Genomic DNA, 63,941 nt, shown 5'->3' on the forward strand with positions numbered 1-63,941 from the left:
CAACATGCTACGTGACGAGATTTGCAGTGATATGCAATTTGGCTGTTTGCACCAGACAAAACAACAGAAATTTAAATCCAGCCATTCAGAAGCACAGAATATGCACTCACTCACGAAATGGTGAGGATAATTAATTAATACATATTAAACCTCTTTAACATTATGAAATGTAGATGCTGAATAATTTGTGTTGGTTTTAATTCTAAAATTATATTTTTAACTGTTTATTTTCAAGATCTGAGGTGAACTATCTGCTGCTGCTGTCAGTAGTATGGCAATAAATGTCATGTAAAATGGCATTAAAACTTGCATTATTAACATTTAACACTGGATAAAGCACATAAGGTGATCATTGTCAGTTTTCTGTTGTTCAGCTGTGAGAAATAGAAGCCGAAGAAGGACAAAAACCCCTTTTAATATGGAGAATATTTCCACTATTGCGTGCCGTTGCTTTTATTTATAAGATGATTTAAATCAGCCTTTAGTCTCACTCATCAGACTTGTTTTTTTTTTTTTTTTGGTCCTCAATCTGGCAACGTGCGCTTGCGTTTGTTTTGATCCAGCAATGCAATACCTATTTCAATTACTGGGTGTCAAACATATACTGCACCTTTAAAAGTCACATTTAAAAAATTTCAAAGGAAAATAATAATTTTATAAATTATTATATTGAAAACATATTAAATCATCTGATACTTGTAAAACCAACAGGTGACCTGTTGCTGAAATATTGTGAAAAAAAATCTAGATTATTGCAGTAATGCATGCCTCATAATTTGTTACAATCTTGATTCTGGTAAGTCTAGGGAAGCCAGTCTGCCACATTAAATAAAATTACACTTCATTATTTCATTGTGTAATCATTAGAAATGTGTCAATTGTTAGTGTGGTATTTATTAAAAAAAATCATTTATACCTTTTAGATTGAAAGATTTTCCCCTTCTAAACTGTATTAGATTGATGGGAGTATGGCTATTGTGACCATAGATGTTGAACTCCTACTCAAATGTGACAGAACAAGGCTTCCTTTATGAAAAGTACATTATTTAGTTTTGAGCAAAACATATAGAGACAGATTTATACAAATATTTGGTTAACTCTCACTCAAAATAATTGGGTTAAAAATACCCCAACATAGAACCCAACTATAGGTAATTATAGCAACTTCCCAACTATAGGTTATATAATTTAACCCAATGCATTGGGTGATTTTGATTAAATGATATTTTCCCCATTTTTAAATTATGGCTGTGTAAATATATAATATTTATATTTTTTAAAAATATTGCAAAATGCTTAATTTCCATTACATTTCAGTTGCAGACACTTTTAAAATAAATCAAGAATCACGAACAATGAAGAAACAGAACAAAGTACAGGCAGTTATAAACTGCAAGCAGAGAATCCTCTGTTGATGGAGCACAATATGAAGCTGTGTGTGCTGTAGTGACCATCCAGCAGCTGCAGCAGGCTTCACTCAGTGTCTACAAGGACAATACATTTTTACCACTCCTCTATCTAATAAAAGATAGTCTTGGATAGTGAAACGGATATAAAAAAAAAATGACAGAGAGATCATTTGATAAATAAATATATATATATATATAATTGCGTTAAAGCTTGAATAAACTATAACGCTAATCGGTTAAATCGGTTAACTGTTTCTAAATTCTAATTTTTACCCTAACTGGTTGAGTTTTTAATAAATAACCAAATAAGGGTTAAAAATAACCCAACAAAACACAAAATATGTTTAACTCAACCATTGGGCTAAATAAATGACCTTTTTTAGAGTGCCTGATTTTAAAAAGAAGATGGAGCATCTCTGGTCTGTTCAGACTTACTTAAAGGGGAACAATTTGAAATATTAGTTTGACATTGAATTAAAAATGAAAGGAGCAAACATTCAACAACCCTGTAGTGCAAACGGTCACATTTATTGGCTGTCTTTTACAATGGCACAAGTTTAAAACCAGCACAATGAAATGCGTTTAGAAAAACCATGAACTCAATCATTCATCAATATAGGTTTGGTCATCTTCTAAACTATTTGTCAGATAAAGTAATGCAGAGACTCCAGCATGGCCAATTAAGACGTGCTTAGTTACCAATTTCACTACAGCAAAAAACTCCCAATTTTTAATTCAGTCATAGTAATAAGCCAATCAATTCATCCATTGCAGAGTTCTTCCAATGGAGTGATTTAAAAATCTTCATTAAAGGTTTTCTGACAAAAACTGCTGCTGTTCATCTATGCTAAAGTCTCCAGATCCATCATGGACGCCGCTTTTCTCCGTTGTGACATCACACTCAGCTGAAAGAGAGATGGGGGAGGGTGTTCAGTATAGATTCTAAAGAGAAATAGATTTATACCAGCAATAGACCAGCATGTCACATACGTTTACACACATTAGTTTTCTAAAATGCAGTAAAAGCAGCAGCCCGAGCGAGAAGCATATTTTGTTACAATCTGTGTTTTAAAATGAAAACACACAAGTGTAAATGTATGAAGGTAAATCAGTTGCGTAACTCGAGAGCTTGCAAATGTAAATGTGAGCACTTGTGATAATAATATTTGTATGTGTAGGTTGAAATGTACACTTACAGCTCTGATGTGAACAGCTGAATCCCTCGATTTGCGCACACACACAACAATCCACACACTTGTGTTTTAAATTGGAAGTTGCAGATTAATAGTTGTGTATTTGTAAAATGTCATTTACAAATACAAAATGACAGACACACGTGTGCACGGCAAATTTGATTGCATCTTATCTCTACAACCACAGGTCGGCACTCACAACCTCTCAGTTTCGTCAGTACAACTACAAATCTCCCGCGCTCTGACTTTTGCTACACATCTCCCGCGATCTCTGTAGCAGAACCCATCTGTGCACTTGCAAATGCAGAGGCGTGAGCAGCGCGGGGCGGGGGAGGGGCGGGGCAGGTGTAAAGCTGTTTGATTGGCTGATGCCTGACCAATGAACAATGCCAGCAGCCAACAGGACTGAGGTGCAAAAGAATCATTTCCCACGATTATTTTATTATTTAGGGTTTATTTCAACTCTTTTCTGAAGAGATTCTTGTTAAAAATCATTAATTTTACGGAAATGTACATACCAGTAAAAGAGCAGCAAAGCAAGTTTATTGGCTAGAGCCAGCCAATGAGATGGGGCGTTTCTGTTTGTCAGGACACAGGGCAGCTCACGTTGTTGGAGGCCTCGAGCAATCAGAGGGTAAGTTATGATTTTTAATAATTATCTATATGTTCAATACTGTTAGCTAAGCTAAGGACTGTGCTAGGTGCTTCTCTAGTTTGTTTTTTTATATAAGAAACAGTTATGAGTTATGTAGGAGTTGCTTTCTATCATGTTATATCGTTCTAAAGATACGATTCAACCCACATGAAATAAGTTGTAATAGTATTTATAGTAAATAATAGTACGTTTTTGAACCATACTCACTATAGTAAACTGTATTATATTGTATATACTGCAGTATCTACAACTTTGTTAATGAATGCAACAGCACACTGTAGTATTAACTAGCATGAACTTTAATAAATTGAAGTATATTTACACACACATTAATAGCAATTAAAAATAACACTAGGCGTTTCAGTTTCTCACTGATTATACCGGTTTTTGTTATAATAACCTGCATCATGGCTATCTATCCATCTATCTATTTACATGTTTGTGTACAGTGTGTCCTTTATATCACTTTTTTTAATTATGAAAGTTACTAACTATAGGTTATTTCTCAGTTTCCTGTAAGGATGGAGTGACAGGAGAGATCAGCATGTTTCAAGTTGATGAGGAACTCAGAGAAGCTGCATAGCTTGAATAGGATGTTATTTATGCTAAAGATGACATGATGATCCAGCTCATCTACAAACACTTCAAAATGATTCAGATCATTCAAGAGGAAGCCGACTTTATTTTCTCTTTTTTCTTGCCAAGATGACTACAGATTTGAACAAAACACACACTCACCAACACACAACTTTTATTTTGCTAATTGTTTAATGTAGTATTTTTACACTTTACTGTAAAGTAGGGCTGTCAAACTTAGTTCCTGGAGGGCCGTAACCCTGCACGTTTTTAGTTTCAACCCTGCTTCAACACACTTAAGTGAAAGTTTCAAACAAACCTGAAGGACTCAATTAGTTTGATCAGGTGTGTTTAATTAGGGTTAGAACTAAACTTTGCAAAGCTGCAGCCCTCCAGGAACTGAGTTTGACACCTGTGCTGTAAGGGAAATGTTTAACATTAATTTGTCAAATAAAATTTACAGTGCAAATAAGTGCAGTGCAAATGTCTAGTTACTTGTATTGAAATATTTCAGGGTTTTTCCTTGTTCATAATGAGATGGAGGTGGTAAATCCAACTTCATCATTACCCATCAAATGTTATCTCCTCTTTAATCCTTTGCTCAAACCTTTAGTAATGGGCAAAAAGCAAGCCATTGTGTAAAGCTGGTTGATGCTCGCTGTAATAGAGAGAGATGATGACTGTTCAGCTTATGTTGCTTAACCCTGCAGATGAGATGCTCAAAGTGGACCCTCAGCCGAGCGATGGACACTGTCTCCCTCACCTAGTTGCTCTTCCTTTGAACAAACATATCATGTTGAAGGATGCAAGTTGTGGACCTAAATCAGATGTAATGGATGTAGATGTATAAATCAGAAAGAAATGAAACTGCTTTAAAATGTATTAGGTTTTACATATAAATATGTGTTCTTACCAGATTTGTTTCAACTTGATATTTGCATAATAAATGACATTAGAATGTTTAGTTTTAAACAAATAGCTATATTTCAATCTTATCAAATTTAAGCTATATATATATATATATATATATATATATATATATATATATATATATATATATATATATATACTTCAATTTATAAAAGTTCATGCTAGTTAATACTACAGTGTGCTGTTGCATTCATTAACAAAGTTGTAGATACTGCAGTATATACAATATAATACAGTTTACTATAGTGAGTATGGTTCAAAAACGTACTATTATTTACTATAAATACTATTACAACTTATTTCATGTGGGTTGAATCGTATCTTTAGAACGATATAACATGATAGAAAGCAACTCCTACATAACTCATAACTGTTTCTTATATAAAAAAACAAACTAGAGAAGCACCTAGCACAGTCCTTAGCTTAGCTAACAGTATTGAACATATAGATAATTATTAAAAATCATAACTTACCCTCTGATTGCTCGAGGCCTCCAACAACGTGAGCTGCCCTGTGTCCTGACAAACAGAAACGCCCCATCTCATTGGCTGGCTCTAGCCAATAAACTTGCTTTGCTGCTCTTTTACTGGTATGTACATTTCCGTAAAATTAATGATTTTTAACAAGAATCTCTTCAGAAAAGAGTTGAAATAAACCCTAAATAATAAAATAATCGTGGGAAATGATTCTTTTGCACCTCAGTCCTGTTGGCTGCTGGCATTGTTCATTGGTCAGGCATCAGCCAATCAAACAGCTTTACACCTGCCCCGCCCCTCCCCCGCCCCGCGCTGCTCACGCCTCTGCATTTGCAAGTGCACAGATGGGTTCTGCTACAGAGATCGCGGGAGATGTGTAGCAAAAGTCAGAGCGCGGGAGATTTGTAGTTGTACTGACGAAACTGAGAGGTTGTGAGTGCCGACCTGTGGTTGTAGAGATAAGATGCAATCAAATTTGCCGTGCACACGTGTGTCTGTCATTTTGTATTTGTAAATGACATTTTACAAATACACAACTATTAATCTGCAACTTCCAATTTAAAACACAAGTGTGTGGATTGTTGTGTGTGTGCGCAAATCGAGGGATTCAGCTGTTCACATCAGAGCTGTAAGTGTACATTTCAACCTACACATACAAATATTATTATCACAAGTGCTCACATTTACATTTGCAAGCTCTCGAGTTACGCAACTGATTTACCTTCATATAAATGCCCCCTATTTGCAGGGTTTTGTCTGGTTCAAAATGAGGAGGTGGTGTCCAGATCATGAATATTTTGCTACAGTTATTCTCCCTAAAGAGTTCTCTCATTTAACAAGGCTAACATCAAATGCAGTAAACACATGACCAGTGCTTGAGCTTTAGTTGGGGTCTGTCATATATATTCAGTTCTGCATTTGCTTAGATATTAGACAACAATTAAACAATTGTCATTTGTCAATTAGCAGTGCATTGTGGGATTGTAACTCTTGTTTTAAACTATGCCTCTGAAGTAAAACATTGTACTGTTGTGCTTCTCCTCATAGTGGTTCATTAGTTAAAGTGTGTAGAATATGGCAGACGTTCACCTGTTGTGAAGCACTTGCTGCACGCTGCTCTGCCTGAGAAAGACGCCGCTGTAGACGAGTGTTCTTCTCCTGCTGTTCTGAGACCTGCCTCTCAAACTACACAAGACCACAACCGCAGACTCGATCACTCACAGGATATATTACAGGCACAAACAAAGGTGTGCATTATTATTTATCTATGATTATAGCGAGATCAAATCAAAAATCAAATCAAAAATCAATTTCAGCCACTTGATTGGTTTCTAAATCAATCAATTATTTTGAGCAAATTGTTGAATCAATAAATCCCTCATACAAACGGGAACTTCTGCCACCTATTGGCACAAACACAACATTGGAAAAGAATACAGCAGAATTTGGAAAAAACATTCATTATTGCTAATTAAAAAGTTTTCCCAAAACATAAATAAGAAATGTTTGTGGATCTTGCCCACCTCCAGTATCTTCTGATGATCAGCTTCCATCTGGATCTCCAGTTCCTGAACGCGTTGTTTCTGTCTGTTCAGCTCTGATCTGTAACCAGCAGTCATTTCAGTTTAACCAGGGTTCCCACACTTTCAAGAATTTTTAAAGCACCATTCATTTTAAATCAAGCACCTTTGTGATTCATACCCCAGCTATTGTATATGTAGCACCATGAAAGTCCTTTCACTTACACTAATCATTTATTTATATTAAAAGTGTTAGAGTCATTTTAAAAAAATGTTCAAAGAACTTTATTAAAATTTGTTGAACGCAATAATGGTAATATTCAAATGTAATTCCTGAAATATTGAGCAAATGTGTATTATTTGTCAGTGTTATTGTACAAGATTTATTACAGGGTTTTTTAATTCTAATTTAATTCAAGCACTTCCAAGGATCAACTATGTTTAAATATTACAAAATAAATAAATGATATATATATATATATATATATATATATATATATATATATATATATATATATATATATATATATATAGTCACCTTTCAATTATAAGGTTCTGTCTGACATTTTTGTCAAAATTGAGTTATTGACATTCTCATTAATTGACAACACATTACATTTTAAGACTTTTTATAAAAAACAAAAAACAAATGAAAGCTCAATATCTCAAAATCATTCAGAACGCAGATAGAACCAATTCCAAGGTGACGATATATATATATAGTTTCAATCAGAATTATTAAACACTGATTTATTATCCCCCATTTATTTTTTCCCCATTTTTTGTTTAACGGAGAGCAGATTTTTTTTCAACACATTTCTAAACATAATAGTTTTAATAACTCATTTCTAATAACTGATTTATTTTATCTTTGCCATGATGACAGTAAATAATATTTGACTAGATATTTTTTAAGACACTTCTATACAGCTTAATGTGACATTTAAAGGCTTAACTAGGTTAATTAGGTTAACTAGGCAGGTTAGGGTAATTAAGCAAGTTATTGTATGACGATGGTTTGTTCTGTAGACTATCGAGAGAAAAAAAAATTTGGTTAAAAGAGTTAGTAATTTTGACCCTAAAATGGATTTTTTAAAAAATTAAAAACTGCTTTTATTCTAGCCAAAATAAAACAAATAAGACTTTCTCCAGAAGACAAAAATATTATCAGACATACTGTGAAAAGTCCCTGAATCTGTTAAACTTTGGTAAATATTAAAAATAAAAAATAATAAAAATAATTCTAATAATTCTGACTTTAACTGTATATATATATGTGTGTGTGTGTGTGTGTGTGTGTGTGTGTGTGTGTGTGTGTGTGTGTGTGTGTGTATATATATATATATATATATATATATATATATATATATATATATATATATTTTAAGCCTACTTAAATACTTAATAAAAGTTAAAAAAGGATGATAATTCATATGTAATTTTACTAATTCTTAAAGCATTCTAGGAGCAATCCATTTAAAACATACATTCATATTATTTTCAATAAAAATGTGGTATATGATATTATTTAGCTGATAACTGAAATTTGATACATTTTTAATGAACATGAACATGTAAGTCTTGTATTGTAAACTTGTTGTATGTGTTCAGATGTGTTCACTGTATGTGTCTGTTCAGATCACTAACTGTAAATATGAGTAACGGTGAATCTCGCCCTGGCAAACTATTCATCTGTGGGATCTGTGTGTGTCAAGTGTTTAATATGTGTTGACCTGAGGCTGTTGAGTTTCTGCTGAAAAGCCTGTGTGAGGTTTTTGGCCTCGTCTTTGTATCGGCTGATGGTTTTCTGCTGAGCGAGCAGAAGTCTGGTCAATCCAGCGCTGGAGTTTTTACTGCTCTCCTCCATCTCTCTCAGCCTGGACTCCAAACCCTGCTCTTTCACACACAGCTCCTGCTGCATTGAAGAAACCTGCGTGCGCACACACACAACCAAATATCTGTTGTTAAAAAAGATGCAGTTCTCTACACTTTTAGCACTTTGGTTTTTCCTTATGAATGAATGCTGAGTGATCTAAAAACCCTTGACTTTTGTTTATAAAGTTACAAATAGTTTAATTTAAAAAAACAAATGTAGTTTGTACATACTGTTTTCTATATGGAATGCAAAAACTTTGAAGCTCAACATCTCAAAACTCAAAAATTCCAAGGTGACGATTTGTGAAGTCATTTTTTGAGCGCACAAGTGTTCAGGGAGCTATGTAGGAATGCAGTTGAACCACTGAAGTCACAGTGAATGCGTTTGGTTCCTTTTCTGGACTTTGAAAGTGTCATGACCATTTCTGTCTATGGAGGATGAGGGAGCTCTCAAGATTTCATCCAAAATTCCTTCATTTGTGTTCTGAAGAGGAACAAAGATCTCAGGGGATTGGAACGCCATGCGGGTGAGTGATTAATGAATTCATTCATTCATTTTCTTTTTGGCTTAGTCTCTTTATTAATCTGGGGTCGCCACAGCAGAATGAACCGCCAACTTGCCCAGCATTTGTTTTACGCAGTGGATGCCCTTCCAGCTGCAACCCAACACTGGGAAAGACCCATACACTCTTACATTCACACACATACACTACGGCCAATTTAGCTTATCCAATTCACTTTATACCACATGTCTTTGGGCTATATTTGAATAGTTCTGAGGTTGGGGTTAGGAATTGGGTAGGTCAGGGCGATATTATAGCCTTATATTACACTACACAATTAAAATTTACACTGGTAGCAAAATCTAATGGGTAGGATCAGAGGTAGGACAATCTGACAAGATAAAACAAATTGTCAAAACAAGGGTTTGACAATGTCATCCCACCAACCTGATTTCACCAAATAGGACATGGATTGCCTAATAATGGATTGCCTAAATCTGATTGGCCGATTGGAATGTTGTTTCAGGATCAACATAGATGTTAATCAAGGAACAACATTTCAATCGGCCAATCAGAATTAGGCAATCCATTAACTGTTTATGTTAAGTTTAGGCTTACAGTTTATACACTTCTACATGATTGTTATCCAACTATTTTTCCCCTCTGATTTTGTTAATAATTTACAGTTATGGTTGGGTTAAGGGGTAGGGAATAGCTATGGATTATATTTTCGAACAAAAATGATGTTCCAGGATCAACACAGATGTAAATCCAGGATTGCATCATACTTGGCAAAATCATGACATTCACTGCCACCTACGAGTGCGAAAAAAGACAGAATGCACACTTCCATTTCAGACGGCTTTTGTCCGGTTGGTGTGTTCTTGGATTTTTTTTTGGTCTAGACAGAATCAATTGTGAGCTGATCTGAAGCGACAACGCAGTAGGGATAGTCAGCGCTAGTTGTTTGGCGTGGACTTGATGTGTCCTGGCCCTTCAGTATTCTATTTTTCCAATTGGTCACCTGTTGTTTGGCTCTTCTCTGAGCGAGCGCACACTCTTTTCGCAGTGCTTCCATGTCTCTGTGCATCTGCTGGTTCTCCTGCTGCAGTGTGAGTCTCTCCTCACTGACCGCTGTGCTCTCCTGTCTGGCAGTGGTCAGCGCTGACTGAAGCCTCCGCACTTCCTCCTGACAGCGAGAAAGCTCTTCTGAATATCTGCACACACGTCACAGGAAGCGGAACGACGTTAAGAATTCACCTGCGCATTTGGCCGACATCTACTATACTGTATATACAGAGAAATGTGTTGAAAAAAAATTCTTTCTGTAAAAATAAACAGGGGGGCGAATAATTCTGACTACAACGGTACACATAAGTGCGTGTGTGTGTGTGTGTGTGTGTTCTTACTCCATCTCCATCTTCTTCATCTTGTTGTTCATGCTGTTGAGTGCAAGTTGTGTTTCATCCTTCAGTCGTTCAGCATTTAAACACCTCTGATGAAGAGCCTCCATCTTCCTCATCTCAGGCTCTCCAACTCGACCTTCTTTATAGACCTGCAGCAAACAAATTACGATTCATTATTCTTAGTATTTAGCATTTGTTTACTGCCATACCCGCTTCATTGGCTATTACATGGCAGGTATAAATGAAACATTTAACATAATTTCACAAATACATTCATTCGGCTTAGTCTCTGATTTATCAGAGGTCACCACAGCGGAATGAACCGACAACTATTCCAGCATATGTTTTACAGCAGGGGTCACCAATCTCGGTCCTGGAGGGCCGGTGTCCCTGCAGGATTTAGCTCCAACTTGCCTCAACACACCTTCCTGGATGTTTCAAGTATACCAAGTAAGACCTTGATTAGCTTGTTCGGTTGTGTTTGATTAGGGTTGGAGCTAAAATCTCCAGGACACCGGCCCTCCAGGAACAAGTTTGGTGACCACTGTTTTACAGCATTTTATTATGTGTGAACAAAAATATCAGCGTTTATTTCCACCTTTTCTAGCTCTTCCTCCACAGCTTTTCTCTCCCGGTGGGCTCTTTCAATCTGCGTCTCTTTATCAGCACATTCCTGAATGCATAACCAGAGGAAACATGTTAACGCACATTTAGCGGCGGCTACATCTGAACGCATCTCTACATGTGCTGATGAATGGCTCACCAGTTGTAAGGCAGAAAGCTCTTCAGCCATACGATGAATCTGAACATTGCACTGCTTACGGACACTCTCAACCTAGAAAAGGAAACCATTCAGAGCATTGAAGTCATACTCAAAGATGTTCAATGTAAATACATGAACACAACAAACTAGCTCAATGTCAAAACATTAGACTTAGAAATCACATTGACCTTTATACAAGCTTTTTATGACTGTTGAAAGGTTTTTTTTAAGGGGCAGTTCACACAAAAATTAAAACCGTTTACTCACACTCAAGAAGTTCTAAACTTTAATGAATGGAAAAAAAACAGCTATTAGCTGTGTTTTCATCCACATATTTTGAATGCGAATTTATCACTATAAAAAATTATTAATGGAAACACCATGATGTGCATAAATTTCTTATATAACAACATAGTAGGTTCAACCTTTTACCTCGTAAGAAAAAATGCACAAACAACAATGGAACAACATTTACTGAACAAGAAAACTTTATTCTCTTTGACTTATTGGATGGAAATGGTGCTTAATTCATAAAGGTTTTATGCAATATTCCATTTGTGTATCGATGGAAGCACAGCTATCGACATGTATAGTAGGAACAAATATTACTATGGGTTTCAATGGATGCTGTTTTCCAACATTCTTCAGTATATCTTCCTTTGTGTTCAACAGAAGAAAGAAACTGAAATAGATTTGGAACAAGTGCAGGATGAGTAAATGATGACAGAATTTTCATTTTTTTTCTTGAACTGTCCCTTTAATATGCGTTCTATACATTTGCAAAATATTTGTTTGTACATTTAATTTGATGCAGACAGAAAAATAAAATGTCTAATCTTTGACCCATCAAAAAAAAAAAAAAATAAAATAAATCTTTTGTCTGGACTGTCTGTAGATCACGAAGGATTAAATCGGGGGTCACCAATCTCGGTCCTGGAGAGGCGGTGCCCCTGCAGAGTTTAGCTCCAACTTGCCCCTATACAACTGCCTGGATGTTTTAGGTATACCAAGTAATATTTTAATTAGCTTGATCAGGGTTTTGATTAGGGTTAGAGCTAAACTCTGCAGGACACTGGTCCTCCAGGAACAAGTGTGGTGGCTGGCTGGGATAAGTCACCCCAAAATAAAATACACATTTATGATCATATATTCACCCTTTACTTGTTCCAAACCTTTATGAGTTTCTATCTTCTTTTAAACTGAAAAGAAGATGCTTTGAAGAAAGCTGGAAACCATTGACTTCCATAGTTTTTGTTTTTCCTACTATGTAACTTAATGGTTACAGGTTTTTAGCTTTCATCATAAAATCTTCCTTTGTGTTTAACAGAAAAAAAAAGAAAGTCATAAAGGTACATAACCACTTGAAGGTAAATTCGAATATTTTTTTTTTTTTTTTTGTGGAACTGTGCCTTTAAAAGTCCAGTCAGTGAAATTAAAATAAAGTAATAATAATGATAGTTGAGTTGATTTTATGTTCTATATATTATTTTAGTATTGTTCAGATATTCTGATGAGTCATGAGACCATAGTGTTCAAAAGAAACTCTAGACGCACCTGATCTCTGTCATCCTGATGAAGGCGGTCGAAACGCGTAGGCACAGTTTTAAGGTCAATAAAGGCATTTATAATTTTAATATTAATAGTTTTTTGAGTGCCTTGGACTTATTTTTGCTGTTTATTCTGATGAATCCCTTACCCAAAGAGCACTGATAAATTAATTAAGCTAGCCCTGAGCACTTTTGATTTTGCTAAATTGGTTTTTTTTTTTTAAGGGAGGAGCTACTCTATGTCCCGCCCTCTCTTTCAGTTAAGATTATGTCAAGGATTGAATAATAAATGTACATTTCAAAGCTAGGATGGGAGCAGAGCCTAATTGAATGTGCTTGAGACTAAACCAGTCAACTCATGTTTACTCTCATGTTTAGTGTTTCTGCAGATTTTACCAAAGTAAATTCAAGACTTTAAGACATTATAAGGACCATTATGAAAGAAATTTTAGACTCATACAGGGCTAAACGCTAAGGTTTTTTTTAATATTCCAGCTGAAAAAGATTTTTATTTGCCCCATCAAAAAATGTATTATAATTTAATAATAAAACAGTTGAATAATTTTGTTATTTCTTAGCGACGTCTTTTAAATAATGTGCCAAAACAAGCAAGCTCTAGTTATATACATTCAGCTTTCTCAACATAGCCTTTGTTTAAAACAAAAAAATAGACAAATTAAAAACAGCCTGTGCAGGGCAGTGTCCTCAGCAGTAAATACATGGGGAACTTTTAAACAAATGTAATATAAGTAAATTAATTAAACCATTTTGGTAAATAAAGTTCAAAAATTACTTTTTTTTTTTAAATAAAAAGTTGAAAGTTTAATTGAAAATGAAGAATCAGGGTGAATCAGGGTCCTTCCGCATTCTTTAAATTTTAAAGGTCAGTACTGGGCCAATACCCCCATAAGTGGTTCTGTTCTCTCATCAGTTGGAATAGAATAACGTTTGCATAGATTATGATAGAGAGATTTTTCTTTTTTCCTATGATTACTGACATGTGCAGGAACCTCCAAAATTAATTACAGCAACCTAGACCACACAGAACCTGAAAGGTACACTTACAAACTTGAGTTTACAAAAAAAAAAGTGCCTCTTTTTTGGAAGGGACTATTATAACACAAACAACATATACAATTATTTTAATCATTTAAAATAGTTTTTTTATGAAAACTCTAAGGTTTTTTTTTTAAAATGATACTAAACTCTTGCATTAGCACCTCTGCATGTGGATTTGGGAAGCTTTTAAATTTGGGTAGGTAAAATCCAGGCAGAAACACCAAAATAGTGCTTGACTTTAAGAGGTTAAAAAAGATTTAAGGCCTACAGCACAATATTTCAGTAAATTTAAGACTTTTTAGGCCCTAAAATTTTGTTTTTGAAATTTCAAGACTTTTTAAGAACCTGCGGACACCCTGATTCTATTGTCTCCAGTCTTTGCATAATTGAAGAACGCTAGCAGTAATAAACCTCTTTCCTGGTGCGCATGGCAGCATTCTGGATGAGCTGCTTCATGGCATCCTTCATCTTCTCCAGCTCTTCTGCTCTTTGTTTCTCCCTCAGCTGAGCCTACAGGAACACACACACACACACACACACACACTGATTTGAACTGATGTTATAGTCAGCTGTGATGGGGTTTGTGGTTTTTGTGGAGCGTGACCTGTTCTCTTTGAAGCGACGCCTCTTCGGCCAGCTGGATGGAGCTGCGGAGGCGACTGAGGGCTTCAAATTTCTCCTCTTCCAGAGAGGAGCAGCGGCCCTGCAGTTCACCAACCTGCCTCTCGCAGTCCGTCTGCTTCCTGCGCACAGACTCACAGTCCTGCGTCGCCGATTTGAGTCTGCAAAACAACACATGAGCAATTCCATGCAAATGTCAACCTTGCCATGAAACAAAAATATGTTTTTACCAAAACAGCAAAAAGCCTTTCTAAGTTGTTTTGTAGGCTTGTGTTTTAAAGTACTGTAAAAATACTCAAAAATTTCTCTGCCAATGTTTTCAAATAATCATATTTGTTTTACCAAAGTCACACAAGTGGAAATTTCACATCTGTCACATCTATAACAAAGCTTTTTTCTCATCAATTCAAGAAAGTAAAATAAAATAAAATGTTCAACTTTATTTAAAACATTTTTCTAGCGTGAGCTAACACTTATCCTTTTGATTAGCATAGTTTCTTTTGGGTTGTGCAGTTTAATTCACAAAATTTCTACAAAGCATGTATACTGTAAACTAGGGTTGGGTGATGGCAATCAATTTAACATTGTACAATGTCTAATGTGAAAAATTGCGATAGACGATAGCATCATCATTGTAGGCAGCGGTGAATAAATTATTTATGAACAACTAATTACTTCATAAGAAAATTATTATTTGTAGCCTACCGTTTCAACTACCTGACCCACATGGTCTCTGTTTTACCCATAACCAAATCATAAATAAATAAAGATAAGTTACACATAAATTACAACCTGTCAATCACTTTTTCCTCATGAATAGACAGTGATCTGTGTCATTATAAGGGCGTCGACAAACTTGGTTGCTAAAAAAGGTGCACAACCAACAGCAACCAACCAACAGTATCTGAGGTTTTCACTAAAATTACTAAGTACAAGCATGAAAGATTGAAGCAGTGTACTGATGCTGTGACACGTTACCTGATGGATTCAAAAGATTGAACAGTTGTTAGATAGAGACAAGATGAACTAAATATCATGTTTAACAACTATAGTGAGGCGCGATCCAGCGGTACATCCTTGATAAACTGTCTGACGTGCACTGCTTTCTGGGGTTTTGTGCTCAAAGCACCCGCTGACTGCTAAAGCTCATACATGCGCATACACTGCAGCATATGACAGTGTGTGTGTGTGTGTAGTCATGCGATGAACATTTTCAGCAGTATAGTTTAGACAGAGATCTTTTTCAAAATCCAAGGTGAAACGTCAGTGTGGACGTGGATCATTTTCGTTCTAAAATGCCATATTAAAACTAAGACATATTAGTGTGAACGAGGCCATGTGTATTTTTCGTGAGCGGGTTGCTGCTGTGACGAGGGCGGAGGATCGCGATGCTGGCTCAGTATCGTGATGTCTATCGTCCATCGATGGACGATAGCATCCTTTATCAACCCAACCCTACTGTAAACTCGCATAAGTTTTTGGTCACATCCCTAACACATGTTTATTAGCCTCATTTGAAATGAACAAAATGTTTACAGATTAATATTTTTCTGATCCCATAACTCTGTGGTTAGTTGCTTTAGTAATATATAAACAGACGTGTCAATATAACATTATTGTATGCTTTCTGCAAAATTTCTGTTTTGAGTTTTTACTGCAAACGTCACATCCATAACCCTGGAACTGCTCACATCCATTATTTTTACAGACATGGACAAAATTGTTGAAACTCTTTCATTAAAGAAAGAAAAACCCTCAGTGGTCATTGAAATAACTGGAAACTGAAAAAGTAATAATAGAAAATAAACTAATAAAAATTAGATAGTGCTTTCGAATACTGTGATTCAACAGAAGCATGACTAAATCAAACTAATGAAACTGACCTGCACTGGTAGAAGTTGCGTTAAAATCATTGATGCTAATAATTTTGTGCAATTGCTTTGGAAATTTACAGATCATAAAATCCTGTTGTATATCACAGCGTCCAGACGATTTTCAAATTAACGTACTTGTGACGTGTGTGTCGGGACATATGATCTTATGATCATCTGAATTTGCACATACTGTAATGCACATGTATGTCTTTACAGTTCTACCCTTAATGATGCAATGCAAATACTGTTAACAGTTTTTGCCTGAAAGAATTATAAAGGCTGAATTTGTTTTGTTCATGGAATATACATGCTGATATATATACAATTTAAGCCAGATGACCTAGGATGATTTTGCAAATGCACTGCATAAAATATAATAAAAACAGAGCAAAGATACAAATTAAATAAAAAGAACCAAACCAACTTTATGGTTTTCCAGGGAATAGTCACATGTAAAATAACACTGTTCTTACTTAAAAAAAGTCTTTACTGTGACAGTTTAACTATTTTGTTTGACTGTTAAATATTCAAATGTACTTTTCCGTAAAACTGAAATGAACACTGGTAAATTTCACCTGGCCTCCAGCTGGCTCAGGGCTGCTTGTAGTTGCTGTAATCTCCGATCAGACGCTTCTTCTCTACCCTGAGCCTCTGCTGCATCCTCTTCCTGCACGCACACACACACACACACGCACACACGCACACACGCACACGCACACGCACACACACACACACACACACACACACACACACACACACACACAATTTTATTACAAAACCCTTCCATAAGGACACAATAATAGCAGCATTCATAGCGTCTGCAAGCTGGCTTCTCTCACCCTCCTCTGCATCTGATCCTGGACGTTCTGCACAAGTCTGTTCATCTCCTCCACTTTAGTCGCAGCAGATCTCTGATCCAGCTTTGCTTGCCTGAAACATCAAACATATACAAATCACACAACCTGCCCAGGGCAATGCAGTGGCATTCCAGTTGCGGCTGGAAGGGCATCCGCTGCGGAAAAAACGTGCTGGATAAGTTGGCGGTTCATTCCGCTGTGGCGACCCCAGATTAATAAAGGGACTAAGCCGACAAGAAAATGAATGAATGAATGACAACCTGCCCAATAATTTAATGCAATCTGTGCCAAAACTGATCTTCCCAAGTTTGTATTAAGAGTGATCTATATATTACATTTATATTCTGTTATATTTATTCCAGCTTTTATACATGTTTTAAAAAAGCATTTACTAAAACAAACAATCGAAAGAAAAAAAAATGAAAAAAAAAAAAGTTTCCTTGATGTTTTCTGGCAAATAATGTAAAGACTATTTAATATAACTCAAATTATGACATAAATCATCAACAACAACTACATAAACTAAATTGGTTGCACACTATACAGGAATATCTGTGTAATGGGTTCAAAAATACACTACAAAAACACTAAAAGAGCCTGTTTTCAATCTTCTAGATTAAAAGTGACTTGACAACAGTTGTGCTCCAATGCCTGAATTACGATCATATAAGTGAAACAGATCTACACTGTAAAAAATACTTATCTTACTTAGAATTGTCTTGTGTCTAGTTCAAATATCTAACAACTCCTAAATCAAGAAGGATTTTCTTGACAAGCAAAACACATTGTCTTGTTTTTAGAAATAAAATGTCAAAATTAAGTGAGTTTTTCCTTAAAACAAGCAAAGCAAATCTGCCAACAGGTTAAGCAAAATAATCTTATTTCAAAGTGAAAGCTAGATAATTTAGCTTGTTTTAAAGAAAAACTCACGTAATTTAGACAAATTATTTCTGTTTTTTAGATATTTAAATTGGTTTTATGGGTGGCATGGTGGCTTAGTGGTTAGCACTGTCGCCTTAGAGCAAGAAGGTTGCTTGTTCGAGTCCTTGCTGGGCCAGTTGGCATTTCTGTGTGGAGTTTGCATGTTCTCCTCAGGTTTCCTGCAGGTTTTCTGCTTTCCCCCACAGACCAAAGACCTGCGGTATAGGTGATTTGGATGAACTTAATTGGCCGTAGTGTGAATGTGAGAATATATGGGTGCTTCTCAGTACTGGATTGCGGCTGGAAGGGCATTCGCTGCATAAAAAAATTGCTGGAATAGTTGTCGGTTCGCTCCGCTGTGACGACCATTGATAAAGGGTAACTAAGGGACTAAGCTGAAGGAAAATGAATGAATGAATGAATGACTGGAAGTACTTCTTTATTGTCCCTGAGAGGGGCAATTTGATTCATAGCAATACCCAACACAGAACACCACACATATACATAAAAGTTAACAATAAACATTAAAATGAAACATAATCAAATAAAATGGTAATTATAAAAGTAAACAAAATAATTAATAATCAGGAGTATTTAATGTACATAAGCAAAATACAACTAATTTGCACTAGAAACAAGACAAACACTTAAAAGGGCACCTATTTTACCCTGTTTACAAGATCTAAGATAAGCCTTGGGTGTCTACAGAATGTGTCTGTGAAGTTTCAGCTTAAAATACCCATCAGAGAATTTATTACAGCCTCAAGAATCTGTCCACTTTGGTGTCTGACTACAGTGTAGCTGTTTTTGTAGCCTGTGGCTTTAAATGCAAATAAGCTGCTTTTCCCCGCCCACTGCTGCCAAATGCGTGTCTGCTTCTCATCATGCATTACACATCAGATAACCAGCAGGCAGTGACAGAGATAGACACGGACGAAGCTGAAATACAGCTCGTTGGTCAAAAATACCAAGTTAGTTTATTTTATGTATTTGTGGTGGAGTTTATTCAAGCCTTTCTGAAATGATGAGACACACACACACACACACACACACACACACACACACTAGCGTTTACTGACACCATGTGGCCGTGGTGATTATAACATAGTAAAGAATTACAGCGATTTACTGTCTTTATTACAAACCTGCTCTGTTTCAAAAGGTTTTAAACTTTTAAAGCTTGTAAAAATCACAGAGAGCTGGAACAGCTATTTTAATCCCAGTTTACTTGCTAAACAAATGTTCTGTGGATATTGTGTATACATGTTATTATAGAAACATGGTGCCTGTCAATCAATTCAGCGGGTGGGGAAAACCGCACTCCTACGTCACATGGCTGTGGGCCTCAAAATCACTGGCATTTCGGTCCTATCTTAACGCCAGGAAATAAAAAAAGAGACTTGTTGGGTTTATATCACTCCAATATGACTGTGAACACACTATGTATACACACAGTTCGGTTCAAACAGCTTACAAAAAGTTGATTTTCATCATAGGTGCCCTTTAAGTAGGTGAAGCAACATTTTGCAGTGTAATGTCAGAGTGAAGTGATGAACAGTACCTGAGTTGTCTGCGCAAGTCCTCCAGTTCAGCGCTCTGCTCCGCCACAGTCTTCACAAATTGCTGATTCGTCTGAGTGTGACAAGACAGACATGAACGCCGGCCGGGCATAACGCCAAACACACACACACTGCACCGAAATCCACATGAAAGATGGTCGAAGGGGGGTTTAGAAGTTGAGGTGTGAAAAAGCTGTGGGTTTGAGAGCTACACTACTCATTTAATATTGATGAACAGAGTAGTATTTCTCTCCACACACTCACACACACATATACACAAGGCTGAACAATGAACAGCACTCACACACAGGTGATGTTCTGACTAGCACAAGCAAATGTATGTGTGTGTGTGTGGTTAAGACAGTAAAGATTAGGCCTTTAAAACCATTACATAACAACTGACTACACACAAAACCCTCTAATGGCACTGAAAGACCTATTATAAAGTGGAATGAACATATAAAAAGATTATGGCAGCACATATTGGGCAATTTGAATCGGATTGGGCAATGAAAAGTTGTTGATAAGATCATATAAGAAAGGGATCCACAAACATTTTCATAAGGACCAAAAACCAAATATTATGAGAGCCTTGTGCCGAAGGTAAATATACCAAACCATGTTACATTAAAGTTATGTAATTTCCTAATTTATTTAATAATATTTCAAAATAAATAAAAAACATTGCTGTAAATCATATTAATTAATGCAGTATAACTTTTTAAATGATAACCTAATGCAATAAAAACCTAAACAATCACCTTTATAACACAGTGGAGTTCAATGCTGAATACACTAGTCAAGCAGAACCTGCCTTTGCTCACCAAAGTCTCTGCATTGTCGGGTGACATTTTAAACAAAATCTGATTCATTTACACCATTTAAATGAAACATTTCATTTAGCTTTTAACAAGAAAACAAACAGACAAACAAACAAACAAAGAGTTAAATTAAATTTGAATTGACAATCTCTAAACCATCCCCATCTTATTCCCTCTCTTCTTAGATTAGATGGCGGGCCAAATCAAAGGTTAGCATGGGCCAACCTCTTTTGGCCATCTCTGATATAAGTGATAATACACTGAAGGCACTTGGCCATTATCACACATAAACAGGGTTTACAGGGGTTAATTAAAGCTCATATAAACTAAGAGAGTGGTATTAATATAATACTGCAGGTTATATTTAAAGTTACATGTTATTATTATTGAGATTTTTTTATTGTATATTTTCTGTGCTAATCTTAATGTTTAAGTCTATTAATTGTCTTTAAATGGTCTTAAATAAATATGGTAAGTATTTACATTTTTTTCATTTTATTTTTAGGTTTTTTTGTTTTACTTTTATTTTTAATTTGTCCTTGGTAATTAGGTGTAATAATAAAAAACACTTTAAATTAAGTTTTTCTGCTTTTATTATGTATGAGTTAAAGTAAAAAATAGTATCTGTTTTATTCTATAAATGTATGATAAAATAAATAAAATTAATGTTTAAATTATTTTTATTTTAATACTTTATTTTTAGTTATTTTGCTTATTATTTCACATATAAATATACATTGAATTCATCATTCATGTACTCATTTCTTATTAGGGCTGCACAGTATTGGTTAAATCTGATACTGCAATATGTTGTTTTTCTGTGATATATATAATTTAAGGTTCAATTCTCACTCTAAGCAAACCATTTTGACTTTTGCTTTAGTAAACTCCTAATTTGCTCCTTATTAAAAGTTGTTAGGGTAGTTTAAAGAGATGTAGAATAAGATCAAACAGAATAAGCAGTTTATAATACTAATTAGCAGTCAAAAGCTCAACAACATCCATGTCATAAGCATCTAGATAATAATGAGAATTGGTCCCTGAAGTGTTAACAATTTTGGTTGATTGGGATGATTCTGCAGGGAAGTGAATCATGCATAACATGTAATAAACACACTACAAGCATAGATAAATGCAACAAAGCTAAGATAAAAATGAAATAAACAGTGCATGTATTATGGTTTTGTATATGTAAATGTAAAAATACACTGCAAAGTTAACTCAGCTTTGCATATCTAAATGATGTGACTATTGCAAATGCGCACATTGCAATACCGATGCAACCCTAATTCTTATCTCTTCTAAAATTAAAATATTATTAATTTGATGTGTAGAAATTAATCTAAACATGTCTGAAAAAAACGCAGTCTTACCGAATCCAGTTTCTGATTGGTCAGCTGAAGTTTCTGGGCGTGTTGTTGAAGCTGTGCCAGCTGACTCTAGAACAGCACAGTGATTGTCAGTAAATGCTTCAGACAAAGTATTTCAATAATGAATCAGTGTGTATTATCATAGCTTCAAGCCACAATTAATCCAATATTTCGCAGCCAAGAGCTAATATTGAATTCATATATTCAAATAATTGAGCTGAGCATGCCTTCTGGTTTATGTATAATTGTGCGAAAGTGCTGGGGGTCTGTTTACTCTGTTAACTGTCTGAATGTAGTTCAACACTGCCCTCTGGAGTTCATTGATCGCATTACACATACCAAGAATTAGAATTAGTCAAGCGTTCAGGGAAAGACATGTCATGTCTGTACAACAAAAGTGTTTTAAAACCTTTATCTCAAGCCTGAGTTGAATAAGTTCTTGAATACACCCCCACCCCCACCACCAATCACACACACAAATACCAAACACTTCAACAAACTATTGAAAATAGGGGGATCATTAGAAATTTTTTTTCACCAATATGGTAGAGAGTGAAAAAATATCAATTAATTATTTTTCATGATTATAGAAAAGGAAAGAGGAAAAGAGTTGACCAGAAATCCTGAAGGATCTGGAGAGATTCTGAATGAACAAATGCTCTCTCTAATCTCTTTCCATTTCTCCTCCAACCTCATTAGGAACTATAGTAGATTTAGAGCTGAAATTTAGGCAATCAAATGTTGCAAAAAAGCATGCTAATTTTAACAAAAATTTACTATTGTATGCAACTAAAATGTACTAATATCCCAGAGTTAGATTGTTTTATTTCAATGAAAGTTTACATTTCCTATAAAAAAATATTATAGGAAATACTGTGAAAAATTATTTCATTCTCTGTTATACATCATTTGGGAAATATATAAAAGTAAGAAAAAACTAAATTACAGGAGGTCTAATCTTTTTGACTTTAACTGTATTTCCCTAAATAAATATTATTTTTATTAGCTATTCTCTTAACGACACTTATTGTCTTATATGTACTTATGTATTATTTTTTATTAACAATAAATATAGAATTATGCAGTATTATACAAAAACATATGCCAGAGTTTACATAAAAACATTCAGTAATTAAAAATCTTATATTCCTTTAGAATATTACAAGTCTTCTTTGCTTTTTTATTAACAATGTTCTCCAAACTTAGTCCTTAGTCCAGGGGTGGGCAAACTCAGTCCTGAAGGGCCGGTGTCCTGCACAGTTTAGATCCAACTCTAATCAAACACACCTGCTTATAGATTTCTAGTAATCCTGAAGACACTGATTAGCATGTTCAGGTGTGTTTGATTAGTGTTGGAGCAAAACTGTGCAGGACACCGGCCCACCATGACTGATCTTGCCCACCCTTTGCTTGAAGGAAATAAACAAAATTTGGCTTTGATCCAGTCCATTTTTTAAGTATATGAAACTTTCCCATAATACTTAAAAGCTGTACTAGAAAGGTAACATTTTTTGCATGTATTGACATAATAAATACAAATATCAAAATTTTGTATCTTGAATACAGTATTTGTTTTTCTTCAAATTAAATTTCCACATCCACCCAGAAAATCCTTTTGTATATACAATCACAAAACATATGGATATATGGATTCCTTTTCCATGCAACAAAAATTACAGGAATACTCAATATCCAAAGGAAATCTCTTTAAAACCTCTTTAGCTGGATATATACAATGAAAATGTTTAAATGTAACTTCTTTAACTTTGTCATTTATACAATATATTTCTTAAGAACGCCAAGCTTTTTTTCTAATTTATATTTATGAATACATTGGACATGTCAAAAAAACTACATCAAAATACAAATGAAATAAAATAATTGTAAACAGTGTCAACATTTTCATTATTTATTTATTCATTTTTGGCTTAGTCCCTTTATTAATCTGGGGTCGCCACAGTGGAAAGAACCGCCAACTTATCCAGCACATGTTTTACGCAGCGGAAGTCCTTCCAGCAGCAACCCATCACTGGGAAACACCCATACACTCCCATTCAAACACATACACTATACACTATATTCACCAATAGCACATGTCTTTAGACTTGTGGGGGAAAGCGGAGCACCCGGAGGAAACCCATGCCAACACAGGGAGAGCATGCAAACTCCACACAGAAATGCCAACTGACCCAGCCGAGGCTTGATCCAGTGACTTTCTCGATGTGACGTGCCACCGTGCAGCCTTTCCTTCTTTTAGGATATTTTATTTTTTGTGAACCAGCAAAACACAAACAAAACTGCATCCCTTCCAATTCAGTCATTCGCTTTCATACTCTACTTTAGGGAGACCATGTTAGTGGAATAATGTAGGAGATAGTAAATGAGAGTATTTGGGTGATTTTAGATACAGCCCAAGTTCATCTTTAAGGTGAATATAAAGATAATAAGGCCCGAACCGATTGGTCAAGTAAGACTTATGCATGCAACGCACAAATGCTTGTCACACAAAATAAATGTAACTTAACAAACCTCTCTGTAGATAAATATTGCATATATGATTATCATATTTTTGAATATATACTGTGCACTGCAGCCCTAGTCAACTAGAATGCAAATACCTGCATGTGTTGTCGTTCAACTGCATGTATTTGTCCATCACTCATGGAGCTCTGGAACTGGGTCTGAAGTCGATCCAGCTCCTGTGACGCTGTCTGCCACATCTGAAGAACTCGTTCTTTTTCCTGGAGACATAAACATTTTACTTTAAACCTACTAGTGTTGTGGCCTTGTATCTAAACCCCTTTTGAAATACATTTGAGATGTGAGATACCAATGTCAGTGAACTGTACAGAAGCAATGTTAATTGAACAGTAAAAACTTGTATAGCGTGGACTTATAAAGTACGAAACTTGCGAGGTCAAGGTCATTGTATTTATGTGCAGGGAAAATTATTTATTTATTTTTAGATAGAAAAAGAAACAAAATCTTTTTTTAATGTTTAAAATGTGCACTTTTTTAAAGGCATCTGCCAATTGCCTAAAGTTTTTCATTACTTTTAGGGCATAAATCAAAACATACAATGAAAATAAATAACTCTCTTATAAGCAAGAACTGTAACTATGGCAACCGTGATATTTTGGTGTAAATATTTACTCGTAGAGATTGCAATAGATTTCTTTTTTAAACAACTACAATTATAGTTTCCAAAATGTTTGGGTTGTGACTCAACTTTAAACTACTTTTTAACAATTGACTTGTTAAAAAAAACACTTTTAAAAATGTAAAATGTCTGTGAATACTCCTGAGTATTCATGCAAATGGCTTGCTTAATTCAAACCTGATTCATTAAAACAGACAGTGTACAAGAACTGATTTGCATGAATGAATCACATCCCCAGATCTATTACTTTTTTTCCTGCTAATGAGGTTTGAACCAGATATGCCATTAAAATATTTTAGTCATTCATTCATTTGCATAACAAAAACGGGAAGACTATTACACTTCCAACATTCACATGATTACTCAATTCTGTATTGCTGTAAACCATGGTGAATATGGTTTTAAACAACTAATACATATGGAATATAAATAAGACATATCATATAACAAACTATAACTACAGTAACACTTTACAAAGAATAAGATTTATATTATTTATAATCCTTGTTAGGAATAAAAAACCCTTTTCATTTGTATTATGTTTTATGTACTGTATCTAGTTTTGTTTCCATCATTCTTATTCAATTAGAATTTCAAAATTAGTAAACAGCACAATGATCATTGTTTAAGTTCATGTTAGCTCTGGTCAACTAAATAATTTTACAAGATACAGCATTTTATTTGATAATGTAATAATAAACATTGAAATAGAATGAAAAAACAATAAAAATGCTTCTACAGCATTTATTAATAGAAGTTAATGCAAACTAATGTTAATAACTGATGTTAACAAATAAAACTGACGTCAAAAATACTGCAAAGTCTTGCTAATAATTATTCACTCATTCATTTTCCTTCGGCTCAGTCCCTTTATTTATCAGGGGTCGCCACAGTGGAATGAACTGTCAATTTCTCCAGCATATGTTTTACATACACACTCATTCACACATATACACTACAGCCAATTTAGTTTATTTAATTCACCTATAGTGCATGTCTTTGGACTGTGAGTAAAACTGGAGCCCCGGAAGAAACCCATGCGAACACGGGGAGAACAAGCAAACTCCACACATATATGCCAAGGACTTAGTCCCAGCCGGGACTTATACCAGCAACCTTCTTGCTGTGAGATGACAATGCTAACCACTGAGTCACCGTGTCGACCACTTTAAAAAAAAAAAAGTCTTAAATTTCAAGAACAAAATTAATTTCAAAAACTTTAATTCACTAAAATATTGTTTTAAAACATTTTAAACGGGTCTTAATTTTCCTTTGTTTATGTAAAAGCTACCCAATCGATTCAACACCCATTCAATCACCAACAACACATCTCGATAAAGCTTTTAGCAAAACTATATTTATAACTAATATTATAACAGTTTGTTGTACATTTAGTTTATTGAAGTTATGTTGAAAAAAAATGCCTGTCTGCTTGATTTAACACATTATTTAAAACGTGATAAGAAATATCGAATTAGTATAAGCTAGTAAAAAACTTTTTCTGCTGTGCCATTTAAAATAATCCTTAGCATTTAGCCCTATATAAGTCTGAAATGTCATTCTTGATGCCCTTAAAGGTCCCATGAAATTAAATTTTTTAGATGTTAGTAGCAGTATTGAAGGTTTTTAAGTGACTTGTTTTAGCTCTTTTGGTCTGTTAAGAAGCTTTGCAGTGTGAAACCGAACTGCACCAAGAGCAAATTGCAACAATGTAACAATTTTAATCCCTGTTTCGTTACAACTGAATCGATTTGCAGATGTGAAAGCACCCTAAGATATCTATAAGCTAGTGTGCTCCAAAAAAAACAGTGGCAAAATTGGCATTTAGAAGATATTAAACTTAAATAAACATTTTAAAACTAGTAGTTTGTCACTTCTGTCCTATATGGAGCAACATTTTTTTTCACGTCACATCAAATTACAGTATCTCATTAACTCATAACCAATCAAACATGTAAAGCTTGTAGTTTGTCACTTCCGCCCTATATGGAGCAAAGATTTTTTTCAAGTGACTTCAAACTACAGTATCTTATTAAATAATAACCAATCAAATGCTCTCTAGTATCTGACATGCCCGCCCCCTTCAAGACATTTCACATTTGCTTTTCATTTGATGCACTTGAGCTCAATCGCTCTCACTGATGGTCATAAAAACAATGATATTGGCTGTTTTATAAAAAGGGGAGGAGCTACATTATGTCCCATCCTCTTTTTGTGTTTTGGTTGAGATAACGTTGAATAAAATCAAATAAAATGCACATTTCAAAGCACTTCATGGGACCTTTAAAGAAGTCTTAAAAAGTCTTAAATTTGACTTGGTGAAACTTGCAGAAACCTTGTACATGTAATATAACAAAATACAGGGTGGCGCGATGGCACAGTGGATATCGTTTTCGCCTTACAGCAAGAAGGTAAATTCGAGTTTCGACAAGGTCAGTTGGCATTTCTGTGTGGAGTTTACATGTTCTCCTCGTGTTGGCGTGGGTTTTCTCCGGGTGCTCTGGTTTACCCCACAAATCCAGAAACATGCACTATAGGTGAATTGGGTAAGCTTAATTGTAAATAGTGTATATGTGTCAATGAAAGTGTATGGGTGTTTCCCAGTGATGGGTTGCAGCTGGAAGGGCATCTGCTGCGTAAAACGTATGCTGGATAAGTTGGCAGTTCATTCCGCTGTGGGGACCCCAGATTAATAAAGAACTAAGCCGATAAGAAACTGAATGAATATAATATAATATAATACAGTTCTAATTGAATTATCCTTTTAATTTTGCTTATTATCTGCACCACCTCTATAATAAGAAAGTGGCTAAGGAACATCTCACTGGGTGTTCAATTTATACCTAATTACTTCATTCTCAGTTAATTAGGAAATTAGAAATGTAAATACGAACAAAAAGTAGCAGAAAGTCCACAGACTCAAAAACAAGTCACTTGAGGCTCAGTGGAGGTTTCGATGTGATTCGCAACATAACATTCTGCTGAACGGCTCCCTAAAGGAGGGCAAAGATGCATGGCGTCGGGCTGAAAGTGGAGCGCTTGATGAGCGACGCACTAATATCTCATTACACCCTAATGTCAAGTGTTGATATGTAATCCTCAGGAGCACCTGGAGCGTAATTCATGCTGATTAAAACCCATTCCCTCCTCACAAACACGACCCGCGCCGTCTCATCACGTATTAGCTAAAAGAAGGAAGCTTTAAAGACAGAATAACCCTGGATCACCCCTGCACTGTGGGAATCCAAGCGCCTGTGGGTTTGCGGGAACACAGAGAGACTCATGGGAGTTTAGAGGTGTTTTTTGGAGCAGGTCTGGATATTCACCTCCACTGCACACTTGACCTGCTCTTCCAGATTGCTAATGGCCATTGCGTCTGCTGCCGCGTCTCCTTCTGCTCCGGCTGACAGAGACTGCAACTGCTTTTCGACGGAAAGTCTCTGCTCTGCATGAAGCCTGCCAATGGAAATTAATATACATGGTTAACAGGTCAATCATCATGAACACCTCTAGGAATTAACGGCAGGCATGCTTTAATTTGGTTTAAAATGTCATGACTTTGAAGTCTTAGTGGTGGACTGGCAGTACCACACTTAGATTTGTTAATCAGAAATTAAATCTTTAGTGTCACATGATGCATCTGAAATGATTTTGATATGCTCGTTTGCTGTTTGATTGCAATTACCAGAATTATAATCAGGTTTAAATCATCAGCGAGGGATGTTATTACTATTCACAACAACTTGATAAAGATGAATTATTTATTTTATATGATTTTATTTTTTCTGCTTATTATTTTTGTAGGATTGATTTTGCATCTGAGGATTCTCTGATAAGTAGAACGTCCAAAAGAACATTAATATGTATTTATAATAAAGTCTTGTAACATTAAACATGTCGTAATGTTACTTTTGATTCATTTAATGTGTCTGTATTTTGTTTACATACACTACCTGACAAAAGTCTTGTCGTTATTCACAGTTGTAAGAGCAACAAATAATACCTTGACTACCTTGAAGGTAGATTTTTCAGATGAATTATCTGTTGAACTGCAGTATTTATGATGATTGAGATGCAAAAGACCTATCGGAACCCGTATGGACCCAAGATTCTCACAGTCATCAGTCAAGTTTGGTGAAGGAAAAATCATGGTTTGGGGTAACATTCAGTCTGGGGGCGTGCGAGAGATCTACAGAGTGTATGACAACATCTACAGCCTGAGGTATCAAGACATATGTGCAGCCCATTATATTAGAAATCAAAGGACAGGGCAAACTCTTCAGCAGGATAGCGCTACTCATACTTCAGCCTCCATATCAAAGTTCCTGACAGCAAAGGTACTTCAGGATTGGCCAGCTCAGTAACCAGACATGAACATTATTAAGCATGTCCGGGGTAAGATAAAAGAGGAGGCATTGAAGATGAATCCAAAAAATCTTAATGAACTTTGGGGGTCATGCAAGTACGTTTCTTTGCCATTTCAGATGACTTATTAATAAAGTTATTTGAGTCATTGCAGAGATGTATGGATGCAGTCCTTCAAGCTCATGAGAGTCATACACAATATTAAATCTTTTTCCACTGTACCAGGACTTTATATTCTATACTGTATATTATTTCTGTTAAGTGACAAGACTTTTGTTTAAGCAAAGTCAGACCTTACTGCCCTAATGAAATTGAAATAAAATGAAACTAAATATCAAGACATGATCATGTTTTATTTTGGTAAAATAAGTGTAATCTAGAGGCCTTTGCAAGTTATTATTTTTTATTCCTAAAACTTTTAGGAATACAAGACTTTTGTCAGGTAGTGTAGTTTTATGGCTATTTCATAACGGTTTTGCTAATAATCATACTTTCTTGAGCCACAAATCAGCATAAGAAAATTTATTCTAAGAGAAATAAATTGCATTTTAAGTAACATTTGCATATACAACAGCTATTTTAAGATTTTGCAATAATTTCATAATATAAATGTTTTTATTCTACTTTTGACCAAATATGGAATGTTATTCACACAGAAAAAAAGCTATTTTACAAGGAAATCATATTTCATAATCCAGAATATTCCAGAAAACATTGTACTAGAAGAGTTTCTTTTACGTCACAGCATAAAAAAACACAAGATAACATTTGGTTACACTTTATTTTAAGGCGTCCTAACTATTCATGATCTACTGTTAAATATGAATTCATTACATGTACTTATTATATGAAACGGGTTAAAATGTGCGTAAGGTTTAGTTGCATGTAATTATGGATAATTAATTGTAAATACTATATATGAAATGGACACAATAAATAGTACATTTTAATGCCACAATTAAATTTGGCAGTATATTTAGTTCTGATTTTGTGCTTTTCTTTACATACAACAATACTGACAACTAAATGATCGTATGAGGTGCAAAACTTTTAAAATGAATAAAAAAACAACAACAACAAAACAATTAGCACTAAATTAGAGCAAACTTCACAAACTTTCTCCCAACAAAGTGAATTATCTTAAAAGGTGTGCTGTTATTACCAGAAGCGCCTCATCTTGCAGTGCCGAAGCTGTTAGCACTGACTGACTTCGATAATAAATCAGTGTCTGGGTGGAGAAAATCAGCAGGAGATCTATTCGAAAGCTCTTACCGCTCGTTTTCTTTAACCACCTGCTCCAGGCTGGCTTTGACGTCTGTCATCTGCCTCTGACGGAGAGAAATAAGCATGAGAGTGAGTGCTGGGAGGAGGAGGCTGATTGAGAGAAAGTGTACTTTTGAATGGCAAACTTATTATAGCACAAATTCACTTGGCATGGCATTAAACTGCAATTTATAGCTGACAGCATGAAATCGGACCCGTCGAGTCCTGACAGCTCACTGCAACGCCAGCATTTACGTGTTGTGAGCATATGTGTGTAGTTGTGAGTCTTCATGCATTGTGTACCTGATAGAACTTGAGCTGCATCTCCATCTGTTGAATATGCCTGTCGTATTCTTCTATTAGAGGAGCCATTAGGCTGAAAACACATAACAGGACCATAAACATGCAGTCAAGCTAACAGGATATCATTCATTCACTCTCCTTCGGCTTAGTTCCTTTATTTATAGGAGGTTGCCACAGCAGAATGAACCGCTAACTATTCCAGCGTATGTTTTACGCAGCGGATGCCCTTCCAGCCGCAACCAATACAGCCAATTTAGCTTATTCAATTCACCTATAGTGCATGTCTTTTGACTGTGACAGAAACCGAAGCACCAAGAGGAAACCCACGCCAATGAGGGGAGAACATGCAGACTCCACAAAGAAATGCCAACTGGGCCAGCCGGGACTCAAACCAGTGACCTTCTTGCTGTGAGTGGACTGTGCTAACCACTCAGCCACTGTGCCGCCTACACAATATCAACTGGATGAATTTCAAAGTGGATTACATATAACAGTACAGTTCTAACTGTAACTGTGGTAAGCTTTATTACATAAATGGCATAATTATACTGCTCTGGAGAAAATTAAAAGACACTTCAAAGATTTTAATGATTTGTCATTAATATGTGTGTGTTATGAGTAAGATGTTAATTAGTGTTTTAATTATAAACTACTAATAAAGTGTGTTTAAAAATTGTAAATAAGAATATTATCTTTTAGATTTTTTTTTATCACACACTTCATTATTATCCACGACTTTGTGTGATACAGCATTATAATATCTGTTTGTTTTCTGATAAAAAAACGACAATCATACATTTCCCAATGATTTCTAAAAGGCAGTTACTAAAACTAAACACATTTTAACAATAGTTTATATACAAAAATGTTTGTCAGACATATTTAGAATAATAATCATTTGATGACATATTAAATGACTGTATTTAAGGATCACAGTGGAGCTCCAAAATATGAATTAGTTGTCATTGTAAATCTTTCAAACCATTAGGTTTTAGAATCTATCAGCAAGATTAATTGAAAATATAATAAAATACAGTATAGTAAATATTTTTATAGATTTTAATAAATACAGAAAAAGTATGTCGTTTTATTTTGATATATTTGTACATCTGTTACTCTGAAGGATTTCACTCATGAAATTTTAATTTCAATTATTTTATATATTAGTAAAGTTTTTTTTAAATATTTGATATACTTTCTATACATATATGCGTGTGTGTGTTTGTATTATATATATATATATATATATATATATATATATATATATATATATATATATATATATATATACATACAATACAACAGTAAAAGAATTAAAAAAAAAAGATTTTTGTTTTACGTACACAAAAATAACTACATCTACACATTAATGCACCTCTTGAGGTTTAGTAGAAATTTCTGACACCCTCTCAATATAAAATCATCATTATAAATCATTATTTTAAGATTACTAGTGGGTTGAATGTGTGCTAGAGTTACAGCTTTTAATATTAAAAGGTTGATTTACATTTATAGGCAAATATTAACTCACCCTCTGTCTGCGAGCCAGGGAGCTGCAGCTTCTATGACCACATCTTCCACCTAAAAAAGTTAACGTTTATCTGTTATTTTGAGTCCCGTCATAACACATTGAAAGTGCTTTATGAAGCTCTTAATCCTCACATATTCTCTAACATCTTCTTTAAGTGTTATGCAGAAAGACCGTTGGAACAGGAAACACTTTATTTGATATTTAAAGGGATAGATTAATGTCTCACTATTTACTTGCCATCAAATAGTTCCCAAGAGTCATAAGTTTCTTTTTTCGCTTGACACAAAATAAGATATTTGAAAGAATGTTGGAAACTTGTAACCATTGACTTTCATTGAAGAAACACAAATACTACAGAAGTCAATGGTTACAGGTTTCCAACATACTTCAAAATATATTTTGTGTTCAACAGAAGAAATTCTGGAGATTTGTCATTTTTGGGTGAACTATCCCTTTAAGGATACATTCCATACCCATCATAACACCCTTATCTTATTATTTGCCAAATCAGATCTACAAAATAACACAATAAACAATAAAATAATTCATCATAAATCCATCTAATCATACAACCGACCTGTGATACCGAGGAAGGAGGGGGGAATTCATCTTGATATCGACCAAGGACGGAATTAAGACGATTCACTGATAAGACACAAAACAAAGTTCAAGTTCTGATGAATACAAACGACTATACAAGAATGCAACTGCAAAACATAATTTCCATCGACTTTCACCTTGATCTCGAAGAAACTCGACTTCTGTTGTCATTTTTGCATCTGAAACGGCAAGAAACTTTGTTAGGTTGACGTATATACAAATGTAACAACACTATAATAACATTTATGTTACTATGTGGGTCGGGAAGTATTCTAAACTTTTATTTTATACTGTTTGCTTATAATTAGATGTGTACTGTATGTATTAAATGTTGTGAAATATATAGTAAAAAAGTTTTATTACATTTATTTGTGTGGCATTTTTACACATGCAGTAGTTAAATTCAAAAGGAAAAATTAATGAACAATATTTAATGTTAAGCAATACTGGAAAATTATTACTGCTTATCCTGTACTCTAGGCAGTATTGGTAAACTGCTAGTCAAAAAGCATTAATACTAGTAGCAAAAATGTTGTCTCATGGTTGCTGAATGTAACTCTAAACCCTTGCTACAGCCCTCTCACGTCTTGAATTTGTACTTTGTAACAATGTAGCAAGCAAGTGGCGACGTTGCTTTAGAAAAAAGGCAACGTTATTGCCGTCTGTCACTGAATGTGTCAGGAATATCTAAAACAAAACCAACTTAACCCCGCTCAACGAGCGTGTTTGTTGGGTAAAGTTAGGTGGTATACAACGGACAACAATTTGTCTTACTGAAGCAGTCGGTTTATAAACAACCAGCACAAATGATCCCTGGAGACTCTTTTGTGAGAGAACATTGGTTTACCATTGCATACACTGTCTCTATAGAACTAAACCATTGATCAATTTGGTATAATCGAGTCAACGAGCATTGTAAAACTAACGTTGGTATAACGAAGCAATTCTTTAATAGACTGAATAGAAAAGAAGCGAGTCTTCTGTGTAATCTCAGCAACAGCTTGAAGCGTTGGTATCCAGGTGGAGATTTACATTAGCAGGCTAACTGCTACACGTATATCAGCAATCATTTTAAACGCGCTGGGTAATCTGAAGCGATTTTAAAACGTTTGTTTTTCATAATATATATGACGAAACAGCAGATATTCGTAAATAAATGTTATATAATAAAAGAAGAACCTACAAATCCTTCCGCCTCGCAGTTTAAAGAGCCTCCCAGCCAATCACATTCATCTACACCAACGCTCAGATTCATCCTCGGAGCCAATCAGGTTGATTCTCGGGGACGCGGTGCTACTCATTAAAGTGTTCCCGGGAAACTTAAACTTGCTTGCGTTCCGTGCAGTTCCTGTTTTTTGTGTGTGTTTTGTTTTCAACAAACTGTGAAAATGGAGCTCTTCGCTGTGAACGAATAGGTTGATGACTATTTTGTTTACTAAATTCACATATATATTTAATACTAACAACATGCTTATGATTTTCTGCTGTATTGCATTTATGACAGAAATGAGGAAGTGTTTTCCTTGATATCAAGTTGTGTGTTATCTGAGGTAATGCTTATCAATGACTGTTGAACCTTATTGCACATCAGATAATCTAGTGTTCTAAGCTGAACAGAACACAAGTGTGGATATATCATAGAGTGTATTACATATACTGTTTTTAAGTTGTAATAGTTTCAGGTCTTGCTGTGAAAGAAACTAAGGTTTTACCATGCTCATCAACAGTATCTGCAGTGGTTGTGTCCTCCTGACTGCCATGGATTTCTATATCAGACACACATGGGACAGCTTACCTGTGGATCACAAGCCCGTCAAGATCCGTTTCTCACCTGGCGAGGACGGTTTGTTAATGCAGGTGACTGCGCCTTTCTTTAATGACCCCCCTGCACCAGCCGGACCACCAGGAGAACCGTTCCCTGGTCTCTGGGACTATGAAGGTATGTTCATCTTCACTGGAACAAAGAATCGTTAGATTTACTATTTATTTTTAAGGTGAGGAGTTGCAAATAATGTTATATGGGCTGAATTAAAAAAAAAATTAAGTTAAACATTTCTAAATTTAAATTCAGTCTAAATACATTTTGTAAATCCAATGAATGATTTTTTTTTTCAGTGTACGCTGCTGAAAAATCCAGCTTAAATCAGCCTAGGCTGGTTGGCTGGTTTTAGCTGGTTGACCAGGCTGGTTTTAGAGGGGTTTTGGCCATTTCCAGGCTAGTTTCCAGCCATTTCCAGCCTGGTCTTAGCTGGTCAGGCTGGAAAATTACCAGCCAAATCCAGCTAAAACCAGCTTGACCAGCCTGGTTTAAGATGGATATAGCTGGTTTTGGCTGGACTCCCAGCTTGGCTAGGCTGGTCAAGCTGGTTTTAGCTGGTCATCTCCCAGCCTGACCAGCTAAGACCAGGCTGGAAATGGCTGGAAACCAGCCTGGAAGTGGCCAAAACCCCTCTAAAACCAGCCTGGTCGACCAGCTAAAACCAGCCAACCAGCCTAGGCTGGTTTAAGCTGGATTCTTCAGCAGGGTACACTGGTCATAAAGTGTAAAAAAAAAAGGTTTCTATGTATTTATATAATTATATAGTCTATAAACATGTATCATTGATGTTGGAAATATCTAGTATCAGGTAAATTAAAGACATTTAACCCTGGTAGAAACTTTAATTAGTATCTGAAAGAGAACATCAATTATTTACAGTCTACACTCTTGTTTTTCAGTGGTAGAGTCCTTCTTCCTGAACAGCAAAACAGAGCAGTATCTTGAGGTTGAAGTCTGCCCGTAGGTTTAGTCTATACAGTGTATTTCAGACATCAGGAAGAGATTTTCATTGCTAACATGCAACTTGTTATAATATTAATATTACAGACATGGACAACACCTTATTCTGCTGCTGAATGGAAAACATAATGCATTTATGGTAAGAAAATGCACACCCTTACTTGGTTTATTTGTTTTCAGCTTTTTGTAAACATGTAGGTTGGGATCTGTAAGAATTTATTTAAAAAAAAATTCAGTGAAGTTTCACAAACTAATTCTTAAGAAGAGCACGGAATGTGATTGATCGCAGCTGCTCTTTCATCTACAATCATTAGTTAGCCAATCAGATTAATCCAAAATCACTATAAGTTGCCTGTCTAAAACTACTCACTCATCTACCAAGGAGAGTTTTCGAGAACTTCCGGATCTCGTATCCCTTTACATGCTCATTGACTAGACAGGAGCCCTGGGCTCAATTATCTCCGAGCTCAGGGTTCTCTCCCGGGACAGCATGCCAAACCTGCTATTATTATCAACAATGTCTAAGTGTGAACTCTTAAAATTATGTCATACCAAAGACTGCATTTATTTGATCAAAACTCTAATGACATTTAAATGCAGTTTAAATTCTAATTAATTGAACAATTTAATAATTTTCAGTCTTCAGTCTCTTTATGTTTCTACTATTATATATTTAATATCAATATTCACAACATAGCTGGTTAATATTGTTATGAAAACATATTATTTTGGAGTTGTTTATGAATAGAAAGAATATTTAAAATATCATAATTAAATTTGACATGCAAATAAAATCTATTGTAACACAATGCCTTTAATATTTGGTGAAAAAAGTATTGTTTTCAAAATAATTATATATTAAAACATTTTAGAAACAACTATCTTGAAGATATGTTAGAAAGTAATAAATGAAAATGTATTTAATAAATTATTTACATTTTCATTTATTACTTTTTAACATATCTTCAAGATAGTTGTTTCTAAAATGTTTTAATACATAATTATTTGTAAAACAATATTATTAAATGTATTTAATAATTGATTAACATTTTTATTTTAATAAAAATGCAAATGAAATACAGTGCCCAGCAAAATAAGTACACCCCTTACAGATTTCAGTCATTTTACAATAAAGTTTCATTAGTTGATGTGATTTAATGTTTACTAACGTGAACTAACAATGAACATTACTTGTACAGCATTTATTAATCATAGTTCAACATTTACTATTGCATTATTAAAATTAAAATACATGCTTTGTTAGCATTAGTTAATGCACTGTAAGTTAACATGAACAACCACTGTAGTAAATGTGTTGTTTATTGTTTGTTCATGTAAGTAAATGCTTTAAATAACATTAATTTACTAACCAATTAATTAATACAGCCTTATTCTAAAGTGTTACCCAGATCTCTTTTTACTATTAATAGTTTTTAGATTAGATTAGTCAGTACCAAAGCTAAAACCGGAATTAATCTTACAAAAAAAAAAAAAAAAAACTCGCAAAAAATAGTACATCAATATTCATTTTTGAATAAAGAGGAAATAAATCAAGAAAACCATAACAGGGCATATGCAGGAATCCTAAAGGTAATTTCAATATGTTTTTAGGCCTTTTTAAAGACCTTCTAAGAATTCCTTTTCAGAAGACCTCGTCGTCACTTCAATTTCTAATCAGTATCAAAACTTTATCTTAATAAACAGTTGTTAATAAACAGTTGTAGTTAAATAAATCAATGGAGCACAGCCATGCAACAGAACTCAAATAAGCTTGTAAGAAACTAAGCTTAAAAGAATAAATTATGCGTTTTTTTTTCATTGACAGGTTTCAGTCGCTGTTTAAACTTATCTTTCTCTAACTAGGAGTACGCAAACTTACATTTTTCAATTTTGCCGTCTGTTTCACTACATGTGAAGAGCATCACATCACCTTCCCGCGTGTGTTGCAAATTATGTGACATCACCCGGACGGAGGAGCTTGGCCGGACGCCCCAGCCCGAACCAATTGAATGGATCAAGCACATAATTGTTAATATTAGGAGGAAAATAAATATATCTATACTTTTTTGGAGTCAAACACTTTGGACAACGCTTGAACAAAATTTAAGACCTCGTAAAATGGGATTACCACTTTTTGATACCTTTTAAGGGCCTTAATTTTCTCATAATTGATTTATCAACTTTTAATACTTTTTAAGACCCCGCAGACACCCTGCATAAAAATATATGCAAAATGTGAGTGAGTTGAGATCGAACAGGCGATTCTTTGTATGAAAGTCGGTTGCTATCGTCTGTAACTAAAGCACCGTTTGAGGTCAGAGGAGTGAGGTTTACCTGCACAGCTGGCCTCTGCTACATTTGCAAAACCTCATTTGAATTTTAATGTATTGTCTTTCTAATCTTAAAGATGTTTGGTAACCACAGTCGAAATTTGTTTTAAATGCACCAAATACACGGTCTATATTCACTGAGAAATAGATGTGAGATATGCTGTGCACTGTACCTACACGTTTCTGAACACTCAATTTTCCAGAAATGTTTAATGTAATAAATTAATACAGGATGTAGAAAACTTAGTAATATATAATTTAGATCTCATTTTCCTGCATTACATTTTTATATTTATTTATTGTCTTTTTTTATTATACAGCAACAGCTCCCTCTATCATTCAGAGCCAATATAGAGGACAGCACATGGCATGGAGAAGCACTTCTACCTTGGAGGTATTTCCCTCAGGGCATTAATAAGATGAACTCCTATGCCATCCATGGTTCTGGTGCAGGAAGAACCTACGAGTCTCTGTATCCTGTGCCTAGAGAAGACCTTCAGGAAGGACAGGGACCAGATTTGTAAGTTTCAATATGTTAATCTTATTTTGCTTTCATTTTATGAGCCATTAACATCACTGAACATTTCTCCTCTCATCCAAAACAGTCATCGGCTTGAGTATTTTCAAGACTTCACTCTGCAAAGCATCATGGGAGAAGACTGGGTTCAGCCAGTGTCTGACCTGTGGGATTTAGCCAGGAAATGACCGGTTGAAAATCACAAGCAGAGTCCAACCTGTCTCATAACCAGCTTTTAATGCAGTAATTACTTGTAATTTGCTTCCATGTCTATGTTAGAGCACAAACTCCACTGCAGTCTAATCAGAGTTAATGATGTGGCTTGTTTTAATGTGGGTGTAATGGCAAAATAATGGCTTTTATTATCACAATTTAATAAATCTTCCTTCAGTAAAGCGGCACTAATCTAAGCTGTAAGTATTCCATCCAGCATCAAATATCTACGCACGTGTAAACGGGAATGACATTTTTATACAGAAATGAAATGGTAAAAGGTGGAAGTAAAGCATTAAATAAACAATTGATAACAATTCACTTTTTTTGTGCTATTTTGGAGATTGGAACCGGATTCAATTCAATTCATGTTTATTTATATAGTGCTTTACAATTCCGATTGTGTCAAAGCAGCTAAACATAGAAGTTCTAGTACATCTGAAACTGCCTCAGTCCAATTTTGTTGACAGTCACATATATATGTCCCACGTTGCTAAAAACAATATTAGCACACATATTTCACTAAAAAGTGAAAATTGGTTGGTTTAAAAATAAGTAAAATAATTTAAAATAAAATAAATAAACAAAATAAAATACATTTTGAAGCTACGTCATGACGATGAGATCACTATGTAACATGGAGATTATCTGTACCGGCTGGTACAAAGTGACGTCACTGATTTTTCAGCACGTCTGTTCATTAATTCAAGAGAAAGATTTGGTTTGAACCAATCAGCGTACTCTATTGTGTATGAGATGCAACTTCATTAACATGAATGATATAGCTTTGAAGACTCCTTTTACCTGTCACAGTGTTTAGAGAGACGCCACGTTGGGTTGCCAACCTTAATTCAAACAAGTAGAAGAAGAATTGTTTAAAGACATGGGTCATCAGTGCCGTTTATAGATGTGCAGCAATAAAGGTTTTGTTTCCATTTCCCCGTGATGGGAGCATAGCTTGCGTGTGAACCAATATTTGTGGATTAAAGTGGTCTGCTAACATGCATCACCAATAGGGTTGTAAGGAACATTTTTACCCGAGAGTTTTCCGTATCTGGAAATAGTGAAATCTGGATTTGCCGCTCGTCTCCTTTTAAAAGTAGATGCAGTTCCAGTTTGTGTTGATTATCCTGTCCCTGCGGATTTGGTGCGATTAATATTGAGGAGGTTATTTTGGAAATATAATAATTACAGATTACAAATTACCCTATTTAAAATGTAATAACTAGTGTACCTTTTAAATTACTTTATAAAAGTAAAGCAACTAATTAAATCAGATTTCTTTTTGATTACTTTTAAGTTTCTAATGGATATTTTCAACTAAATCATTTTCAAGCATTTATACCAAGCAGGTGTGACCTTACTCTCTTACGACCTTACGCTCTGTTTGCTGTTAGAATTTCAAAATCTTTCATCACTTAAATTAAGATTAGATTAATTTAATTTTAAAGTAACAAACAAAATATAACCAAAAAAATAGCTTACTGTCGTTACAAAATCTAAATTTTAGTTGTGCAGGGTGATTTTTGTGGCATTTGCAATAAAAATACATCTAAGCTTGCTATTTTAATTTTTATATTAAAGCAACTTAAATCCAAGTCAATCAGATCTTGGTGTTCGATAAACTGTCAATTAAACATATGAGGCCTACTTGTTTAGTTCAATTATTTACTGTAAATAATATGCTACAAAAAACAGAAACAAAATATATTTAACAGCAAAAACTACAAATCAAATAACTAGATACTATAGTAATTTATAGTAAAGAGAAATATTTAGGAATAAGCATTAGATTGTATATACCTTTACAACTTTTCATTAAAAAATCTGCTGTAGTTCACGTAATGAAACTCCCCTTTTCATGCAAACCCTTCCTTCTTTTGCTACTCGACACTCCATAAACAAAGCTGGACTCACCCACTTTCCTGACTTTTTTCAAACTAGAGGGGTTCATGGCCCTTTAAGAAATGCTACAGTTCCATAGAGCAGCCATAATGAGTGTAATTATCCCTTTAACATGTGCCAGAATGATCTTTTCTATGTTTTATTAGGTCTGTTGCAATATTAAATAAAAGAGGTCTCCTCCAGCTTTGAAAATCTGACATTAGTTGGTGTAAAACTTGCAACGATATAAAAAAAAACTCTTCTAAAAACAGCCGAGCTTTAACTCTCTCAACAAACCCATGCATATAATCAATAGTCACTGCGTAAACTACAAATTAGCAGTTAATAAGACGGAACACGGGTTTATAATTACAGCCGCTGTCCGTTAAATGAATATTAACAGTGACTAATTACCGAGCCGCGGCTCTCTCGCTGACGAACTCCTGACACGAGCGCTGACTGGAGCGCGCACTGTGCGCGTGAGCTGAATGCGCGCTCTGTACCTGCGAGCGAAGGTCACGGCTGATAAAAGAAGGGCTGGATTAAAGAGATTGTGAAATGTTTTTTTTTTATGCAGGAATATTTGATACGATAACTTCTTTTAAAGTTTACAGTTTGATTGCCTCAACTCTGATTTAAGGAGAAAAACATACTGAAATCTTTTAATATTTTGCTTGTTTTAGAATAGTCTACTTGTTTTATCATTGATTATGGAAATGCTAATTGTATTAATGCATGCATTTAATTATGCTGTTGTAAAATAACCATTTTGAGATTTAAAACTAAAGCTTAATAACTTATTAAAGGAAAAATTTTAAAAATATGTTTAAACTCACTCAGGGCCATTTGAGGATGGATTAAAGATAATACTACACTATAAAAAATATGATCAAATAGTCCTGACAGCATATGCCTTTAGGTCATTGTAACTTATTAAAATAAGTTAATCATGTTTTAACTTACTTTTTTAAGTTATGCAAGCTGTTTAAAGTTAGTTTAACATATAAGTTCAATTGACTCATAAGGTTAATTTGATTTAGCTTAAACATTTAAGGCAACCAGGATTTTTTACAGTGTAATTTTACTTTATAAAACTTCATGTATTGTCAGAAGTTACAAGTTTTAATCTTGTTTTACTTAAATATGCATATTCCTTTTACTCTACTTGTATACTGAAGAAAAATCCCCTATCTTGGATGGCCTGAGGGTGATTAAATTAACAGCATTGTTTTGTGAAGAAATATCCTTCTAATAAAGGTGTTAATTATATATATATATATATATATATATATATATATATATATATATATATATATATATATATATATATATATATATATGCAGAATCACATTTAAATAATAAAAAAAAAGATGTTACCCAAATTCATTCTTGGGAGTGGAGGGAGATACACATTACTAATATATTTTGCCTAAACAAATAAATAAGTAAAAGCAGAAAGCAAGAATCACATCCAGGCCCCGCGCTCAAATTACACACACAGACTGGGAGTAATCGCATTTGTTCTCTCCACATGCAATCTATTCACTGGGGGAAATAGCAGAGTACAAATTGCTTCTTGTTAGGAGCAGAGCGAAGTCAATCAGATGGCCTTCCACTCATGTTTTTTAAATCAGGGAGAATTTATGCGCTGACATTTTATAATTGATAGGAGGCCTGTTGAAAACTGAATGGCTAGATTGGGCATGTTTTCAGAGGTATTTCTACAAGCCGAACACTGTTCGCAGGCACAGAAATGGAATTGATTTCATCGAACACACATTAGATATGACCCCTAACCCTAGAGGAGGAGGATGACTATTGTCTCTCCTTTTTTTAAGTGAATAAATCATGTTTGTTATTCGATTCCATTATATCTATAATGGACCTGTTTACCTGTCACTTCTGCCCCTTCCATTCATTTGTCACAGACAGCACTAAAATAATGATATTGAAAAAACATTAGCAAACAAATATTTTGAACCTGCAATAAAATCTAGTGAATCTTTTTTTATTTTCTAAATATCCGTGATAATTTAGATGTGGACATGCTGGAGGGACTGTGTCTCTCGGCTGGCCTGGGAACGCCTCAGGATCCCCTCGGAGGAACTGGATGAAGTGTCTGGGGATGGGGAAGTCTGGGGTTCTTTCTTAAGACTGCTGCCCCCGCAACCCAGCCCCGGAAAAGCGGCAGAAGATGAATGAATGAATAATTTAGATGAGCAATATCACATGCGATGTGGCTGTATATCGGCACAGATGGGATGTGTGCGTTGCTTTTTGGGTGCTTTCACACTAGCACTTTTGGTCCGAACCCATATTTGTTTGACGTCAGAGTATGGTACATTTAGCTAGTGTGAATGTGTCTTCTTATCTCAGGTGCTCACCCATGAACCATACCCAGGTCCGCTTGAAAGAGGTGGTCTGGGGTACGGTTCATGCAAACTTTGGTCTGGTTCATTTCTTGTATGAATGCAATCATACCAAATAACGCAAATGAACCACCAACTGTACAACAAACTAATGCTATCATTTTCATTACGTTTCATTCGTGTGTGTGTGTCTGCGTATCATGTACTGTACCTTGGTGACAAGTGGGACTGAGCCAGGGCAAACACAGTGATAATGTTTGCTTTGTCTCCTCCAAAATCAGCTTCTGCAGACATTGCGTTATGTTCTGAACATTTATAATATTTTTGCGGCAGATGGACGTGAGTTGCTTTCTGTATGTCGAAAACCAAAAGATTCAGTAAAAGCAGAATGACCGCAATGTGCGGACGTCTTTCCATTTTGCTTTGCTTTCGTGTTTGTCACCTGGTAACAGTCGTACACACAACAGCAGCTCGATGTTGCAAGCATACCGGGGTTCTGAAGGAAAAAAGAACACAAACCAGCCGAGAAAGTGGCAAGGGGGGACAATCGAACTTGGGTCTGATCAAGGCAATTGAACCAAGTGGCCACAATACGATATACAGCCACATCGTTACGTGTGTGACATTGCGTTTATTCAACAGTTTGATGGCATAATTGTGAATATAAAAAAGAAAATCAAGCACGGAGAGTCTCATAACCCTATTTGTAATAGGAACTTCTTTCTTTCATTTCAACGTCACTTTAGAGCTAGTGTTTGAATGATTCTCTACTGTAATGTCTAAACTGACATTTTATGATTATAAGGCTAAACAACACGAAATGCCATCAGACTAGAGATATTTAGTATTTCTCTGTTTTAGTACTGTTTTATTAATTTTACTATGATATGAATTCAGGACTACAACATGCAAACAAGAGAGATTGACTTTGAAAGTTATTTACCTGTTTAATAATGATTTGATCAGCTATAGTTTGAAATCACGCAGTTTTTCTCTAAGGGCTTATTATGGGGTCTCTGTCCTCATCTTGTCGATGAACATCGTCAACTGTCTTTGCTTAAAGACAGGTTAATGGCCGCTGACACGCTGTCTCTCAGAAATTTTAAACATTTTAAAATAGGCACTATCATTATAAATAAACTGCATAGTCAAAATCTAAACAACTACATTCTCAACTAAAAAAAGCCTCAAAAGTACATTATGTTGCCCAACAGCAGCAATATTTGTCAAACTGTAGAGTGTCCTCTGCTTATTGCTGTATGTTGGTGGAGTAATACTCAAGGGTGAAGGGTTAAAGGCTGGCCGAGTGCTGTTACTGATAGATTATTGCACGGCTGAGCCAATCAGATTCAAGAACCAGAAATGTTGTATAAATATGCATATTTTTTTACTTTTGCTCATCTCTAAAAAGTATCAATCATTGCTCTCTGAGCTCTAAATATGTGTTTCCATGGCAACAAAAGCTTTCGTGGATGAAAGGGGCTGTCAGGGAGAATATTTTCCTTTATAACTCTGTCATAATCATAAACATTAGTACAATACACACTCTCTCGCACGCACATCAGTGAAGCCCATTAAAGGCCACTATAAAAGAAAGAGGCCTTAAAGTAAAGGATGATAAAGAGCCACACTCGCAAAGCGGAGGTTATTTTTACGGATTTTAAGGGGAGGGGATGATGATAAATCTGAGTTGGGAGGCAGTAATAAGAGAGGATGGCAGGCAACACAACATTATCGGGCTGTTTGTGCTGTGTGGAAGTGCTGGAGGGAGGAGGGCCGCCGAGGAGAGCCTTTACCCGTGCGACACCCTCTGATTGATAGCGGAATAAAGGTCGTTCCGTGTGATGAATGAATATTTCGATATAACCCAATCATGGCGCACAGGAAAACGAATGGCTGGATGCGAAGGAGATGAGCGGGTCCACTGAGGGCAGCGAACGCGGGGCCAGCAGAGGCACTAAATCACAAAATAACAGAATTGAACTTTATATGGCCATAAACGGGAGAGTATGTGGAGGGACGGAGTTGAAAATGTTAACCCGGATACTCTCAGCTTTTCTGTCAATACTAAACCCATGAAGGAAGTGCGAGACGGAGCCAAGACTCTTTCCTCAAGACATTTAGAGGTCATGCTCTGAAGTAAATGCGGAGCTGTTCATAAAGTGTTTAAATTGCAGTGAGATGTTGTGTTTGTGCACGACGGGACGCTCGGTTTTGATGCAATATCAGATTCCATTTGACGGAGAGCCACAGATGGGTGAGCTGGAGACAAATGCTGCAGTTAGACGGCCAAAATGGCATCTTGGTCCTGATGTGCACAGCATTGTATTGATTAATATCACTGACAGAACTAACTGGCAAAACAACAGTTACGCTCTAATGGGAAATGAAAAGCCTGCAAGCATGAGATAAGTATCTGTGATTGCACATTAGATGAAAAGTGAGTCACTGAATCGATTCTTTCAAAACACTCAGGCTATGTCCAAAATCCTCCCTTTTCCACCCTATTTTGTGAAATGGAAGTGAGCTGTTTTCTATAAGTCCAAAAAATATATATGTTGGCAAATTAGTGAGTAACTCCATTTGAAAATGTGTGATATATAGAAAAAAGTAATGAAGGCTCACCCCTAAATATAATCATTACTGATGCGTGAACAACAAATTCATACAAATTAACCACTAATTATCCAAAAGCGAAATATTATGAGATTGTAAGTAAGTAATGTGTATTTTATTTAGCACATTTATCGTGTATGAGGGGGGTCTCTCCACTCCATCACCAGTGTGCAGCATCCAATTGTTTGGTGCAACAGCAGCCACAGGACAAAGGCGCCTGTGCGCTCATTACACACCAGCTATAGGGGGAGTGGAGAGACAGTGATAGAGCCAATTTGGTGGATGGGGATGCTTTGGAGGCCATGATGGGTAAGGGCCAATGGATTGAAATTGGCCAGGACACCAGGGTTACGTGAAGGGCCGTGGGATTGTTCATCAGCATGCAGGTAAATAGACAGAATGCAGTAAAACTTTGTGTGATAAAACCTGTACACTCTCAGAAGAAGAGGTACAGTGTTGTACCAAAAAAGGTACAAACTCTTGTCACTGGGGCAGTTCCTTTTAAGGGACAGATTTGTACCTTAAGACAAAGAAACAAATAGCGTTGCAGTTTGTACCTTTAAGGACATCATTTGTACCATGGAAAACCAAAATGTACCTTTGATTTTTAAACCCTGCAGATACAAATACCTTCATCAAAGGTACAAAGCTGATCCATAAAGGTACCACTACAGCGACAAGACACTTTGTACCTTAACAGTGTAAAAATGCTTACCAAGCATTTATTTAAAATGCCTTAAATGTTAAGTTTACAATAGCTATAGTTTTATGATTTACCAGTTGTTAATAATTAATAATTAGTTTATAATTAATGTTAATAAGTTTCTTTAAACGTATACTTTTAAATGATGATTCTTGTTTTAATATGTATATTCTTAAAGGCAGCAACACCAAAGCTCCAAAAATGCACATTAAATTTAAAAGGCTGACACAAAGCGTGTAATGTCTTGAGCACACGGCCCTTCATCAGACAGTGTTCAGCACAGTAAGGTGCTCCTTTTTGTACACTTCCGGATCAAATAATCTTCTATTATCTCACAACAATAAAAAAAAATAAAAATAAAAAAAAGAAATAAAAAAATACACATTTATGAATTATAAAACTTAAAAATAAAACAAAATAATACAACAAAATATACAACAAAATATAGCCAAAAGACCTATACCCAAACACCTAATTAAACATTAAAGAATTATGTAAGAAAAGGAAAAAGTCAAACTCCTAATTTAAACCATTTGGAGACAATGTATCTAGAGTGAAAATCCAAAAGGCTTCATGTTGTAACAACAGTTTATTAAGATCTCCTCTCCGGCATGGACACTTCACAACTTCAATCCTTAGAGTCGAGACAGAATGTCTCATAATTGAGAAGTCCTTGAGGAGCAGTTTTGTACCTTTGTAAGTATTGTACCTTATATGGTACAGAAAAAATCTCTTATAATATTGTTCTGTACCTTTTATGGTACAATTGATATAAAGGTAAACAATTGTTCCCATATAAAAGGTTCAAAAGTGTTGATTAACTTTTTCTTTATTACAATACCAGTGACAATAAAAATGACAAAGTGATTTTATGAATAAATTCTAGAAGAAAGAAACATCAACATTAATTATTAAGTTCTAGAATACAATATTACAAATCAACTGGTAAAAGATATACTACATGTATTGTAAACTAAACATTAAAGGCATTTTAAATAAATGCTTGGTAAGCATTTTTGACACTGTTAAGGTACAAAGTTTCTTGTCACTGTGGTGGTACCTTTAAGGATCAGATTTATAACTTTAATAAAGGTACAATTTTGTATCTGCAGGCTTTAAAAACCAAAGGTACATTTTAGTTTCCCATGGTACAAATGATGTACAAACTGCAACGGTACAAATTTGTTCCTTTGTCTTAAGGTACAATTCTGTACCATACAAAGGTACTGCTCCAGTGACAAGGGTTTGTACCTTCTTTGAAACAACATTGTACCAGTTTTTCTGAGAGTGTATACCATATAAGGTACAATTTCTAAAAAGGTGCAAAACTGCTCCTCAAGCAACATTATTTGCACCACCGTTTACCTCTATTTCTGAGAGTGTTTTTTTGTAAATACAACAGTTTCCAGTATCAAGTAAACCTTTTGTATTTAATAACAGTAAGCAAATGACACCAAGTGTTGGGAGTTCAATATGCACCATTCTTACTCATGCACAATTCTGGAGAAATCCAAAGGGGACATTATCAAGTGCACTCATTCATTTTCATAATGCACCTTAAAAACAATTGATTTTTTTTGGTCCTCCAAGTTCCTCAAACAACCTTTTGTGCAATTTAAATGTTCTATGGATGTTTTATTGAACCAGCTTCTTTACAAAACCACCAATGACAATAAAGAACATTAATTTTTAGGAATAATCTAAAATCAAAGTCACTAGAAAAAAACATACACTGTATTGCCAATGTATTCACATGTTTTGCCAGAAGATGGCAACTAAATTCACCCATGCATTGTACTATATTTAATGCAATTGATAACTTTTTGGATTAATGTCTAATTTGTGCGAATTTGCACAATCTTATACCAGAAACAGTTGGATTTAGAGGTTGGGTTTTATTAGCACGCCTGACATTAAAAATCATACATATTCATATGTATAAACTGGATTAATTTGTACAAATCAGACACTTCTCTGACAATATGTAATATAGATCATGTTGACTATGTAAGGAATGGCATTTTTAACTACAGCGATGGTGAAAAACTGTACATTTCTAGTCAAACCATCCTTCTGCAGTCTTATACCAAGAACGGAAATAAGGGCAGTATTAATAGCTTAACATGTGGCATTGCTATTATGTGATTGTATTGTATTGCAAAATGGAGCCATTAGGTGTTGATGTTAAATCAAAAGTAATTAACAAATGTTTTAAAATGAAATTATTTAATGACAATAATTCTCTTTGGTACAACAGAATTAATTATAAAATAACTGTATATAATCATAAAACATGAAATAATAAAAACATTTTGATAAAGTTACCTGTGAGAAAAGGAGAGACAAAGAGAGCAGGCCCCGAAGATACCCTGATAGCAGTTAAGTCAGAGAAGATAGACTTTAGAGATAGACTTCAAAATGAAAGGTCGTTCAGACTCAGATAATAAATAAAACACAAATAATTAATGTTTTTTTTGTGCGACCCTATACCAATTGATCCATGGACCAGTTCCAGTCTGCAGCCCCGGTGGTTGAGGACCACTGTTATATACTGTAGAGCTGTGCTGTGACTACTGTGTAAATTTACCTCTTCACTTCATGTGAAATCATGTACAATTGCCCCTTTATCCACTGTACTGTTCACACACAATGGATTTCCAAGTGACCGTGCTCGGTCCCTTTGGATTTGAGCAGTGGTGGCTGGAGTGCATAACAAGTCCCGTGGAGGAGCTCCATACATTTGCTTTATTATTATTTTATGATTAAAATTGTTGAACATTTGCCAGTTTCCGCATCTTTGTTCTGTGAATGTTTGTGATTTTGAGCAACTTCCACATTAGCATCACACACATTTCCATTGTAAATCCAAAACATTCGCAAGAAAACACAAGACAGTGGAACATAGAAACCCCACTAGCATTTTGGAAATGTTATGACCACTGACATATAAACAATAGTTCCTTTCACACATACAGACTTTACCGGAAAATTGCCAGTAAAAAGGTCTGTATGTCTGAACAGGACCTTTTTGAAAATATCAGTAAATTTCTTCCTGCAAATTTTCGAAAAGAAAAGTTGTAACATTTCCGGGAATTCCCACTCTGTGTGAACGCAGAAGGAAGAAGGGAGATTGCCATGAAGATTGCGCTCATGCTTAGCACACGCTGACGTGAGACGTCTACTTTAGCTAATCAGAACACTCAAACGCATTAACAGCTGCCCTGTTTATAATAATAAAAGCCTTTGAATATTTTTTCATACACATTTAGCTGCTAGATGTTAGTCAAATAACGTTTCTATGTTCCTTCTTAATGTCAACTGTGTAAATAATTAAAGATAAGATGCTTATGATAAGCCGTTGTTTGTTTACCTTCAAGCTCTGCTTCCTTCAGCCGCTTGATGCGTTGTGTGTTCATGTGAAGCAGCCGGTGAGCGCCAGCACACACACACACACACACACACACACACACACACACACACACACACACACACACACGCACACACACACACACACACACACACACACACACACACACACACACACACACACACACACACACACACACACATATTATGTACATCTTAACATGCGAAAGTGTTTCTCTATATATTTTCATCAAAGTTGTTGACAATACCTAGCCATCCTCAGAGTTTGTAATGTAGTCAAATGTTTACAAATATAATCGCAGCCATTTAGAGCTCATTTCTGGTAAATGGTTTCAGAATTTACTAGTATTTTGGAATGTAAGTGTGAATAGTATTTACTGGAAAAATTCCAGAACGTCCTTACCGAATTTACCGGTAACGTTGTTCCGGAAATTTTCTGAATAGTTACCTGTATCACTATGTGAAAGGGGCTATTGTCAGCTATGTGCAAGATACGCATAACGTATAACGATTACTCAATGGCGAAGTATAAATCAGGCTGTTCAGTCTAATGAATGCACCAGTTACTTTATTGCAGTGGTTCTCAAACTGTGGTACGTGTACCACTAGTGGTATGCGGGCTTCCTTCTAGTGGTACGCGGAGGAATGAAATATGGCATGTACATATATATTTCAAAATTTATCAAAAATGATGTATATAGTATGCCATATATGACATATAGCCTATATTTCTGAGGTAATTTGCCATGTTTTTTTTTTTTTTAACTGTGCAGAGTTGTAGCTGCTTTACTGGGCCTACTACACTACTGTATTTCAATACTGCTCATTTTGATGGTACTTGTAGAGACAATTTTTTTCTGAGGTGGTACTTGATGAAAAAAATTTGAGAACCACTGCTCTATTGTACAATGGTTTGGTTTAAGACAAAGCAAATATATAAAAGCTGTTAATGTTTTGTCTAAAACATTTTACTTAATATTGTTGTTAACTGTTGTATCATAGAAGTATTACACTGGAATGAATGTTCTGTGATGTGTCAGATGATCTCTGGTTCTGCAGACGACTAAAGCCATTTAGAAAGATTTCAAATTAATTGTTGAATAAGGCTTGACGGAGTGTGCTGAATGCTAATTAGCCACAAAACATTAAGTAACCATTTTCGAAAAACATCAGCATCGTCAATGGAAAAAGAAATCATCAATTAGTTAATCAAGACTCTTTGCTTAATTAACAGAGAATGTCTTAGGCGTCTTGCCCTTTTCTCAATTATGAAAAGCTCCGCACAAACCCACAAAACAAGAGGGCATTATTTGCTTGTCAAATACCATCATATTAACATTATATTTCATAAGGCATCATAATGCGGGTGTCTGAACCTGGGAGAGAGAGAGAGAGAATGAGAATTTCATTATTGCTTTTTCCTTAGTCACTTTCTTCTGTATCTTGTGGCTGCGATGATATCAGAATGCCATAGAGTAGATATCAAGCACCCATAGATAAAACTGACACGTCTCACTCCAGTTAACTCCACTTTCTCTTTCTGCCGACAGAAATGCTCATCTGCATGTCGAATAGGATCATCTCTCGCACACAGATTAAAGTCAAGAAAGCTCAGACAAATCTGCTCATGTTTCGTTCTCTTTTTTTTCTTTGTGTCACTTTGCTTTCTGACACCGCACTATCTGTCTCAAGGCATGAGTTTCTCAGCATTATCCAATTATCTGAGAGGTAAGGCATGTACCCTCAGGTTGCTACCTTGACAAAATCAATAAGGATTCATAATGTCTGAAACTGCTGTCTTCGGAGTACACTGTGATCTTCTGTGAGGAGAAGAAAACAGGGAAGAGCAATGACAATAAAACAAAGTCGGACATCGGAGAGGAATTTGCTTTCGTGAATCAAAACAAATAAGCTTGCTTGGAGAGAATGCTGAAATGATTCGGTGTTATAAACAAAATGCTTTAAAAGATGTAATGGGCAATTACAGAAACAATTAATGTTTATTGATGATGAGGTAATGTCAATGTAATGCTCACTCTTTGCATATATAATTGGTATTTACACTCTTTTAGAGGCATAAATCTTATGCTTTTAAATTGGAAAGGAAAAGTTGTTAAAAGTCAATTCAATTTATGTAGTATAAACCTATATTTAGACATTCTAATTGCTTATTTTTATTAATAAAAATGTTAGTGTTGACTGCATTGTCATGCTTAAATTGAGGTACAACTTAATTAAGGCACAATTTATATTTAAATTTCTGTAATTTAATAGATATAACAAATTAAAAATAAGGTTTGTTAGATTAAAGAAAATTATCTGCTCTTTCAAGATATGGTCAACAAAGTCTTATATTATGGATTACGTATATATATTTTTAATCTAGATTTGTCTGACTGTAATCTTGGAATTAATCTAGATTAATGTAGATTAAAATGGCTCATTTGAATTCTGCCAAAGGCATTCAGAGTATGTGTGCTACCCAAATCCCAGAACAGGTTTCTCAAGCCAGGTGGCGCATTAGACCAGGGCCTCATCTCCTATTTTCAAAATTCATCACAAACTGTTTGAGAAACTGTTCTACTATGATAATTAGTGATAAAAAATGATGTTCAATAAGATGTACTTGTGTTTACTAACTGTTTATTCAAGTAAACATGAATTTTGAACTGTAAGCCTACATAAGCTTGAAACAGCAATTTTTGATCACCTTAATCCAACTAAAGTCATAACGGAACTAAGACATATAACACATTGTGAATTGGGGAAGTTTTTCTTTCTATTTGGCATGCGCTATTAAATTCCATAACACTCTTACCAGTCCTTACTCATTATTTGCATCTAATACCCCAGCTTGTCAGGGGGGCATGAATGAAATGTTCATGAGTGAATGTGAAACTACCGAACTGCAGTTAGTCACCCAAAATTACAGGAAACTCTTACATGAAAGCACTTCACGTAAACACCTTAATTATATTATTGTCTATTAAGGCAAATAACTAGATTACTGATATCCATGTAAGTGGAGTCTGTAGTGTCTTCGAAGTAAGTGAAAGATCCAGAAGGGCATCCTGCTGATTGGATTCAGATAGGCACTTTTATGTCAGACAGCTCACTGGTTTGACTTTTGTTCACCGTCATTTATTTTAAAAAGAACCCGGTCCATTTTATTTGTATATGTTTTACTCTAACGCATAAACTCTACAGGTGCCTGATAGATAGATGTGGAGTTAACATTAATCAGATTGACTCTAGTGAACTGCATCTATGTTAGCATGTCACGTTTGATGTGGCAATTTCACAGTAGGAATACACACAGGTTCGAAGACTCGTTTTCGCCACCTACAGTGCAATTCGACCAGGTATACATCCGCGCTAAAATATTAAGGTGCAAGTCATCATAGCTTGCGTAGAATAGACCCAGCTACCAATTCAACTTTGAGAATAGACCAATTACCGACTGCAGATGTCTTTGGCTAAATGGGAGCTGAATGAAGTGCAGAGCTAATTAGAAATGCTGGACTCTGCAGTTCTCATGTCATATCAGGTCAGTTTACACTATGCTGAATCATACTCATTACTCGTTTTTGATTACAGAAATGATTTCAGCAAAAACAGTTACATGTGGTTAATTAAACTGCTGACACTGAATGCTAATAACGAAACGTGAAAGTTACTTTTATTAAGGTAAACTTAGTTTTATATTCACAGATTCATTCAGTTACAACTTGTGACAAACTCCCTATATTGTTTACCATGGCACTTTGAATATTCGGTCTGAAATAACCTGCAAGTGTGACTTGAAAACAACGTTTATACTGTTTATTTGACTGTGAACAATGTTGTACTTTGATAGTCATTGGCTGCTGCTAATATGATTTCGCTATTTAGAGTTTGCAAAATTATATTTTTATGAAATTATATTATTAAGGAGAAAGTCTGAATGTGCGAATATAAAACCAACTTTACCTTTATGTGTAATTTCACACACCCTGCCGTACAGGTGAAGTTCACTGTCAGAATGCAGTCGTTTTGCGTGTTGGTGATTAATTACCCAGGCCTTGTATAACGTTAGCTCCGTCTTGTTTCCTTGTCTTTGGCTAGGCGGTATCTCTGTGTTTAGCTCTTGAATCTGGTCATCATGGAGCAATATTTATTGCACATGACCTCAAAGAACAACATTGTTGGCATCCAAAGACTTGTAGACCTTTAACTTCTCTCTTGTAAAATCACTCGGAGCTTCATTGAGATTGTATATTTGGGGCTGGATGCTTGGTCATTTCATCTTATCCAATATTCATTGGGAGGGTGCTATCGCAAATGGAGCTGTCAGATATACGCCGCTCACTTTAACGTTAATTTTGCTGAATCACTGTGCTTGTCACTGGGTGACGAGCTGTTATAATGTGCTGTAAGCATTATGTAAATAATATATATAATATGTAAGTAATATATCTTATTGCTAAGACAACAACTCTGCACCGCATCTGATGTCATTCCCTCGCTTTAAATGCTAGGGCTCCCGGTTGCTTTCTGCCACCTCCCTGCGCGCGCATCCTGAATGTTTACAAACATGGTAATTGGTCTATAGATTAACGGTGATATATTTTTTAATCGCCTAATAAGAGTCTCGCGTTTTAATGCCGACCGTTAACGTTTACCACTGTGTGTATGTATATATATATATATATATATATATATATATATATATATATATATATATATATATAGATATATAGATATATATATAATAAAGTATTGCAATGTTTTTTACAGTGAACATATCATGTCATTAAAAAAATTAACACAAGCTGTTATTAAAAGAAGGAAAAAAAACCCTGAAGAGTTAAATCACTTGCAATTAGCAAATATGACAGGCATAATTGAAAATACATGTACCCATATCAACTACATCCAATTGAAAAAAGTGAACTGTTTACCCTTATTTGATGGCCATTTAAATCTCTGGCCTTGATAAAATCGGCTTTAAAGCAAAAATAAGCCCTGTGGTTGCTTTAGGGCATGTATTTGATATTGACATATCCCAGCTGTCACAGGACATCTGCATGCATCCAATGCCTTTCCGAATTAATTACAATTATAATTTTACTCAGTGCTGAGAGCAACCAGCTAATCAGGACTCCAAGTGCTCGTACGTCTCTTACAAATTGCACTAAAAATAAAGAAGCACGTGGCGAGATCAGAGGGACTTCACCATCAAGATTCATCTAATGTGCCATTTAGAATCAAGGACCCTCCATTTGGGATCATCAGGACTTCAACTGGAATTTAAAATGCTTTCGGATCTCACTCTAGAAATTGGGATTTAAAGGCTAAGAGGTGTTGAAAAAGAGTCCCAGAGGGATGAATTCTAATACCGGATCTATATACCGCTGGGGGTCAGTGAGGAAATACAGTAAAGGCTATGTTATTGTCAAATATTATTACAATTTCAAAGAACTGTTTTCTATTTGAATATATATTACATTTTTATATATTCCAGCTTCATTTTCAGCTGCCATTACTTCAGTGTCGCATGATCATGCAGAAATCTTTCTTACATGATGATTTAGAAGATCAAATCATTTCACATCAAATCACAGATCAAATATCATTCATTCGTTCATTTATTCATTTTCCTTCAGCTTAGACCCTTTATTTTCAGCGGTAACCACAGAAGAATGAATCGCCAACTTATGCAGCATATTTTTTACACAGCGGATGCCCTTCCAGTTGCAACCCAGTTCTGAGAAACATCCATACACGTATATTCACACACATACTCATTCACTACAATTTAGCTCACCCAATTCACCTGTTGCACATGTCTTTGGACTGTGGGGGAAACTGGAGCACCCGGAGTAAACCCACGCAAACAAGGGGAGAACATGCAAACTCCACACAGAAATGTCAAATGGCTCAGCCGGGACTCGAACCAATGACCAGTGACCTCTTGCTTGCGGCAGTGCTAACCACTGAGCCACCATGTTGTCTTTATCAAATATTAGTGGTGGCCAATAATTATTAATGATCATTTAATTTTGTAACATTATAAATGTGTGTGTGTGTGTGTGTCTGTCATGGCGAAGTTTTTGTGTGTGAGGTTGTGTATGTCAGAGTGAGGTGTGTGTATGTAAGGGGGGAAATGTATGTGTGGTTGTCTGGATACAGTGTATGTGTGTGTGTGTGTTTGTGGTTATGTCAGGATGAAGAAAGTGTGTGTCTGAGGTTTTGAGTGTGTTATGTCAGGGTAAAAAATTGTGTCTCTGTGTGTGTATGTATGTGTGTGTGTGTGTGTGTGTGTGTGTGTGTGTGTGTGTGTGTGTGTGTGTGTGTGTGTGTGTGTGTGGTTATGACATGACAAATTTGTGTAGTTATTTCAGGGTGAAGAGTTTTGTGTTGTTGTGTGTCATGGTGAAGTGTGTGTGTGCGTGTGTGGTTCTATCATGTTGAAGAGTTTGTGTGTGTGTGAGTGTGTGTGGTTATGTGAGGATGAATTTTTGTAGTTATTTCAGGGTGAAGTATATGTGTGTGTGTGTGTGTGTGTGTGTGTGTGTGTGGTTTTATCTGGTTGAAGAGTGTGTGTGTGAGAGAGTGTGGTTATGTCAGAGTGAAAAAAATGTGTATATGTGCGTAGTTATGTCAGCATAAAGTGTGTGTGTGTGTGTGTGTGTGTGTGTGTGTATCTGTGTTTATGTCGATTGAAGTGTGTGTGTGTGTGTGTGTGTGTGTGTGTGTGTGTGGTTATGTTTGGGTAGAGAGTGTTTTTTGGGTTTTTAGATATGTGTGGGTAAAAAGTGTGTGTGGTTTTGCCAGGTTGAAGAGAGAGAAAGTATGTGTGTGTGCGGTAATGTTAGAATGAAGTGTGTATGTCATGGTGAAGAGTGTGTGGTTGTGTACGGTGTGCGTGTAGTTATGTCAGAGGGAAGTGTGTGAGTGTGGTTATGCCATGGTATGGCATGCGTTTGTGTATGTCTGTGGTTATGTCAGCATGAAGTGTGTGTGTGTCTGTAGTTATGTCACCATGAAGTATGTGTGTGTGTGTGTGTCTGGTTATGTCAGGATGAAGTATGTGTGTGTGTCTGGTTATGTCAGGATGAAGTGTGTGTGTGTGTGTGGTTTTGTGAGGATATAGAGAGTGTTTTTAGGTTTGTATATATGTCTGGGTAAAAAGTGTGTGTGGTTATGCCAGGGTGAAGAGAGAGAAAGTGTGTGTTTGCGGTTATGTTAGAATGAAATGTGTGTGAATGTCATGGTGAAGAGTGTGTGGCTGTGCACTGTGTACAGAATGTGTGTGTGTGGTTATGTCAGGGGGAAGTGTGAGGGTGTGGTTATGCCATGGTGAGGAGAGTTAGAGTGTGTGTGTGTGTGTGTCAGGGTGAGGAGTCTCTCTGAGGTGTGGACTAGACTTCTGTCATCGGTAGATAAGAGGCAAAGAATGAAGTAAGCACTTGGGGTTTGAGGAAAAAAGTGACATAAAAAGGCGACAGCAGTAAGGATGACCACACACTGAGCTTTAGCAGGCAGCATCAGCCCTTAGCGACTGTTTTAACTGCACACTGACTGCAGCGATCGCTCACTGACTTTATATCACACTGACCATAGATGTGACCTTCACTCTGCCGTTTAAGCAAGTCACACATCAGCTCTGGCCCCGTCCTTTACTTCCGCTCTTACACTTTTACAAACACTGTCAATAAAACAAATCCACGAGCATTTCTTAAAGTCCCAGTGAAATTAAAATAAAGGTTTTTAGATGTCAGAATCAGTATTGGGAGGACCAGGAGTGAGGGTTAGAAAATAAAATTAAGAATCAAATCATCAGTTTAATAATTAAAGCACAGATGGCACAGTGATTAGCACTGATCAGGTAGCAAAGAGTTTTGTCCCAGATTTGGCATAAATCTGGCACAGAAGGCATTCATTCAAAGACCTGGTTTGGCAGAGGTGGCACCATCTTTAAGGCAGCACACAATACTTGGGCCACATGTAAATTGTAGTATTTGGCCCAGATGTTAATAATTGATATGTGGGACATGTAAGTTTGGCCTACCCTGACCCACAAAAAAATAAATAAAAATAAATAAAAAATCTACCATTCAGGTGGCTTTGAGAAAAAGCAAGCAAGATTGTGGTTGATGCAATGACACACCAACATATCTGGCCCAGTTCAGGCTGAGTTATGGGTTATTATTTTGGCTGAGACTTGGCCCAGATATGGTTTATGTTTGGCCCTTGTCTGGAAGCCAGACTTGGTCCATTCATGTATCGTAAATCACTGCGGCATGTGGGCCAGAGCTGGCCCAGAGATATTTTGCTATGTGGGTGTCGCTTTAAGACAAGAGAGTCTCTGCTTTGAGTCCTGGCTGGGCCAGTTGGCATTTTTGTGTGGTAGCTTGCATGTTTCTCCTCATGTTCGTGTGGGATTCCTCCGGGTGGTCCGGTTTCCCTGGTCCAAAGACATGCACTATAAGTGAAATGGGTAAACAAAACTGGCCATAGTGTATGAGTGTGTGTGAATGCGAGAGTGTTTACAGTAGGTATTTTTCCCAGTACTGGGTTGTTGCTTGAAAGGGCATCCACTGTGTACATATGTCAGAATAGCTGGCGGTTCATATCACTGTGGTGACTCCTGATAAATAAGGGACTTAGCTGAAGGAAAATGAATGAATGAATAATTGAAGCATTAAAATGTATATAAATAAATCACAATTTACACAAACAAATAGACATATTTAATAAATTGTGTTTTAAAATGTAATTTACCAAAGCAATAAAACAAAAGTAGCTTTTTAATGTATAAATAAATAGAAAATTTTAGAACTGTGTTTAATTAATGTTTTAAAATGCTGATTAATCAAACAGTAAAAACTATATTAATAAATCATTTTAAATAGCTTTTTAAACAGCCAAATGGCAAATACTTTTCTTTCTCTGTTTGTCACTTGCTTTTATTTATCTTTTTTTCTTTTCTTAAGTTGAAAATAAATTGTGTTATGCTTCAATTATTGAATTGACCGTTTGATTTTTCATTTTGTTTCTTACTGGCATTCCTGGGCCCAGTTTGTTTTAAAAGTAATCTAGTGGGATTTTGGATCACGGATCGAATCAAATCTTTGAAAAGGGTTTTTAACAAGTAACAGAGGGATTTTGAATTAAGATCAGACCATGTAATCCAATCTTAAATTTGATTTGGATCAAACCTGCCCTTTGTTTTATTCAAACCTTTAAACTCAGATTGGGATCTATTTGATAAAAAACTGAATTATCTTGATTCCATCAGATGGGCGGATTCAGTTGTGATTTTTTGAACCAAATAAAATAAAAAAAGTAAAAATTTTTTATGTGAATGATCACAAACGTATGGTTACTGATGATTTATAGATTCCTTCATATTTGAAGCCTATATTAAGCATGTCACATTTAATGAGATATGATAAACAACAAAACATCATCAAAGCAGTATTGTATTTGAACAACTAAAACATGTTAAATGTTTGTTTATGGCAGTGTTTCTGTTTCTTACCATTAAAACAATCAATGGCTCTTTGTGGCCACTGGTATTTTGCCTACCTTTAGTTTTTTGCTAAGCCAGTAGGCTACACTATTGGTTCCATTTAAGGCTATGGTAAACAGGGTTTGGTAATCCTGAAATTTGGTATTTGGATCACAGGGATCCAACCTGTTCTTTTAAAAAAAAATTCATAAAATTAAGCTATATCAGTTAATCCTGGATGGCAAAACATGGGATTTTCAAATAGGATTTGATGAAGATACTTTTTTTTTTTTAAACCGGGCCCTGGTCATCCATATCAGTATGTTAGTCTTAAGGTCTAAATACTAATCTGCTACAAAACAGTGATAAAATTATAATTTTTAAATAAATATTCAAGCAGATATACATTTTCAAAGTTTGCAGTTTGTCTCTTCTGTCAAAATGAATGAATGTTTCGACATCACCTCATACTTCAGTTTTTCATCTAATCTTCTAACCAGTCAAATGCACAATTAACTGACATGCCCCGCCCTCTTCAAGACACCTCATTTGCTTTTCAGTTGATATGCTTGAGCTCAACCACACAAAATGCTATTGGCTGTTTTCTAAAAAGGGGAGGAGATACTCAGTTTCGCCCTCTTTTCATGTTTTAGTTAAAATTATGTCACACATGAAACAAAAATGGACATTGAAAAAAATTTTCACAGGACATTTAACCTCACTAATACTGATGACACTTAGTAAACAATAATAATTTTGGTAATTTAAATCCTTTAAAAAGAAGTATTGGTTCTGATTTGATTTGTTTGGACTCCAGGAGAGAGAGAGAGAGAGAGAGAGAGAGAGAGAGAGAGAGAGAGAGAGAGAGAGAGAGAGAGAGAGAGAGAGAGAGAGAGAGAGAGAGAGAGAGAGAGAGAAAACAGAAAATACTGTAAAAAAAAAGTTTCTTGCTCTGTCGCAGCAGGTGCAGGATTTCAACATGACGTCAGATTGACATTGTACTCCAGTTTTGTAGGGATGTTGCATTTTGTTTGTAAATGAAAATCGGGTCCAACATCCAAACTAAAATCAACTAAATATCAATGTCTAATAATGTTATGGCTTGACGTTGTGTGGACGTTACCACTATGATGTCTATCAGACATTGGATTTTGGTTACCATGACTGACGAATAAATGTCAGTATTAACGTTGGTTTAAAATGTTGGCTCGATGTTGGATTTTGGTCACTTTACAACACAACCTAAAATCAATTAAATATCAACGTCTAATGATGTTACAGCTTGACATTGTGTGGACGTTACCACTATGACGTCTATCAGACGTTGGATTTTGGTTGCCATGCCTGAAGAATCAATGTCAGTGTGACGTTGGTTTAAAATGTTGGCTCGACATTGGATTTTGGTCACTTTTCAACACAACCTAAAATCAACCAAATATCAACGACGTTTGATGTCAATATTGGACATCAAAATAACATTTTCCTTAGACGCTGGCTAGACATTGAATTTTGCTCACCTGGCATCACGACCTAAATCTAACCCAATATTAATGTCTTATGACGTTGTGTGCCTGCTGTTGTTAAACATCACTTGGGAAATATGTGAAATATAAAATTTCTAATAATAACTAATCATTTTGTATTCAGCTGTATAAGTTATAATAATATAGTGTGTAAATTAACTGTGTGTAAACAGGTGTATATAGCTAGCTATAAATATATTTAATTTATTAAATGACACGAGTTTAAATAGATATAAAATGGGGTTGAAAAAGCCTTTTAATCATTCAGATAACTGCAATTAACATAAATTAACTCTCAGGTATTACAGGAATATTTATAGCTCAAGCAGACTTTAATTAAACAGAAAAGAGCAGAACATTCAGCTAAATATCTATTTTTAAGTTCAGTGTAGGAACAGACAACATGCGAATTAGTAATAATGTCAGAGTTTTCTCTTTCCATCGAACAATTTGTTCAATAACCGCAGGATCCAGCGGTAAAACAATTCCATCCTTGGTTGGCCTGCTGCTTCTTCACTCTGATTGGACGCTTTTTTTTGTGTGCTGCCACATGAAACCATTTGGAGAAGTGTTCTGCTGACCCCGCACATTAAGCACATTTAGTCTTTATGGGGGATTATTACACGCCATTAGCTGGTGTATTGTGTTTGAGATGATGTAAGACCTCAAAGAGGACCCTCTAGCTATAGTAAACGGTTAGTCCTCTTTCTCTCTCTCTCAATCTCTCTATCTGCCCGTCTCTTGGGAGCGAGCGCAGCTATGTAAAGGCCTAAATGGATCCACTCGGCTCTGATGGTCTCCTGCGGATCAAAATGGATATGGGGTCTTGACCTTGACTTGGCCATCTGCGCTCGCCTTGGGAACAGTCCAGCCCTATAAAATGAGTGCGCATGTAAGTTTACTTCAATGCAGAAGGAAGCTGTTCTGAGACTTCTAATTTATTGCTAGCAGATAAGGAGATGAATAATGAAGTGCTGTAAAAGGTCAAAATGTTTGTTTATACAAGTCAACATGACTATATATAGCATCTGCTGTGTAAAACATATGACAGATTAATTGAGATTAATTCGGGGTTCATTCCCACCAGTGACGATATACAACCGAATCGCACTGCTACTTATGTGATATTGCGTTTATACAACAGTTCGACTGCATAATCGTATATATAAAAGATAATCAAACACGGAGAGTCTCAAAAATTCATTTTGTACAAGGAACTACTTTCTTCTGCCATTCTTTCACATCTGCAGCTGACTTCAGAACAGCAGAAACTATTGCTACTTCACAAATGTCACTTTAGAGCTAGTATTTGAATGATTCTCTAGCGTAATGTCTAAGGTGATGACAAAACAGGTGATTTTGCTCACATTTTAAGATTATAAGGCAGACTGGCATCAGTCTACAGAGATTTCCCATATTTCTCTGTTGTGACTGGGAGATCATAATAATAAACCCTGAAAAAGCCAAAGCAAACACTACCAGATTACTATGGTGTAAATATAGCACTGCAACATACAAAAGAGAGAGATCAACTTAGACAGTCAGTTACCATTTTTATATGATTTGATGTGCTGTAGTTTGAAATTTATGCTTCACGGAGTTACAGAGTTTTTCCTCCCTTATGCACTTATTATGTGGTCTCTGTCGCTATCTGGTGGCAGAATGTCAACTCTCTTTGCTCTGCTCAATGACAGGCTAACTGCCGCATTGAATCTCCAAATGTTAAATTTACACAAATTTATATTTTCACAGATGCAACACACCAAAAAAGTTGAAACAGAAGCAAAATATAAGTGAAAAGGATATACAGTTGAAAGCAAAATTATTAACTCGTGTGAAATATTCTTTTTTTTTTTTTCAAATATTTCTCAAAGATGTTTAACAGAGAAAAGACATTTACACAGTATTTCTACTTTTATTCTGAAGAAAGTCCTATTTCTTTTAGTTTGGCTGGAACAAAAACAGTTTTATACGCTACCGGTCAAAAGTTTGGGGTCAATAGAATTTTTAAATGTTTTAAAATAAGCTTCTCCTGCTCACCAAGGCTGCATTTATTTAATAAAAAATACAGTACAAATGGTAAAATTGTGAAATATTTTTGTACTATAAAACTGTTCAAAAGTAGTTTATAATTTAATGATTTTAAAAACTATTTTATTATTATTATTATTATTATTATTATTATTATTATTATTATTATTATTATTTATTCATTCATTCATTTTCTTTTCGACTTAGTCCCTTTATTAGTCTGGGGTTGCCACAGGAGAGTGAACCGCCAACTTATTGACAGTGCATAATATTTTTTCTAGATAGAATTCAGCATAAATGCAAATTAAAGGCTTAACTAGATTAAATAGGTAAAATAGCTTTATCTCTACTCTGTCCACTACAGCCATAGCAAAATATTGTTAATAATCATTTCATTATCAAGTATTTTGAGAATGAATTTTGAGTTGGCATTAACTGATTGCTCCATATTGCAATACAATGTAATCGCATAATAGCAGCGTTCTCCCACATTTCCGTTTTTGGTATAAGATTGCAGAAGTATGGTTTGACTACACTGTAAAAAAAATTGAAGACAAGAAATTTTATTGTTGCTTTAACTTATCTTAATAAGTAAAATCAGGTTTCAACTAACTTCTTTAAGTTGTACAAAGTTTAACTTAATTTTTTATTCAGACTGATTAATGTAAGTTCATTCAATTCAACTTTAAAAATTAGGGCAGCAAGAAGTTTTTTTAGTGTAGAAATGAACAGGTTTTCCAATGCTATCTCATGGCAATTCATAACTTTTTGATTTAGTAGCTAATTCATATGAAATCGTACGACCTCACTCGCACTATTTAGTACGATTCACTTATCCCCCAATGACAGTTGGGTTTAGGGACGGGATTTGGTGCCACAACTCTTTTTAAAAATCGTACACTTTAAAAATCGTTCACTGTAATAAATATATGATC

At 35.3% G+C, this 63,941-nt stretch overlaps 2 protein-coding genes across 13 annotated transcripts; one reads left to right on the forward strand and one right to left on the reverse strand.

The window, feature by feature from the left end:
- Nucleotides 1-1,918: 1,918 nt before the first annotated feature.
- Nucleotides 1,919-41,384, reverse strand: sclt1 (sodium channel and clathrin linker 1). Of its 10 annotated transcripts, XM_087236765.1 has the most exons (25): nucleotides 41,295-41,361; nucleotides 40,034-40,132; nucleotides 39,801-39,841; nucleotides 34,989-35,111; nucleotides 33,295-33,336; nucleotides 33,135-33,202; nucleotides 32,558-32,607; nucleotides 31,027-31,099; nucleotides 30,733-30,788; nucleotides 28,422-28,551; nucleotides 24,554-24,676; nucleotides 21,939-22,004; nucleotides 19,747-19,817; nucleotides 17,247-17,337; nucleotides 16,983-17,074; nucleotides 14,517-14,694; nucleotides 14,324-14,422; nucleotides 11,307-11,378; nucleotides 11,142-11,216; nucleotides 10,547-10,692; nucleotides 10,162-10,354; nucleotides 8,493-8,689; nucleotides 6,763-6,841; nucleotides 6,329-6,424; nucleotides 1,919-2,314 (listed from the first exon to the last, which is right to left on the reverse strand). In XM_087236765.1, exons 5-25 carry the CDS (start codon nucleotides 33,326-33,328, stop codon nucleotides 2,252-2,254), a joined length of 2,052 nt encoding a protein of 683 aa, XP_087092891.1. In that variant the 5' UTR covers nucleotides 33,329-33,336; nucleotides 34,989-35,111; nucleotides 39,801-39,841; nucleotides 40,034-40,132; nucleotides 41,295-41,361; the 3' UTR covers nucleotides 1,919-2,251. The 10 variants fall into 10 exon arrangements, 7 of the variants coding, with proteins under 7 accessions (XP_087092891.1, XP_087092892.1, XP_087092889.1 ...); XM_087236766.1 differs by lacking the exon at nucleotides 40,034-40,132 and having other exon boundaries at nucleotides 41,295-41,384; XM_087236763.1 differs by lacking the exons at nucleotides 39,801-39,841; nucleotides 40,034-40,132 and having other exon boundaries at nucleotides 41,295-41,370.
- Nucleotides 34,492-39,317, forward strand: zgc:77739. 3 transcript variants are annotated; one of them, NM_001431078.1, is given in 7 exon segments: nucleotides 34,492-34,572; nucleotides 34,662-34,707; nucleotides 34,885-35,096; nucleotides 35,876-35,936; nucleotides 36,024-36,075; nucleotides 38,587-38,786; nucleotides 38,872-39,317. In NM_001431078.1, coding segments are annotated over 5 exon segments (594 nt in total). In that variant the 5' UTR covers nucleotides 34,492-34,572; nucleotides 34,662-34,707; nucleotides 34,885-34,915; the 3' UTR covers nucleotides 38,972-39,317.
- Nucleotides 41,385-63,941: the final 22,557 nt, after the last annotated feature.

Source organism: Danio rerio, chromosome 1 (genome assembly GCF_052040795.2).
Source record: "Danio rerio strain M-AB ecotype USA chromosome 1, GRCz13ab, whole genome shotgun sequence".
Lineage (NCBI taxonomy): Eukaryota > Metazoa > Chordata > Actinopteri > Cypriniformes > Danionidae > Danio > Danio rerio.

Excerpts from the sequence above, each read along its gene's own strand:
- sclt1 (XM_087236766.1), bottom strand. The coding sequence starts at position 33,328 with ATGACAACAGAAGTCGAGTTTCTTCGAGATCAAG. Across the intron at positions 17,075-17,246 it reads AGGATCAGATGCAGAGGAGG|GAAGAGGATGCAGCAGAGGC; the intron begins GTGAGAGAAGCC and ends GTGTGCGTGCAG. Across the intron at positions 6,842-8,492 it reads CAGAAACTCAACAGCCTCAG|ATCAGAGCTGAACAGACAGA; the intron begins GTCAACACATAT and ends TGCTGGTTACAG.